This window comes from Durio zibethinus, chromosome 10, assembly GCF_047325235.1.
Source record: "Durio zibethinus cultivar Kanyao isolate XHJ-2024 chromosome 10, ASM4732523v1, whole genome shotgun sequence".
NCBI lineage: Eukaryota > Viridiplantae > Streptophyta > Magnoliopsida > Malvales > Malvaceae > Durio > Durio zibethinus.
The window spans coordinates 4234944-4307032 of record NC_143171.1 but is presented as its reverse complement, the minus strand read 5'-3'; the positions used below and the strand labels follow the sequence as shown (position 1 = coordinate 4307032).

Here is a 72089-nt window from a genome sequence, read left to right as displayed (position 1 = left end):
GTATTGTTGGTTATTGGAAACAAATTTATCCTCTTTGGGAGTAACCCTGCGTAAATGTTTTCAAAATGCACGGTAAAATACTTACTACTGCTACAAGCAATTTTTTTTTTTTGGCATTTACTAGCATTTCTCTTAGATACAGAAGTTGGCAAAGTGAATCAATCAGTTTTTTTTTTTTTTTGCAAAAATCATATTTTTATTAAAAATTACAGTCTATAAATAAAAAAATTAATATTAAAATTTAAAATTATTAAATACTATTTATTAAAAATAATTACATCAACAAAAAAACTAACTCGTGGTAAAAAATGACGCCAAAAACCAAGTTTCCCCGTCTTGTATTACACTATTAAGGTAACTGTCTCAAAACTCCTTTTGTTTTAATATATTTTTTAATTTAATTTTATATGGGTCCTAGTCCAGATCTTAGATTCAAATCATGGAAACAAAATTCTTGTGAGAACGTGGAAATAAAGCGTCATCGTATCTGGTGCCTTCCTGCCATTGGCCCTTAATAATCCATCTTTAAAACCCAAACTCTATCTATAACTACAAAATTAAACAGACAATTAAACGTAAACAACGGAAAATTAGTCCAACGCAACTCCAAACTGTCGGCATTGATTTCACGTGTTAACACTCCACGTGTCCTTCAACCGCAGTTCTCGCCCTTCTCATCTCCGTTCCAACTCGCGCATTTTAGCATCCAAGGCGCACCGAAAACGACGCAACTTCACTTTTGATGAAACAGACTAAGCAATTTCAAAGACGCTTTAAAACAGTGTCCACTCTTTTGTCTTCTTTGATTATCCCACCAAATTTTGACATCCCAAAATTTGGCTTTTTTTTCCTCTTAAAAGCCCTTGATAACATAAAAACCTCAAGAACCGTTTTTTTTTTTCTTTTTAAAAAATGGTGTCTCCTGAGTTTTCTCATCTCCAATCTTCTCCCATGGCGAAACCTCGAAGCCGGTCGTGTTGGTGTCTGTCCGATGGCTTTCTTTTGTTTGGTTGTGCTTTTTTGGCCCTTTTGTTAGTATGGTCATTTTGGTCATTTTTCACTCCAACCCCCAACTTCGACCCCACGCTAACCGAGCCGTCGTCGAAGTTGAACAAGAATCAAGTCGACTGCTTGGAAAGTGGGTTCGGAGTTAACTTAAAGTCCGACCCCAGAGACCCCACCTTTTACGACGATCCAGAGATGAGTTACTCCTTAGAAAACCCGGTGAAAGATTGGGATGAAAAACGCAAGGAGTGGTTAAAGCATCACCCTTCGTTCGCTGCCGGAGCACGTGAAAGAATCGTTCTTGTAACTGGGTCTCAACCAAAGCCATGTAAGAATCCCATTGGTGATCATTTACTCTTACGGTTTTTCAAGAACAAGGTTGATTACTGTAGAATCCATGGCTACGATATTTTTTACAACAACTTGTTATTACACCCCAAAATGGGTTCGTATTGGGCAAAGTTACCGGTCGTTAAAGCAGCCATGTTAGCTCACCCTGAGGCTGAGTGGATCTGGTGGGTTGACTCGGACGCGTTGTTTACAGACATGGAGTTTAAGTTACCCTTAGAAAGGTATAAAAACCATAACTTGGTTGTTCATGGTTGGCCTAAGTTGATTTATCAAAGTAAAAGTTGGACCAGTTTAAATGCTGGGGTTTTTTTGATTCGGAATTGCCAATGGTCTATGGATTTGATTAATACTTGGTCTAGCATGGGTCCAATGAGTAAGGATTATAAAAAGTGGGGTCCGATTCAACGATCAACGTTCAAAGATAAGCTTTTTCCTGAATCAGATGATCAATCAGCTCTGATTTATTTGCTTTATACAGAAAAAGAGAAATATTATGATCATATATATTTAGAGGGTGAGTTTTATTTTGAAGGCTATTGGGTTGAGATTATTGGAGGGTATGAAAATACAACGGAGAGGTATTTGGAAATTGAGAGAGGGGTGCCAAAGTTGAGGAGGAGACATGCAGAGAAAGTGAGTGAACAATACGCTGCGTTTAGGGAAGAGTTTCTCAAGGAAGCTGGAAATGGGAAAGGGAGTTGGAGGAGACCGTTAATTACGCATTTCACGGGTTGTCAGCCTTGTAGTGGGGACCATAATCAGATGTATGATGGGGAATCTTGTTGGAATGGGATGGTGAAAGCTTTGAATTTTGCTGATAATCAGGTTTTGCGCAACTATGGGTTTGTGCACCCGGATCTACGGGATTCCTCCACTGTTACTGAAGTTCCCTTTGATTACCCTGCTGATGAGGGTCCATGGTAAAACAAAAGAAACCAAAAAAAAAAAAAAAGGTATGCTTTTTCATTATTTTATTTCACTGAGATTTGATTCTTATTCGGTTTATTCTTTTTTCTAGCTTTGCATGTGAAAAGTGTTTTCTTCTACTTCTTTTTTTGGAGGTGGGGAGGCTTTGAAGTCTTAAGAGCAATGCATGATTGAAAGATAATATTTGTTTACTTTTATGATGGAGGAATGATGTTGCAGGTGTTGGGTAGGTGGGGATTTTGGAGGGTTTGTGGGATTAAAGGATGGTTTTGAGTGGTACTAAGAACTTTTTTGACTAAATTATGGGGCTTTCTGCAAGCATGACAAGGACTTAACATACTCACTTCCCTCTGGCAAATCAATTCTTCCGTTGAACTCATTTTCAAATGGTACTTAGGTTTGGTTTGGTAGAGACCTAAAAATAATTCTTTTGAATTAGGTAGAATTTTTATGTTGGGAAATAATAGAATTCAATGTCACCTGTCCTTTTCTCTGAAGTATTTACGGTGTTTCTAACGACTGATTTATGCACATTTATTACTAGGTATCAGTATCTTCACTATTAGGTGCTGTTGATTTGTGTATGTTTACCAATTTCAATTGGATTGATTTGAAATTAATGATTTATTGTAACCCTTTTTTAAAGTGGGAATTCCGGATTTGGGGGGGGGGGGGGGGGGGAAGCATTTGCTGTCTTTGATCTCTATTTTGATGTTGAAAATTGAGTTTAGCTCTGTCTTATTCTTGTATGTCTTGCCATCCAATTTGCAAGGACAATGCTGAACATACAGCATTGGTTCCACATTAATGGTGTAAATGCGTTTTTAACTTAGTGTAAGCAATAATGCATTACATAGAAAATTTGTTACATCAACCTGATGTTCTTTAATTACGAAATAGAGCATTTTCATATTTTCAGGATAGATGATTCAATGATGATCTTCAACACAATAATGGCCTTGTAATTGTCAGAAGCCATGTTAGCTAGATTTTTAGATTATCTTCAATTGATCCTGACTATGACATAGATGTCTGACACGCTGACAGCTACCGAACTTCATTTGTATCATGCTTTAATTGCTCATGTTTGTTTTCTGTGGTATTGCTTGCACGCAACAATGGTAAAAGAAAAATATGTCCATTTACATGTATTAAGATGAGGCTTAAACCTTGAGCTATATTGGCTTTTTTCTGCAGCAATGAGTTTGAAAAGTTGTTAAGATCATGTTAATTTAGCTGAAGTTAATGACGTTTCTTTTGTTTTGAACAGAGAAGATAATAGCTGCAGTGAATCAAGGCGTTAATTCTGCTGCACTAATGGCATGACTCTATTCATCCTTTTCTAGTTACATGGAATGCGGTTGAAATTGGGAATCGCTGCAATTAAATATTGGCGTCTGAAACTTCTTGGACCAATATTCAGCTAGTTAGTCCATTTGACATCAAATGTTTGGGACTTTCCTTCACTGCAACTTTAGCTTTGGATGTGATTGTTTACATCCTCTTGAGATTTGTGGAAGTGCTATGAATGTTATCTTTGGTCCTGGTTTCGGGTAATATATAAAGCCATTCATTATAGCATAGTAATTTTGTCGAGTATCAGCTTTTTGTGATGCATGAAACCTCCATTAATTTTGCCTTAATCACATGCATGAATGGTGAACCTTGTCTCTAGCATGAAAAATTGCATGTCTTTAGTGCTGAGACTAGTGTCAGAAAACTGTGACAAAGATTTCAGACGTGTAAGAAAACCCAAAAGTTGACATGATAACTATCTACAGCACATGGATTAAGTAATGGAACGAGAAACGGCCATTACCGTCTTTCTTGACCACGGAAGTCCACGCCAAAAGGAATCAATCTTTTAAGGAACAGGGTTCCTTGATTGATGATAAATGTTCAAAATGCAACTTCAGCGTTGAAATCATTTTGCATTTAAATTTTAAACGAGTACTTTGATTGCTATTTCCCTTCAAATTTAAACCTGCTTAATGGGTTTCAATCATTGCCTCAAGCTTTTGATGTTCCATCACAAGCAGCACAAGATTGTTCAGAAAACCAATCCTACATTCAATTAACAGAAGCCGCCCCCCCAATTGAGTTAATATTGCATACAAATTTCAACGCAAATTCACCGCTGCACTGCCAAAACTAACAAAATAATATTAGTCCGACAGATAACACGTTGCAGTAAAGCCATGCAATGCCAAGTGATAAAGGCCGTTAATACAGAACATAGTATAAAAAAATTGTCAACTCAACTAAAGGAATTATCAATCGTGCATGTTATCAGCATCATCTTCCCCGCCATCAACCATTCGTTGAACAAGTATTCTTTTTGGCACCCCATCAAGAAATGTATTGATCTCCTTACGTCCAGAAACACTGTAAACGCGAGTGATATCCTGTACTTCCACGACCTTTCCCTTCTGCTTCTGGCAATTCAATGCAGAAGCTGCGATCAGATGGATAGCATATCTCAAGGATGTCTCATGCCTAATTTTTGTCAACAGTTGTTTTGCATCTTCAGACATCTCTACATCTTCCCCTTGCCACCTGATGTCTAGAATCTTGCGAATTTCATCCACAGAATGAGGTTGAGTAGTGATGATTAGTAGTCGATCAAGAAGATCAATTGGAATTCCATCTGGGGATTGTAATTTTGATAAGGATTGTAGTTATTCCTCTATTTGTAGCAACAACTAATATAGGGGCCATCTCATTCTCGAGCACAGTTCCGAAAGGAAAAGCATTCGATATCAAGACTGTGCACCTCATAAATAAAGCGGACACGAGGCACAGCTTCCGCCTTTCCTTCTGCCCTCCACTCTGCCACCTTCGTATCAATTTGTTCTCTCACCTCAGCACGGATTTGACCCGTATCTCTAGTGAAAAGAGCAAGAAATCCGTGTGTTCTGAAAGTAAAAATCATAAAATATCAGCTGATAGAGTCAGAATAGATGAATCTCTATGGTAGATGACATAAGACTTCTTTAAAGTCCATATAGTTAAGATGGCATCTAAGTATATCCTAGGACAGACTGGCATAGAAAAGTTGCACTCGACATATGGATATCACGCCACTATTCCCTTTTCTAGGGAAAAATTCCATGCTAGAAATATATTTGTACAACAACCAAAAAATTTATGGTCTTTATATCATACTTATTTTATCAGATCAGCCAAAGAGCTGTCATTTTATTGCTTTCATACATAAATTTTCTCTAATAATAATAAAACAATGGTAAAATGATATTTCTTTGGACAAAACGACAAAGAATAAGGCTGCAATCATAGAAAAGAACCGATTGACTTATGGAAGATCTGTCTTACTAGCTATTTGCCCTTCTTCATGCCTGGTGTTCACAAAGCTCTTAACTTGCAGAACCTCAATTCTCAACAGCATCATCACTCGTTTGCTTTAATGATATTCAAAACTGCACAATTAGATGTTCTCTAACTCATTATATAGTAATTAGATATTAGCTTTGCAACTTTCAATTCTTCCAAAATGTTATATGCCTTTGTATCCCGACATTTTAGTTCATTTATTTCTTTATTTCCAGAAGCAAAATGTAGGTAGCAAACGCAACAACCAAGCGTGGTCTAAATTATGAAGGCACCAAAGCCACAAATTTTAAAAGATACAATTTCTTTTTTACCAAAAGCAAACTCGAATTTACCTGCTATTAATGGCATCAATCTCATGAAGTTTAACACAATGAACAACCTCTTTTCTCTCCTGCAACTCTCCATCAGGACATTGAACGATTACTGTACCGTCCCATTGCATCGTAATCCCTTGACCTCGAAAACGACCTCCCAAGCTTCGTTATTTTCCCCGAAGCTTTACCAATAGCTATAACATCCCACTCTGCACTTTCTCTTTCCCTAATGCCTCAATCATCTTCGCCCCCAAATCGTAAATGGTCTCCATATCTTTCGTTTTAAGCGTCAATTTCCCCGTTTTCGAAGCTGCCCCAGAAACTACCAGACGGTCTATTTGGATTTCAATTACTTCGGTTTCTTCCTTGATTCTCACTCCAATGGACTTTCGAAATGCTTGCATTAAAGCTTCGGTTTTGGACATTCCGAGGAGAAGATTTCGCTTCCAGAGAGCATAGAGAAAGGGGTTTCAAGGCCAAGGGATTTGGCCATGCCAATGGCGATGGCTGTTTTCCCGGTTCCAGGTTGGCCCGCTAATAAGATTGCCCGACCAGCGATTTCACCATCTTTGATTATTTGGAGGATGACGCCTGCGGCTTTACGAGCTTGTGTTTGGCCCGCCATCCCTTCCGAGACGTCGCGGGGCTCCAGGGAGGAGTCGCGGCCAACGTCCGGGATGTGGGAATGGGCCCCTATTCGTTCAATTCGGGTCACGTCTCTGCTCTCGGAGAGTTTTGGCTCCGCCATTGGAAGAGTGAGGAAAGAAGGCCTACAGTTTAAGGTTTTATATGGGACTTAATGAAAATTGAAATGGGGCGAGCGGTGAAAGGCTGAGGAGGGCGTAGTCAAAGATGCAAATTCTTCTCTTTGATTGGGGTAAATTTGTAATTTTGTTTGAAATTTTGGGCCTACGGGTTGTCAGAGTGTTATGAAAAATTTCCTGTTGCAAAAACCCATAATGTAAGTAAACACAGATTTAAATTCACATTTATGTAACGTAAAATTATGAAATTTTTTTATTAAAATGATTTATGTTTCAGTGTAAATTTTTACAAACATTAGTTAAAGAGAAATTAAGTTTTATATTATGAGAATTATTTTTAAAATCTTAAAAAAATTAAGTGTTTTATAATAAAAATTAATTTTAAAATCTTAAATATTTTATGTGATTTAAAATATATGAAAGTTTTATGTTGAGTTTGACGAATCGTTAAATTTTAATGAAAAAATTTATAATATTCACATTCGTTGAGATATTTTAAAAATTTATTATAATATATATATATAAATTTAAATTTATACTTATAAAATATACCTTCTAATCAAAGAAGGTAAATACTTGGCAAGTTGAGTATCTAAAGTTTTCTCCTCCTTTCATCTAGCTCTTTTACACTTTCTTTTACTTATACAAATAAAATAAAATCTGTATAAAGAAAAATGGATAAAGCATTGTTCCACGTCTATGATCACAGTGGCTGACGATATGGCATTAGCTTATTTCAACATCCTTGGGATTTTCAGCTATATGATGAGCAACTAAGAACTAGCAGTTACTCACAAAGGTTCTTGAGAAATCCATCTTTCGAACATGGCACAGCATTCCTTTGGATTGTACTCTGGAGCTGTGTGACCTGCTCCCTGCAAAAATCAAACTGCTTTTCAAGTTATTTTCTTCAAATAGACTAGGCAGTAAGTAAATAATATTATCAGAATTATTGGCACTCTTGCCTTTACAGTTGCAAATGTGAAGTTATTGCCATATTCTCTTGAATATCTACACAAGAATTTTCAGAAGCAAAGCATCAGAAAAAAAAAAAAAAAGATACCCAGGTCTACATATGGGAAACAAAATTTGTTTACAGTCATAGGCTTACCCTCCAACTTGATCATCAACGAACCATGGCCTCCAATCATCAACAATCGACAAATTCAGGGACTTAATCCATGATTCGGTTCCCACATATGGAACAGCTAGGTAATGATCACCACTTCAAAGAAATTTATAGTCAGTAATGGCATTCATACAAAGAAGAAATAGGAAAGGACTGAGTGGTATGCAAGCAAACGCAAAACCTGTATATTAGAGCTTGGTAACCTCTTGTATTGAGACGCAGATGATAGCTCACAGTACTCTGAACATCATAGTCATAATTTAAGCTTTTGTTACATCTTACCCATTCTTTGATTGTTCCCTGGTATTCAATATAACTCAATATCAAAATTACATTAATTTAACTTAGCTAGCTATCTGGTGTTGCCGGTGTTAAGCGTCAATTCTTACCTTTCTGATATGGAGTGCTTTCTGGACACTGATATCGCTTGCCCAAACTTTGCAAAGGTAACAATAATAGTTCTGTGACATGGCTTAATCAGTAGCTCAATTATGTAAACAGATTTTCATAGATTTATGGAGTGAAAGATATAGCAAGTTTAAGAACAGTTACACGGCATCCAAATTGAGGGTATTCAGCTGGGAGATGCAAGGGTTTTTCATATGTTTCTAGGAAATATTTTCGATGATTCTCCGAACTATTCAATGCGGGAAATTCAGATGGACAGTAAGGCTCCAAGATATGCATCTCATGTATGCGTGCAGTGCACTAGAAAAGCAAATGCCAAAAGTTATTACTCTAGTCAGAGAAAAAGATTTCATGAATCAAAAAAAAAAAAAAAAGGATCTATAAGGAAGCAAGTTCATTTGCTTTTCTACCTCTGAGATAGCATGAAGATCGTTGGCACACTTTACATTGCTGACGTCTACTTCTACGTATTCTTCTTTACAATTCCTTTTCGCTGACTGCAAAACACAAAAAATCTCACATACATATATGCAGTTTGTTTGAAGAATCATTTAGAATTCAGGGAATAGATAACTGTCAGTTTCAACGTACACGGCCATCCATTTATGTTAATCCATGTCAGAAGCATTAGAATAAGGGGTTTTGTCCAATAACCTCGTAAAGTTCATCAGAGATAAATGCCATACGATGAAAAAATGAAATCTTTGAGTTGTCATCAAATTTCTTATCTGTCACAGGATTGCCAAGCAAATAACCCTGCAACAATTGCTGGAAATGTTGTAGCATTCCGGAATCTAAGACTCCATACCATCAAAGACATTTGTGAAGCGCTACAAGTCATTATAGTCATCAAGAATTTGATAGTAGAGCACTTACTTTGAGATTCATTACTTGTATGTCCCTGTCTTTAATACCTGAAGCACCATAAGTAACCCAGTCATTGATCCATCGGTTAACAATATATATAGAATCCAAGTTTTAAGGGGATAAGCACATAGCTACCGTCTGATATTGCTTGAACAACTATAGGTACAACCTTGCCAGAGTATGAGTCACCGGCAATATAAAGTGGATTTGTTATGAACTCGGGATGACTGTGCAACCACTGAACAGACAAGAATAATACACTGAGAACAGAAACATTTTCATTTGCCTTAGCTCTAAGAAAAAAATTTTTTAAAAAAGAAAGAATTATAGGAGAAAATTCTTTTTAAATTGATAAATTTATTGATGTTATTGCACTAAGAACATTAAATGGTATATTTATGTGCAAAAGATACTAGCAGTCTACATCAAATGCAGTTGAGATGTGTCTTCACCTTCCTCAGAAAATTGTAACAACTAATAGCATGTTTTATAAACCCGGTCTTGAAACCTTGCGAGGTCCTTGAATAAGAGAATCCAGTGCCAACAGGTGCATCTAGGAAGATTATACTTGCAATCTAGAAAGTTATCGAGGATGTTCACGGATCAAATATGAGCAAGTGGAAGCTGCAAACTGTATGCTTGCTGAGCAATTGGTCGTAAATGATTTCACCTTTGTCCAAGCGTATGGGTTCAGAGCAAATGTTGGTAAGCTGCCATTGTACTCGATCATGTTAAAGCGCAAGGGGCCTAAATGAATTTAGATACTGAATTAGCATCACGTCACATATTATACACTAACTGCAGGCTCCATTAGGGTTGAAATGAACTTTTAGGGATAACTCCTTGACATAGTATAGAGGAAATAAACAGTCAGAAATTACCTATTTAAAAAAAAAAACCCAGAGAGAGTAGAGCAGCCAGGGCCTCCAGTGAGCCACAGCAAGAGAGGATCCTCTGCTGGATTCCTTTCTGATTCAATAAAATAATAGAAGAGCTCCAAATCTCCCACCCTGATGTATCTGAGACACACATTTATTGACTAACCGATTATGACATGATTGTAAAGCTAGTACTATCTAGTGCTTAGAGTTTAGATGATCAAATCTCCCTCTTTCTTTATCTTTTACAACAGTCATGAATAATCCGAGAAGAAAAACATGATATAAATGTTAGGAAAATAGGTCCAGCCTCGTGTAATTGATTTTGGATCAATTAAAGGTCATGGGCCTTAGTCTTTTTTTTCACATAGTGTCCTAGCTACTTAATAAAAAGAAGTGGGAGCTATTTTAAGATAGTGTCGCAAAACCAAAAAGAGAAAGAAGAAAAGCCAGGAAAAGTAGAGTGAAAAATGAGAAGGGAGAGTTAGTTGAATGGAAGTCAATCAATGATCCGATTGTACTGAAACTTTATCAATAAATTTATGATTCAGAGTTCTATATTCTGAACGGTGAAGATTGAGTTTGAAGCTCTCTAAAAACAAATTCATAGTGTATTTGTTGAGTCACCTATTTGATGAGATTTCTTTAATTGTCTCTCTAGTTGTCAATTAGCTCTAGTTTTAGCTAGGGAAGAACTTTGTATATCCATTATTTGATAGTGAAGATTTTTTTGGTGGTCCGTAATTTTTTCCTCTACACTGGAAGATTTTTCACGTAAATCTTAATGTGCTTTATTTTTTCTGTGTTGTTGATTGTTGATTGTTGTCTATTATTATGGGCCCAACAAGTGGTATCAAAGTGAAGGTTATTTTTTATACAATAATATAGAAGCAGCCCAAGACAAAAGTAAATTTTGTTTGAGATTATGAAAGGTGATATAGGTTCCATAATAAAATTGATAGCATCAAATTATTCAATTTGAAAGCCTATGATGAAAGATCATTTATAGCACAAAGATTTGTATGAGCTGATATTGGGTGATTCGGTTAAACCAGTAAATATAAAAGATGAAAGCTGAAAGAAGTTAGACAAAAAGACGTTGGTTACAATAAAAAAATGGGTTGATATCAGTTTATTCCATCATGTAGCGCAGGAGGCAGATACCCACATTATTTAAGAAAAATTGACAGCATTATATGAGAAAAAAATAGGTATGAATAAAGTTATGCTTGTTAAAAAGCTTGCAACTTTATAGTATAAGGATGGATGATCTATTATAGAGCATTTGAGTGATTTTTAAGATATATTTAATCGGATAACTACTATAGAGCTTAATATGGATGATGAAATAAAGGTATTATTTTTTTTAGGTTCATTGCCAGACAGTTAAAATATTCTAGTTGTGACTGTTCTTAATTTAACTCATGATTACAAGGTGACATTAGAGATGGTAAAAGATAGTATGCTTAATGAAAAAGCAAGATAAAAAGATATAAACCCTAGGAATCAAGCTCCGGTCACAGAGAACAGGGGTAGAAACATCAACAAATGTCATAATTCAAAAAGTCATAGTAAATCTAAACATAGATCCAAGTCCAGAGATAAAATGAAGTGTTTTCATTTTGATAAAACAGGTCATATAAAATGACACTGTAAAATCTTGAAACAAGAGCAAAAATATGAGAAAGGTAAGAGTTTAGATGATGACAATATTACAGCAGTGAATTCAGATAATGATTCAGTTACTTTGATTTGTACACATGGTGATTGTAATCATGTTGATGATTTTGACATTAAGTGAATAGTTGATAGAAGAGTGGCATATCATTATGTTCTTAACATAGAGTTATTTACAACTTATAAAGCATGAGACTTTGGTTGCACCAAGATGAAAAATAAGAGTGTATCGTAGATTGTTAAGATTAGTGATATTATTATACAAACTAGTACATACTACATATTGACTTTAAAAGATGTCAAACATATTCTGGATATGAGAATAAACTTGCTTGCTATTAATGTTCTTGATAAGGAAGGATATGAGAGTTGACAAAAGAATGAACAATGAAAGCTTTCTCAAAGGATCTATAATAGTTGTAAAGAGAAAACTATGTTACACAATATACAAGACATGGATACAATTGAATGGCAACCAGATAAATGTCGTTGAGGATGATGCTTCAGCAAACTTATAGGACAAGAGGCTAGCACACATGAACAAGAAAAGGTTATAGGTTTTGGCAAGACAGTCTCTCATTCCCTTGACCAAAGGTATATCTCTCGATTCATGTGATTATTGTTTGTTTGAAAAGCATCGTAGAGTTTCTTTTTATAAGAGTTCTCAAAGAAACAAGTAGATTAAAATTTATTTATTTTGATGTATATGGTCCTATTGAGGTTAAGTTATTAGGTGGTAGCATGCATTTTGTTACTTTTATTAATGATGCTTTACGTAAAACTTGGGTGTATATGTTAAAAAACAAAAGTCAAGTTTTACAGTATTTTTAAAAAGTTCAAGCCATGGTAGAAAGGATGACAGGGTTACCCTTAAAGTGTATTCAAACTGATAATGGTAGGGAATATACATTCAAAGACTTTGAAGAGTATTGTTCAAAACATGAGATCAGGTATGAGATGATAAAACTTTAAACACCGTAGCATAATGGTGTAGTTGAAAGGATAAACTATACCATTGTGAAAAAAGTCATATGTGTATTGAGGATGACAAAATTATCGAAACTATTCTGAGGTGAAGCAGTCAACACAACTTGTTATTTACTTAACAGATCACTATTAATTTTTTTGAGCTTTGACATTTCAGAAAGAGTGTAGACATGAAAAGATGCTTCATACTCTCACTTAAAAATTTTCAGGTGTAAGCATTCATGCATGTGCTGGAAGAGTAAAGGTCAAAACTTGACAATAAAGCCATACAATGTGTGTTTGTAGGATATAATGATGAGAATTTTGGCTACATGATATGAAATCTAGTGAAAAAAATAGTCAGAAGCAAAGATGTGGTCTTTCATGAAAAAAAGTCATAGCAGACTTTTAAAAAAATGAGAAAACTACACAAGTTACAAATAAATATGATGTTTCAACATCAACAGATATTTCACAGGAAAAAATCACAAATGGTAGAAATGAGCAAGAAACAAAACTTGGGGATATGAATGAGCTAGCCATAGTTAGTGATAAGCTAGATGCAATCAATTTTGAGCAGAAAGAACAATCCTCTCTACCTGAGAGTGTTGAACAGGAGAAGCTACCTTTGACATCAAATGATGTAAGTCTCAGCCTAGGAGATCTACTAGAGAGTGCAGGCCATCTACCAGGTATTCAAGTTTAGATTTTATTTTAGTTACCAGTGAAGATGAGCCAAAAAGTTTTTAAGATGTGCAAGCTACTCCAGATAGAGAGCACTAGTTAAAAGTAATGAAAAAAAAGATAGAGTCATTGTAAAAAAAATAGTATTTATGATTTTGTTAAACTTTCAAAAGAGAAAAGACTATTGAAAAATAAATAGGTGTTCAAGTTGAAAAAGATGGTGATAAGCTAGTGAAATATAAAGCTCGATTGGTGATAAAAGATTTTTCTCAGAAATCATGCATCAACTTTGATGAGATATTCTCTTTAGTTGTGAAGATGAGTTTCATTCGAGTGATACGAAGATTAGCAGCTAGTTTGAATCTTGAGCTTAAGCAACTTGCTGTCAAGACTGCATTCTTGCATGGTGACTTACAAAAAGACATTCATATGAATCAACCTGAGGGTTTTGAAGTGAAAGAGAAAGAGCATTTAGTTTGTAAAATAAAAAAAAAGCTTGTATGGCTTGAAACAAGCTCTACGACAGTGGTATAAAAAGTTTGATTCTTTTATGGTAAGTCACAACTATAAAAGAATGGCAACAGATATTTGTGTGTATGTCAAAAAAAATTTTAATGGTAACTTTATTGTTTTCTTATTATATGTTGATGATATATTGATTGTGAGACAAGATACTGGTATGATTTGTAGATTAAAAAAATAATTATTTAAGTCTTTTGACATGAAAGATTTAGGTCCAACAAAATAGACTCTCAATATGGACATTATCCAAGATATGAAAGCTGAAAGTTGTAGTTGTCACAAAAAAAGTATGTTGAACGAGTGTTTAGTAGATTCAATATGCAACATACTAAATCAGTTAACAGTCTAATTGCTAATCATTTTCATTTGAGTAAAAAATCTTATCCAGTGTCTAAGGAATAGCAACTAGCTACGTCTAGTATTTCTTATTCTTCTGTAGTTAATTTTTTAATGTATCTTATAATTTGTACATGGCCTGATATTACTAATGCAGTTGGTGTAGTGAGCAGATTTCTTTCTAATCCAAGAAAAGTTCACTAGGAAGCAATGAAATAGATTTTCAGATATTTGAAAGACACCTTAAAAATGTGCCTAAGTTATAAGTTTCACAACCAATTTTAAAAGGGTTTACTAATACTGATATGATAAGTGATCTTGATGGTAAAAAATTTACTTCAGGATATTTGACAGTCTAAGTTACAGAAGTGTATTGTTTTGTCAACTACAGGGTTGAGTATATTACAGCAATCGAAGCAGGTAAAGAAATGCTTTGGATGAAACATTTTTTTCTTGAATTAAGGTTGAATCAAAAAGAGTATGTGATATTTTGTGATAGCCATAGTGCTTTAGATTTGAGTAAGAATACCATGTATCATGTTAGAATGAAGCACATTGATATTAGATATCACTGGTTACATTCAGTGATTGAAGAACAACAAAACTGTTAAAAAAAGTCCATACTGATGAGAATGTAACAAATATGTTGACTAAGATACTTTTCAGGAAAAAGCTTGAACTCTACAATAACTTGGCTGGAATGAGTTTCTTGGCCAAGGTAAGTTCCAAATGAAATTACTATGGTGATGAATCTCCTCCTAATAGGGCTGGAAGGAGAGATTATTAGAAAAATGGGGTTTAGCCCTACGTAATTGGTTTTGGACCAATCAAAGGCCATGAGCCTTGGTTTTTCTTTTTATGTAGTGCCCTAACTACTTAATAAAAAGAGGTGGGGGCTATTTTAAGATGGTGTCACAAAACCAAGAAGAGAAAGAAGAAAAGCTAAGAAAAGTAGAAAGAAAAAGGAGAATGGAAAGTTAGTTGAATGAAAGTCGATCTATGATCTGATTGAGCTGAAACTTTGTCAACATGTTTATGATTCAGAGTTTTACATTCTGAATTGTGAAGATTGGGTTTGAAGCTCTCTAAAAATAAATTCAAGGTGTATTTGGTGAGATTTCTCCAATTGTCTCTCTAGTTATTAATTAGCTCTAGTTTTAACTAGAAAAAAATTTTGTATATCCATAATTTGATAGTGAAGATTTTTCTGATAGTCCGTGATTTTTTTCTATACTGGAGGATTTTTCACGTAAATCTTGGTGTGCTTTATTTTTTCTACGTTGTTGATTGTTGATTGTTGTTTATTACTGTGAATTTATTACAATATATTGCTTCTGCATTATTGTGTTTATTACTTCAAGCCTAACAATCAACAATCAACAATGCAGAAAAAATAAAGCATACCAAGATTTACGTGAAAAACCCTTCAATGTAGAGAAAAAAATTACAGACCACCAGAAAAATCTTTACTATCAAATAATGGATATACAAAGTTCTTTTCTAGCTAAAACTAGAGCTAATCAACAACTAGAGAGACAATTGGAGAAATTTCATCAAATAGATGACTCAACAAATATACCCTGGATTTGTTTCTAGAGCGCTTCAAACCCAATCCTCACCGTTCAGAATGTAAAACTCTAAATCATAAATCTGCTAATAAAATTTTAGCTCAATCGGATCACGAATCGATTTCTGTTCAACCAACTCTCTCTTCTCCTTTTTCTCTCTACTTTTTATGGCTTTTCTTCTTTCTCTTCTTAGTTTTGCGACACCATCTTAAAATAATTCTAACCTCTTTTTATTAAGTAGCTAAGGCACTGTATAAAAAAAAAAAAAAAGACCAACGCCCATGACCTTTAATTAGTCTAAAATCAATTACATGGGACTGAACCTATTTTTCTAACAATAAGAAGTAGAAGGAAAACATTAACAGAAGTGTCTGAGAACCGTACCCAATTTCAAGCTTAAAGGGAAGTGAAGCAAAAAATCCGGGAAGAGACTTGATGGTTGAAGAATAAACTACAAACCTAGACCAAACCATTAGAAAGACTATGCAGAAGCATACCAGCTTGAAATAATTTACCAACATCCTTGCAGCTATACTGATCGAGAACCTCTTAGCTAAATTTCAAATAGGAGCTTAGGACTTTGTAGAGGATTTGAAAGTCTAAAGTTAAAGATCAATAATAGATTGCATAGCCGGTGCACAACTTTCACTGTGTTATCCACTTTGCTTGTTAACCCATTAATTACTCTTTATTTTATGCTTCTAGGACAAATAAAATCTCACTTTATATATATATATATATATATATATATAAATGGCATCTTTACATTATTTTACCTGAGATTGCGACGTTACATAAAAAAAAAAAAAAAGAGAACAATGCTTGTGATTTTCTATTTATACTAAAAAAAATCAAATTCAAAAATTAAGAAGAGAAGATGGAGATATGTTAATTTCAATCTTTTTTAAGGCAAACCATTCAAATATAGTCTTTATCATTTTTGCAAGAACATTTTGACTCCAAGGAACTAATTTTGCTGCCCAATGCCCACAGCCACACCAACCTTCATTTTGCACTTTGCAGAGGATATAGCTTATTTCACCAACTGCAATCTGACTGCATTTAAAAGGTACTAAATCCGTTTAATACCTTATAGAGAGCGAAGGGTCCAAACACATAGGCTTGTCAAAAATTAAACATACAAGTATCTACTATGTTAATAGTTGTACTAGAATTATTTATTCTCTCTTAATGACTTAAATAGTATAGATAATTAAAAATTTTGAAGTTCTTAAACTTTATAAATGGATTACTTAATAAAAAGGCACATATCCCTTAAATGTATTAAAATAATAAAAATTATAATTAAAAAATGAGACAGGTAAGAATCTCTTTCTCAATAAGGAATTCCTTTTAATAGAAGGTTAAAGCTTGCTCCGCCTTTGGAAAAGTGATTAATTTATTAATCAATTCTAATTTCAATGTTTTTATAATCAATTTATTTTTAAAATTTTTTTATATTCTACTAACAATTGAATTTATATAAAATGGTAAGAACACAAAAGTCAAAGAAATGTTATTATACTTTTAATTTTTTCACATTACATTAATTTATGTTTGCACTTAAATTAATGAAAATAATAAGGAGACCAAAGCACATTATTAGCTACAAGAACATGGTTTGATATCAAAATCACAAGACAAAAGGGGCAGAAGCTGAACTCATGCTCTACGTGCTAGCCATCAAGACGGCAACGCAAAGCCTACGAAATGGCAGCAGATGATGAATCAATCTTGGAAGGTGAAAAAGACAAGTGCTGATGTAAGAAAAGCTTGCAGTTGTTACAATGAGAGGTTCTTTTCCAAGCAATCTCATAATCTAAATAAACAAAAGTTTCAACACTTTCTCTTACTTGACAACATCAGCATGAGCATGATAGAATTTTCTCTCTTTGATACTTGGCTTATTCTTCATATGAAATAAAACCTTCTGCACAAATCAGGGACAGAAAAAATAAAGATCGAGGGATCAATCTCCATGAACAAACCCCTTAAAGAAGCAAATATAATTTTTTGTATCACCATTGACGTCACAGAATGCACATGGCAATCATAAACTTTCCATCAATTACATTCCATTTTTAGCATATCAAAGAGCAATAGGAACTTTAGCTGCCAAAATTGTGGTACAATTCAATACCAAAAACATTAGCTTGGAAAAATTGAGCTAAATGGTCAAACAATAAAGAACTGGATGTACCACTACTAGAAATGCAGAAAAGCCAAGCATGTGAGAAAATATAGCCTGCAAGAACAAGTAAACTTCACTTTCTTTACCCAAATGCTGCTTTTTGCTGATGTAAAGGCTTCAAAATAGAGCGAGAACACATAAGCCTCCAACAGCACACAAAATGAAGTATGTCTGGTTAATACTCAAAGAACATTCTTCTTTAGCCTCCAATCCATTTATATTACTAATTACAGTATTACTTTATCGGATGGAAAACCAATAGGAATAATCTATTTGTCTAATGTTAGGATCAGCTGATGTCCATTCATTAGTAGCATAGGCTATGGAGTAGACTTCCTTGTGTTGATTTCATATGTCTCCAAAGGAGATGCTTATGCATTTGTGCTCAAGGTGTGGAGGCAGGAGAAAGAGCAAATTGGTTCGAGCAATCTATATATCTATGTTCATGATTGAAATATAGGCATAAATGCTTGCAATTAAAATCTTGATACCTTTTCAAACATTTCATACAATATTCTATCAAGTTCAAGCATTTTATAAACCTCGCATTCTTGAAACCATCAATGGATGATTTAGTCCCAGGGACACCTTTGATCTAACTAACTTGTGTACTTGTCCATTTCTCAGTCAATCTGCTTCAGATCATCACTTTTTATCAACGTGTTACTTATCAAATAAGAATTTTCTTTGAATCATCCATTCCTAAAGTTTCAAACACTACCAACACGTAATTAACTTGAACAAGGTCAAAAGGCATTAACATTCAAAAGATCAATAAATTTTGGAATCAAAATAAAATTAAAACTATGGAAAGAACAAGATAGATCACCATATATATATATATATATATATATATCCTATTGTATCTTTTAGATTCCATGGTCCAATCCATCAGCTTATTATCATCCCATTGTAGCAATCGGAAGATATAACCAAATTTAACCAGGCATCCTTATTCCAAGTACAGTAACAGATTGACTGAGCAAATAGAAATCACCTCAAAACATGGATTCCTGGAGTTTCAAATGTAAACCCAAATCTCATTGATTTAATTAAGACAAGACCAAAAAGTGTAACTCGCTGAAACAAAGCACTATATTTGGTGTAAGCAGAATTACACATAAGAAATTCATCAATCATTGGAGTAAATATTCATGCTTGCATTATTGATTTCTCTAATTCCTGTGAGACAATATTTAAAGATTGAAACAAGAAATATATATATATATATATTTAATAAAAATTTGCCATATCACTTTAAATTAGGCTATCATCATGTAACTTCTCAGGTAACTTATCATCATACTTAAAATTTAGACATTAATAAGAAAAAATTAATTACATTCTCCCTAAGGACATTAATCAACAATATATTAAAAGAACTCAATTACGACTGGGATAGCAGATCAGAATCGAATAAACTGGGCATCTGGTATCGGCACAGTGGGCACAAGTGACTGGTCTCCAACCATTGAACGATGCAACCATCATGATAAAAATGTCCACAAGGCATCGAGGCAACCTTGTCATCATCAGAGAACTCATCGAAGCAGATCATACATTCATTCTTTGAACTCAAACCATCGAGTAATCTCCTCTTCTTGAAGGGTAGGCGACCTTCATCATCCAATTTAAACCTTTTCAAAGCTTGAATAGATGAACTACTAGCAGGCTTGAAATTCAATGTACTTAATGATTCATCAATCGCCTGATCAACTTCATCATCAATCAGCTCCTGATCAACCTCATCATCAGTCACCACCTGATCAAACTCATCACCAGTAAACTCCTGATCAACTTCATCATCAGTCAACTCATGATCAACTTTATCATCAGTCAACTCGTGATTAATCTCATTATCAGTCATCACATCAATCACATCATCAGTGATCATCTCCTGATCAATCTCACTATCAGTAACCTCTTGATTAATCTCATTATCAGTCACCTTGACAACCACTTCCACTATCAATTTTATTATTTTACGTCCAAGATTAACAGGGTCACTATCAATCTCCCGCACGAAAGACAAGATATCAGGAACAATGACAGTTTGAATGAACTGTAGAGATGCACCCGTGCTGGCAAACATGGAAAGTACCATGTTTGGACCGTATTCTTCAGATAAAAGCATGTCACGACGATACATGAGAGACTGACTAAAAGTTTCTAAGATTGTTTCTAAGTTAAGAGATGAAACATAACGAAACCTTAATTCTAGGTTGAAAAGATCACATGGGATATAGGAACAATGTTGTTCTAAACGATTATTGATTTCTTGGCCAATCTCGATGGTGTCAATGGAAACCATGGCAACGTGTTGGAATTACTTCTCTGGATTTCGGTTGTGTTTTGATCCGAAATGGGTAAACAAGTATTATTCTTGATGAAGTATAGAGGGTTTTTTATAAGGATTTTGGTATAATGAAAATCCCCGATTCTACTCTTGTAAGTATGTTTGTACCAAAGATGAAAAAATAACCTGATGTCCATGTCGGTTCCTTTTATTTAACCCCTTTTCTTCGTTATTTCTTTTCCTTTCCTTCCGTATAACTCTCCATCAATTAGGATTTAGGATTATATATGTGATTATAGGGTGTATGAATTTACTACATCATATGTGCATGCAATATGTTTTGGAGTTTTTTTATGGGTTTTTGTCGTTTCATGAGAATTGGAGTTTGTTGAGTTGGCAAGTGAAAAAACAGGTCTCAATTTGAGTTGAAGTTGGAGGCTTTTACGGATTCTGATGAGGTTTGGGAGCCAGAAATCACCGACTCTTATATGCTTCATTGTAACAAATTAAGATGAAAAGCTGATTCTTTTGATTTATTTAGCCCGTTTTCTTCTTTTGTTTTGGGGTCACCTTCCTTCCTTCCTTCCTTCCTTTTATTTGCCAAACTGAAGGTTTTCAAATGCAACTCTCCACCAAGGAGTGTTGCACTCATAGCAAATGGTGCGAGAATTTGCTATGTTACATGTTTCCAACAACAATTATTACTCAATGTCACTCATATATAGTTTTTATTATTAATAATTAATGTTATGATTCAACATAATTATTCAATCAATTAGAATTTATACACTAATCTATAAAATATGAATAAATAAAACAATCCCGTAATATTATGTTTAATTTCAATCTTTAATTCAATAATTCAATTAAGTTACTTATAAGCAAATGAACAATTTAATATTTTATTTTTTAATGCAAAAATCGTAAATCATTTTTCCCCTATGTCCCATGTACATACATTGTAAATAATTTGACTTTTTTATTAAACTTTTTTTTTAGTTTTAATCTTCATTATTGTAAATTTTTTATTAGATTTGTCAAACTACTTCATTCAAAATTTTTAAAAAGATTTTTTTTTTTATATTTTAGTCAATAATAATTAATTCAAAGTAAAAAAGAGTTGAAAAGTGAAAACATTTGATCAGATTATTTTCAAGTTGATTTCTTTGCCACATTGTAAATTTGGATTTATTTTCATGGTGATGAAAATGTTTTTGTCAGTGAACAAATGAATGTGATTTGGGAACAGATGAATTCTAACAGCACAAATTCTAACTTCAAAATACTGATGAAGTTCCAAACACAACTAATTCAACATAGTATATTAGTCTGGCTTTTGAAAGGCAAGAAAACTTTGAATTCATACCGTTTTTTTCCTATTACTTTTCAATACCGAAAGCGAGAATAAAGGTACAAGTATTTTTTCTTTTGGCCCTTGAATACCTGCTGAAGCAGCATGACTAACCTGGTCATTTGCCCCTTGGTTAACAACAGATAAAGCACAAGTTTTAAGTGGATGAACACATAGTTTCCATCTGATATTGCTTGAGCAATTATTGAAGCAACCATGCCAGAGTATGAGTCACCAGCACTGAACAAACCAGAAGAATTATACACTGATTTCAATAAGAAAAATGAAAGAATTATAGGAGACATTTCCCTTTTATGAAGATAAATTTATTGACGTTTTTGCAATAAGAACAGTATGCGGTATATATTTATGTCCAAGAGATATTAGCAGTTAACATCAAATGCAGCTGTGATCTGTCTACATCTTCCTCAGAAAATTATAACTGCTAATAGCATATTTAATATCCCAGGTCTTGAAACTTTACATGGTCCTTGAATAAGAGAATCCAGTGCAAACATGTGCATCTAGGAAGATTATACTTGCAACCTAAAAAGTAATTATCAATGATGTTCGCAAATCAAACATCAGCAAGTGGAAGCTACATATTGTATGCTCATACAGCTATTATATATAGTCATGAATGATTTTACCTTTGTCCATGAGTAAGGGATCAGAGCAAAAGTTGATAAGCTGCCATAATTTACTCGAACACGTTAAATTGCAAGGGGTCTAAAATGAATCAGATTCCACATTAACATCATGTCACATTTTAGTTCAAGCTTCATTAGGGTGGAAATGAGCCTCTAAGTTGTAAGATAGATTGACAAAAGCAGGTCTTATAACTTCCTGACATAGAACAGCGGAAACAATCAGAAATGACCTATTTCAAGAAAAATCCCAGAAACAGTAGCGCGGCCAGGGCCTCCAGTGAGCCACAGCACGGGAGGATCCTCCACTTGTTTATTCATGAGGTATTTTATCCATGTGTGCTGATCTTGTGAGGAAGTTATACTTGTAAATATAATTCCTGGTTGGTTACAACATTTTGCTTTCATTTATTGCTTTCCTTGTCAAGACAATCAAGTGGGAGGTGGAAGAGAAGAAAATTATGTTACTTTGCTGGAAAGAAAGTGAAAGGAAAACAAAATAAACCATGATTGTGGATTATCTATCCATACAAAGTTACTAAGATGTATCAATTTACGAAATTGGAAAGAGAAGATGGAGAGATGTTGTTCATTTCTTTATGTCCAATTTCAAACTTTTGCGAGGCAGACCATTCAAATGTAGCCTTGCCATTAGCCAAGGACAATTCGACTACAAGGAACTAATTTTGCTGCCCAATACCCACAGCCACACCAACTTTCTGGTTAAAGGGGAAAGCTTATTTCCCCAATTGCAATCTGACTGCTTTCCGAAAGCACTGTGCTAAATCCGCTTGTTATCTGATAGAAGGAGGGATTCCAAACTCAGGCTTCTGAGGTATTAACCCATGAGTGTGGACTGCAAATAGAAAACAAGCTGGCATTTAGGAAAACACTATCAAAAAAAAAAAAAAAAACAGAAAATGACCATACGATGAAATAATTGAATCCAATGTTCTACCAACCACATGTAAAGATCTGTGCCTCAATAACTCAACAAATCCAGCATAGCTTAATCGATCAATATCATTGCAATGGGCACAAGGTTTTCATGTCTTAAAGACCAACTAGGAACTAGCAGTTGATCACAAACATTCAAGGGAAAGGCAACAAATCAGCATAGCTTAAATGGTCAATATAATTGCAACATGCACCAGGTTTTCTGGTCGTCAAGACCAACTAGGAACTAGCAGTTGATCACATACATTCAAAGGAAAGGCAAAAAATCTGGCATAGCTTAATTGGTCAATATAATTGCAACACACACCAGGGTTTCAGGTCTTCAAGACCAGCTAGGAACTAGCAGTTGATCACAATCGTTCAAGGGAAATCCATCTCTTGAACATGCCAAAGCATTCCTTAGGGTTGAACTCTGGAGCCGTGTGACCCCCTCCCTGCAAAACAGAAACTGTCACAAGTCATTTTCTTCAATTGACTAGGTAGTAAATAATACCATCAGAAATATTGGAACTCTTGCCTTTATGGTTGCAAACGTGAAGTTGTTTTCATATTCCTTTGAGTACCTACACAGAAAAATTAAGCAGAGCAAAGCATCAGAAAAAAGATCAAAATACTCTTTTACACTTTACAGCAAAGCGAAATTCAGGCTACACAGGAAACAAAATCCATTTACAGTTGTAGGCTTACCCTGCAACTTGACCATCAACAAACCATGGCCTCCAATCATCAACAATTGAGAAATTCAGGGACTTAATCCATGTTTCAGTACCCACATACAGAACAAATGTGTCATGATCACCGCTGTAAAGAAATTTCTAGTCAGCAAGCGCCCTCATAAAGAAGGGGAAAAAAGAGGACAGAGTATGCCAGCAAAAGACTTGTATATTAGAGCCCTGTAACCTTTTGTATCAAGAAAGAGATGATAGCCTACAGCATTCTCAACATCTTGATCATAAAGTAAGCTTTTGTTGCATCTTACCCATTCTCTGACTGTTCCCTGGTAATCAATGTCAAGATTACATTACTCCAACTTAGCTAGTTCCTTGGTTGGTGTTAGGCTTCTACTCTTACCTTTCTGATATGAAGTGCTTTCTGGACACTGACGTCAGTTGCGCAAACCTTGCAAAGGTAACAATTGTAGTTCTGCAACAAGGTTTCACCAATAGCTCAATTAGCTAAACGGATTTGCATAAGTTATGTACAAAAGATAGCAAGTGGAAGACATTACGTGACATCCAAATTTGGGGAACTCAGCTGGCACATGTAGGTAGTCTTCACGTGTTTCTAGGAAATATTTCCGTTTATTGTCTAAACTACCCAATGCTCCAAAGTCAGAAGGGCAGTGAGGCTCCACGATGTGTGGTATATTTATGTCTGCAGTGCACTATAAAAGGAAAAGTTGTTAAACTTTTATAGTCAACCCCAAGAAATATTTCAGGAAAATAATTATAGTGATGCTAGAATAAAATTAAAAAAAAAAAAAAAAGAACAGTTACTCATTCTTTTCTACCTCTGAGATAGCTTGAAGATCTTTTGCACACAATAGATTGCTGGCGTTCACTTCTATATATTTTTCTTTACAATTCCTTTTGGCTGACTGCAAAAAATGCTCACTGAACATGTATTTATATATCTTTTCATTGAAGAACCACTTAGAATTAAGGGAATGGATAACTTTAAGTTTCAACATAGATGTTCATCTATTTATGTTATTCAGAAGCATTAAAACAAGGGGTTTTGTCCAATGACCTCATAAAGTTCATCAGAGATAAGTGCCATACGATGATAAAATGAAATCCTTGAGTTTTCCTCAACTCTCCAATCTGTTCTTGGATTACCAATCAAATAACCCTGCAAAATTGCTGAATATGTTTTAACATTCTGGAATCCACGTACTCCATATCATAAAGACAATTGTGAAGCGAAAAAGTCAGCATAGTAATCAAGAATTTTATATTAGAGCACTTACTTTGAGATTGATTGCTGGAATGCTCCCTTCTTCAGTTCCTGAAGTAGCATGAGTAACCTGGTCATTGGCCCCTTTTTTAACAATAGATAAGAACAAGTTTTAATTGGATGAACACATAGTTACCATCTGATATTGCTTGAGCAATTATGGGAACAATCTTCACAGCATATGAGTCACCAGCAAGGTAGAATGGATTTGTGATGAATTTGGGATGACTTTGCAACCACTGAATAGACAGGAATCATATACTAAGTAGGCAAGGAAGAAAAAGAAAAAGTAATTGTGGAGACATGTAAGCAGATTATATGGTATCTTTATGCACAAGAGATATTCGCAACTATCATTAAATGCAGTTAAGAACTAAAGATGTGCCTTTGCCTTCCTCATAAAATTGTACCCATCATTAGCAAATTTCTTATCCCCGGTCTTGAAACCTAGGAATGTCCTTGAATAAGCAAATCCTGTGCCAACAGGTGCATCTAGGAAGATTATGTTTGCAACCTAAAAAGTTGTCAAGGACGTTCACAAATCGAAGATCAATAAAGGAAGCTGTAATCAACATATTCCCAGAGCTATTATATATAGTCATGAATGATTTCACCTTTGTCCAAGAGTAAGGGTTCAGAGCAAAAGTTGGTAAGCTGCCATTGTACTCGACCTTGTTAAATTTCAAGGAGCCTAAAATGAAATCAGATATTATATCAATATCATGTCCATATTAGTGCAGGCTCCATTGGGGTGGAAATGAGCTTGTAACTTGCAAGTCAGGCAGTAAGGGGGAAACAAAAAAAAAACGAAGTCTATAACTCCTTGATATAGTATAGCATAGCAGAAATAAACGAAATTCAGAAAATACCTATTTCAAGAAAAAACCCAGAGAGAGCACCGCAGCCAGGTCCGCCAGTGAGCCACAGCACGAGAGGATCCTCTGCCGGATTCCTTTCCGAATTCAATAAAATAGTAGAAGGATTCCACATCTCCCACCCCTATGTATCTGAGACACAATTAAGATTAACCAATAATGACATGATTCTAGGTCGTCCAGCACTATTCTTAAAAGCATTATTAATCCGAGGGGAAAAACATGATAAGAAGTAAAAGGAAAACATTAGCATAAATAAGAGTATGAGAAGCCCACCCTGTTTCAAGCTTGAAGGGAAGTGAACCAGAAAATCCAGGAAGAGAACTGATGGTTGAAAAAGAAACTGCAGGCCTACACCAAACCATGACCAAGACTATGTAAAAGCATACTAACTGGAAATACTTTGAAACCATCCTTGCTAGATTCTGCACTAGAATTTCTACTAACATATGAGCTAAATTTGGAACAAGAGCTTAAAACTTGCAAAAGGATCTTGAAGTGAAAAGTCTGAGATGTAACAAAGTAGGAACGTAACTGGCTATAGGTAGGGTAGAGCATTACCCATTTTCAGATTTTTATATTATAATCATGTTCGTAGTCATATCTAACGGACAATCGGCAAAATAAAATACCCATCATGAAATAATTGTAAGAACGATGTCCTACCAACTGATGTAAAGGCACCTCCATTGGACACTGATTGCCTCATTCACAGTCGTCTCTTGGCCCAGTTCAACTTTGCTTACCCTTTCAATTCATAAAAAATGATGACTTGCTTTACGTTGGACCTTCCATCTCTTTTATTATTATTATTATTTTCTATTAACCTACTCTTTTTTTTTTATTGAGAGAGGAGACATTGTATATTGGACGGTTGTGATTTATGATTATTCCTGGCTTAGGGTGCATTTGGGTTGCTAATGAACCTCCGCCCGAGGCGGAGGTTCGGTTGCAGTGAATTTCAATGCCGACTGATTGGTTGAGGTTTAAATGGGTTTGCAGCGCAGTGAGATCGGTGGCAGTTGGTCATCGAATTTTTTTTGCTAACTTTAACTTTTTGTTTTTTCATTTTTGTCCTCATCCTGTTATTCTAAATTCAAAAACAACTTTTAATTTTATTTTTTAATTATAAAATAATTTTATTAATTTAATATAATAAATAAATCTAATATATATTATATTACATGATATAACGCTTACCGATTAAGATGTGGTGATATGAATGTCTAAGTGGATAATTTTTTTTATGATAGGTAAAATAATATTTATATTATATTATTTATTAAGTAATTTTATTTAATAATTTATTTAAATTTAATATATTTGGATAATTATGTAAATTTAATATGCTTAAATAATTATTTAAATTTAAATTATAAAATATTAAAAATTTTACATAAATTTTAAATTTAAATATATTAAATTATAAATTTTTTTAATTTAATAATAATTCCAAATATATATAAGTTTAATAAATTTTTATTTGCTTTCAATTAATTTTATTTAATAAATTATATAAATTAAATATTTTTATCACTATTTCAATTCAAATAAAACTTTATCAAAAATTAAAAATTTTACATAAATTTTGAATTTAAATATATTAAATCATAATTTATCTTTTCTTTTCAAATTTAATTATAGCTTTACTTATATAAATTATGTGTATGTGTAAGCTTAATAAATTTTTATTTGTTAAAGTCAAATTTTCAAAATAAAAATTTCAAAATAAAAATAAAGAGTTTATAAAATGATCGCGTCACCCCTAACCAATATTATTTTATTCGTTGTTATTAGAATTAAATTTTGAAGAATACAATCTTTTCTTTTATTTAACATTTATGGTTTATGAGTTTTGATAAGAATGGATAAAAATTAAAAAGAATAATAACAACATCATACTTATAAACAAGTAAATTCATTTTATACCTTCATTTTTTTTTATTTCTTTTATTATTATTATTATTTTAGTTTTAAAAATAAGTTTGTGATGGTGTTGGATTATTTTTTCTTTGTTTTTGTAATATTGATTTTTTTTTTTAATTTCAATAATGAAAGAAAAATGATCACACATTTAGATTGGTTTCAACTAGGCAATAGGTATAATTCATTATTTTTTTCCTATTCTATTTCTTTTTTTTATTATTTTTTTCCTCTATTTGTTTGTTTCTTCCAACTTTTTACTTAGTTTTATTTACATTATATGATATATACATTTAGATTTGATTTATTCTAAAAAAAGTTGGTTCATATGTATATGTATAAATAAATATATATAGTTCAATTTGTATATTTAATCAAATCAAAATCTATAAAATATTAAAAATTTTACATAAATTTTAAATTTAAATATATTAAATTTTAAATTACCTTTCTTTTTTAATTTAATCATAATTCCAAATATATATAGGCTTAATAAACTTTTATTTGCTGTCAAATAATTTTTTTAATAAATTATATAAATTTAATATTTTTTATCTATTTAAATTCAAATCAAACTCTATCAAAAATTATAAATTTTACATAAATTTTAGATTTAAATATATTAAATCATATTTTATCTTTTTCTCTTTAAATTTAATCATAACACTCTCTCTCTCTCTCTCTATATATATATATATGTGTGTGTGTGTGAGAGAGAGAGAGAGAGCTTGATAAATTTTTATTTGTGAAATCAAAATCTCAAAATAAAAATAAAGAACTCATAAAGTGAGTGTATCATCTTTTAACCAATGTTATTTTATTTGTTATTATTATAATTAGAAATTGAAGAATACAATTTTTTTATTTAACGATTATGATTTATGAGTTTTGATAGAAATGAACAAAAGTTAGAAAGAATAATAAACTCATCATACTCATAAAAAAGTAAATTCATTTTATGTCATTATTATTCTTTTATTTTTATTTTTTAGTTTAAAAAATAAGTTTTTGATGGTGTTGGATTTTTTTTTAATATTGATTTTTGTTTTTGTTTTTAGATTTCAATAATGAAAAGAAAATGAGAGCATATTTGGTTGGGTTTCAACTATGTAATAGGTATAGTTCATTACTTTTTTATATTATATATTTTTTTATTTTCCTATATTTGTTTGTTTTTTCTAACTTATTAATTGGTTTTGTTTGCGTTATATGATATATGTATTTAGATTTGATTTACTCTAAAATAATATAGGATCATATGTTTATATATATATATATATATATTTAGTTAAACCGGATATTTGCTATGCATAAGTATAAGACATCTAAATTATTTATTATTCTCAATTTATATATTTGGTTTATATTTTAATAAAAAAAACAATTATATATGTTAAAGTATATATGTTAAAAAAAAAAACTAATAAAAGGTAAATGGTTATGAGCAAATTAATAATTATGTTTTGTAGTTCAATCATATATTATTATTATTATTTTTATTTTTATTTGATGTTTTATTTTTGGTTTAGCTTTATAAGATTTAATAATTTAAGAATATTTTGCTAACATAAATGTCTTTTACAATTTAATCAAATGATATATTTTTTATATATTCATATCAACATATAAACAATTATTAATCTTGACTATTTTTTTTATTAAGTCAAAGTAAAATTTTATTAAAATTAGTGAAATGATTATAAATATCTAACTACAATTAAGAGTACAATAAAGCATAAAAAGAATATAAACCCTAAAGAAATTGTACCAACATTACATGAGAAATCTAAAAGTGTAAATAACAACATTTTTAACACTAAAAAAAAATATAAACCAATAATAAAAATCTTAATTTATTTAAAACTAAACTTTGCTTTTGAAAAATCTTGATTAAGGTTAATAAAATTTTTTTAATTATTAAAAATAATTTTAAAATCCCCTACATGGTACGGATAAAAAACTAGTTTTATTATACAATACATTAATAAATAATTTAAACAAATTCTATATAATAAATAATTTAAAATCTTATTATTATATATAATTTTTATTTAATATTCTTAATAATCTTTTTTTTTATAATTCATTTTATCATTATTGTTGTATTTATATTTAAATATATATTTTCATCATTAATTTTAATTTACTATTATAATAATTAATCTTACTTTTATTATTATTTTTAATTTTATCAAAATTAATATCATTATTCATCAAATAAAGTATTAATTATCTGATAAGAAAACACGTCAAGATTGCGACCAGCTTTGAATTTTGAAACCGTTTCCTTGGTCCGGCAAAGAAGGCAGAATTAATATAGTCAGAATTAATGCAGTCCCTCCGTTAGGGCCTCCCAACCTTATCTCATGTGACAATACAATGCTGCCTAGATTTTTTGCAATGTGAAATGGAAACTTTAGTAGAATACTGAAATAATTTCATGAACCGCATGAACCTGCTTTTACAACTGATCGGGGAGTATTAAGGGGAAAAAAATAGCATAAATCTCGTCAACTTTCTTACTTGGACTTCACCAGAATCACCTGCACCATGTTTATTTAGATTAGAGATAAAATACTCTCTGTATGAACAGATTATTTTTTTACTCTGCTTCCTGGCATGAAATGGATTGCATTTCACCTGTCATTATTTTTATTATAATTTTTTAATCATAATAAAAAAAATATAAAAATCCATCACTTATAAATATGAGATCAATATAAATTTTTGATAATAAGGGACAGACTCATAAAATTTATTGACGTTTTTGCAATGAGAACAGTATGCGGTATATATTTATGTCCAAGAGATATTAGCAGTTAACATCAAATGCAGTTGTGATCTGTCTACGTCTTCCTCAGAAAATTATAACTGCTAATAGCACATTTAATATCCCAGGTCTTGAAACCTTACAAGGTCCTTGAATAAGAGAATCCAGTGCAAACACGTGCATCTAGGAAGATTATAATTGCAACCTAAAATGTAATTATCAAGGATTTTCACAAATCAAGTACTAGCAAGTGGAAGCTGCATATTGTATGCTCATACAGCTATTATATATAGTCATGAATGATTTCACCTTTGTCCATGAGTAAGGGATCAGAGCAAAAGTTGGTAATCTGCCATATTTTACTCGAAGAAGTTAAATTGCAAGGGGTCTAAAATGAATCAGATACTACATTAACATCATGTCACATTTTAGCGCAAGCTCCATTACGGTGGAAATGAGCCTCTTAAGTTGTAAGATAAATTGAAAACAACGTCTCATAACTTCCTGACGTAGAACAGCGGAAACAATCATAAATGACCTATTTCAAGAAAAACCCCAGAAACAGTAGTGCAGCCAGGGTCTCCAGTGAGCCACAGCACGGGAGGATTCTCCACTTGTTTATGCATGAGGGATTTTTTTCATGTGTGCTGATCTTGTGAGGAAGTTATACTTGTAAATATAATTCCTGGTTGGTTACAACATTATGCTTTCATTTATTGCTTTCCTAGTCAAGACAATCAACTGGGCGGTGGAAGAGAAGAAAATTATGTTACTTTGTTGCAGAGAAAGTGAAAGGAAGACAAAATAAAACGATGATTGTGGATTTTCTATCCATACCAAGTTACTAAGATGTATCAATTTCCGAAATTAGAAAGAGAAGACGGAGAGATGTTGTTCATTTCTTTATGTCCAATTTCAAAATTTGTGAGGCTGACCATTCAAATGTAGCCTTGCCATTAGCCAAGGACAATTTGACTACAAGGAACTAATTTTGCTGCCCAATGCCCACAGCCACACCAACTTTCTGGTTGAAGGGGAAAGCTTATTTCCCCAATTGCAATCTGACTGCTTTTAGAAAGCACTATGCCAAATCCGTTTGTTATCTGATAGAAGGAGGGATTCCAAACTCAGGCTTCTAAGGAGTTAACCCATGAGAATGGGACTGCAAATCTAAAACAAGCTGGCATTTAGGAAAACACTATCCAAAAAAAAAAACAAAAAATGACCATACGATGAAATAACTGAGTCCAATGTTCTACCAACCACATGTAAAGATATGTGCCTCAATAACTCAACAAATCCAGCATAATATCATTGCAATGGGCACAAGGTTTTCATGTCTTAAAGACCAACTAGGAACTAGCAGTTGATCACAAACATTCAAGGGAAAGGCAAAAAATCCAGCATAGCTTACATGGTCAATATAATTGCAACATGCACCAGGTTTTCCAGTCGTCAAGACCAACTAGGAATTAGCAGTTGATCACATACATTCAAAGGAAAGGCAACAAATCCGGCATAGCTTAATTGGTCGGTATAATTGCAACACACACCAGGGTTTCAGGTCTTCAAGATCAGCTAGGAACTAGCAGTTGATCACAATCGTTCAGGGGAAATCCATCTCTTGAACATGCCAAAGCATTCCTTAGGGTTGAACTCTGGAGCTGTGTGACCCCCTCCCTGCAAAAAAGAAACTGTCACAATTCATTTTCTTCAATTGACTAGGTAGTAAATAATACCATCAGAAATATTGGAACTCTTGCCTTTATGGTCGCAAAGGTGAAGTTGTTTTCATATTCCCTTGAGTATCTACACAGAAAATTTAAGCAGAGCAAAGCATCAGAAAAAAAATCAAGATACTCCTTTACACTTTACAGCAAAGTGAAATCCAGGCTACACGGGAAACAAAATCCATTTACAGTTGTAAGCTTACCCTGCAACTTGACCATCAACAAACCATGGCCTCCAATCATCAACGATTGAGAAATTCAGGGACTTAATCCATGTTTCAGTTCCCACATACGGAACACCTGAGTCATGATCACCACTGTAAAGAAATTTCTAGTCAGCAAGCATCCCCATAAAGAAGGGGAAAAAGGAGGACAGAGTATGCCAGCAAAAGACCTGTATATTAGAGCCCTGTAACCTTTTGTATTGAGAAAGAGATGATAGCCTACAGCATTCTCAACATCTTTATCACAAAGTAAGCTGTTGTTACATCTTACCCATTCTCTGACTGTTCCCTGGTAATCAATGTCAAGATTACATTACTCCAACTTAGCTAGTTCCTTGGTTGGTGTTGGGCTTCTACTCTTACCTTTCTGATATGGAGTGCTTTCTGGACACTGATATCAGTTGCCCAAACCTTGCATAGGTAACAATTGTAGTTCTGTAACAAGGTTTCACCAATAGCTCAATTATCTAAAAGGATTTACATAAGTTATGTACGAAAGATAGCAAGTGGAAGACATTACACGACATCCAAATTTGGGGAACTCAGCTAGCACACGCAGGTTGTCTTCATGTGTTTCTAGGAAATATTTCCGTTTATTGTCTAAACTACCCAATGCTCTAAAGTCAGAAGGGCAGTTATGCTCCAGGATGTGTGGTACATTTATGTCTGCAGTGCACTATAAAAGGAAAACTTGTTAAACTTTTCTTGTCAACACCAAGAAATATTTCAGGAAAATAATTATAGTGATTCTATAATAAAATTAAAACAAAAAAACAACAGTTACTCATTCTTTTCTACCTCTGAGATAGCTTGAAGATCTTTTGCGCACAATAGATTGCTGACGTCCACTTCTATATAATTTTCTTTACAATTCCTTTTGGCTGACTGCAAAAAAGGCTCACTGAACATGTATTTATATATATTTTTCATTGAAGAACCACTTAGAATTAAGGGAATAGTAACTGTAAGTTTCAACCTAGATGTTCATCTATTTATGTTATTCAGAAGCATTAAAACAAGGGTTTTGTCCAATGACCTCATAAAGTTCATCAGAGATAAGTGCCATACGATGATAAAATGAAATCTTTGAGTTGTCCTCAACTCTCCAATCTGTTCTTGGATTACCAATCAAATAACCCTGCAAAATTGCTGAATATGTTTTAGCATTCTGGAATCCACGTACTCCATGTCATAAAGACAATTGTAAGGCAAAAAAGTCAGCATAGTAATCAAGAATTTTATATTGGATCACTTACTTTGAGATTAATTGCTGGAATGCCCCTTTCTTCAGTACCTGAAGCAGCATGAGTAACCTGGTCATTGGCCCTTTTTTTAACAATAGATAAGAACAAGTTTTAACTGGATGAACACAGAGTTACCATCTGATATTGCTTGAGCAATTATGGGAACAATCTTCCCAGCGTATGAGTCACCAGCAAGATAGAATGGATTTGTGATGAATTTGGGATGACTTTGCAACCACTGAATAGACAGGAATCATATACTAAGTAGGCAAAGGAAGAAAAAGAAAAAGTAATTGTGGAGACATGTAAGCACATTATATGGTATCTTTATGCACAAGAGATATTCGCAATTAACATTAAACGCAGTTAAGAAGTAAAGATGTGCCTTTACCTTCCTCATAAAATTGTACCCATCATTAGCAAATTTCTTATCCCCGGTCTTGAAACCTTGGAAAGTCCTTGAATAAGAAAATCCTGTGCCAACAGGTGCATCTAGGAAGATTATGTTTGCAACCTAAACAGTTGTCAAGGACGTTCACAAATCGAAGATCAGTAGAGGAAGCGGTAATCAACTCCCAGAGTTTTTATATATAGTCATGAATGATTTCACCTTTGTCCAAGAGTAAGGGTTCAGAGCAAAAGTTGGTAAGCTGCCATTGTACTCGACCATGTTAAATTTCAAGGGGCCTAAAATGAAATCAGATATTATATCAATATCATGTCCATATTAGTGCCGGCTCCATTGGGGTGGAAATGAGCTAAGTCAGACAGTATGAAAAAAAAAAAAACCCGTCCATAACTCCTTGATATAGAATAGCATAGCGGATATAAACAAAATTCAGAAAATACCTATTTCAAGAAAAAACCCAGAGAGAGCAGTGCAGCCAGGTCCGCCAGTGAGCCACAGCACGACAGGATCCTCCGCTGGATTCCTTTCTGATTCAATAAAATAGTAGAAGAATTCCACATCTCCCACCCCTATGTATCTGAGACACAATTAAGATTAACCAATAATGACAATTCTAGGTCGTCCAGCACTATTCTTAAAACCATTATTAATCAGAAGCTCACCTTGTTTCAAGCTTGAAGGGAAGTGAACCAGAAAATCCAGGAAGAGAACTGATGGTTGAAAAAGAAACTGCAGGCCTATCCCAAACCATGACCAAGACTATGTAAAAGCATACTAACTGGGAATGCTTTGAAACCATCCGTGCTAGATTCTGCTCTAGAATTTCTACTAACATGTGATAGATTTGGAACAAGAGCTTAAAACTAGCAAAAGTATCTTGAAGCGATAAGTCAGAAATCTAATAAAGCAGTGATGTCAGCAATTATGTAAATTTTCATATCTTTAACTTTTTAAAAAAATTAAAAATTATTTTATTTTTTTCTCTTGCATATTTAAATAATTTTTTATAAAAATTTATATTAATATGTATTTTTTTAATAGAAATGTATTGATTTTAATTAATTTAAAATAATAATTTATATTATTTAATAAAAAATTTGTTTATTAAATATATAAAAATATATATAAAGTATGATACGAGACAAGTATTATATTACTTGACTCTATTTTTATACCTAATAAAAATTTAAAATTATATCTATCTACATCTTGATATTCATAATATAATATTTATTTTCATCTCTGTTTGAATAAAAAGTCAAATTTTTTCATTAAAAATGAATAAGATTGATATCCTTGTAATAAAAGTAACTTAGGTAGAAATTATTATACTTTCTAAAAATTTAAAATTTAGTATTTATATTACAATTAATACAAATTTAGTCCTTATATTATTTTGATTTGACAATTATAATTTAATCACTAACTCTCTCAATTTTTTATTGTTAAAAATATTGATATAATTGTTGACTTTGTTGATGTGATATTAATTTATTAATATGATAATTGAGATTAATAAAATCAATTGTTAAATTATACAAATTGTTTATGAACTCATATAAAATTTGAAATTTTAGTCTTTATACTAGCAAAAAATTTAAAATTTAGTCCTTATATTCATACGAAATTTGAAATTTAATTTTTTTAATATAAAAAATATTTTTAATTTTAGAAAATTTTTAGTTTTTCAAATATTAAATTTCAAAAATTACCACAATAATTTCTCATAGTATTATATCACAATATTAAAAAATATATCATAATATTCTATCATAATTTTCATATATTGTCACTATATTTATCTCAAATTTTTGTCAATTATGTAAAATAATGTTACTAGTTCTATCATTATTTTTTTGTTATATTCTGTCATAAAATATAAATCTGTTACTAGTTTTGTGATACTTTTTTATTATAATTATAATATATTACGATCATATGAAAACAATATTTATACCAATCTATTAAAAATTTATCATAAATTTATCAAATACAAATATGTCACTATCTATTTTTATTAAAACTATTATTCTTTATTAATTTATTAAATAAATTAGGATTATAATTACATTCCATAAAGATAAAATTATCTATCAAATTACGATTTTATTTCTTCAAATTAAACCCTATTTAAATGATTTTTTATAATCAAATATAGATTTAAGATTCTAAATACATTAAAGTAATTTACCAAACTTAATGTGCATTGGCATTAAAATTAATCTTATTATTTAATTTAATATAATTATTTAGATAAATTTTTTTTGTAAAGATAAAAAAAATTAAAAGTTGTTATTATAATACACGATATTGATATTTTGATTTATCAAATAAATTATTTTTTTCTTTCGTTTTATTAAGATTCAAAATTCGTATTTCAAATGGATAAAAACTTGTCCTTCACAAGAATTTAAGTTTAAATATTTTATTTTATTTTATTGAATGGAATCATCATTTCATTCACAGTCTATTTCAAATTAATTACAAATGTAAATATATTCAAGAGTTTGGTTCATTATAAATTTTGTTATATGATATATTTAAATTAATTAAAATAATATTAATTTTGATATATTAATTTAAATTATTAATATTATAATTAATTAATATAAAAGATAAAATATTGTTATTCATATGATATTATTAATAATTAATTATATACAATAAAAACTAATATATTTCAAAAAATATTTTTATATTTATGGAATTAAATTTTTCTAGTTCCTCTAACATACAAAATTTTTTTATGTTTTAAAATATTAAATTAAATTTGGTACGAATATGAAAACTAAAATTTAAATTTTATATGAATACAAAAATTATTTACATAATTTAATAATTGATTTTATTTATTCAAGTTATCACATCAGTAAGTTATCGTCGTATCAAAAAAATTAATGTCTATATCATCAAATCAACGATTACATCAACATTATTGACGGTAATAATTTAATGGGATTAAAATTATCAAATTAAAATAATAGGTAACTAAATTTATATGAATTACAATATAAAAATTATCTAAATTTTTACAAAATACAAAAACCTCTCACATAATTTAACCTATAATAAATCATTAATGGTGCCTGTTAGTCCAATATGGGATGTCAATTTTATTTGTACCTAATAAAAACTTGATTTTTTATCTGAATGAAAATGAGGAAGGATATTATATTATTAACATGGAGATAACGATGGATATGATTTTAAATTTTTATTGAGGATAAGGATAGGGATGGGTATTATAGTACTCGTTTTATATCTATACCTTATATATATATTTATATATATATATATTTAGTAAATAGATTTTTTATTAAATAATATAAATTATTATTTTAAATTAATTAAAATTAATATATTTTTATTAAAAATATATTTATATATATTTATAAAAAATTATCTAAATATATAAGATAAAAATAAAAAAATAAAATTTTGTTTTTATTTTTTTTAAATTATGAGTACGAAAAATTTACGTATTTATAAAAATAAAAATAAAGATAAATTTAAAATATTTATTAAATATAAAAATAAAAATAAAAAAATAATTTACCTTACCTAAATCCCATCCATTAACACCCCTACACCAATAATGACACTCATTTATCATACGAGCTAGTTTCTCCCTTTGCGCTTAATTTTCCCAGGGAAGTATTGATACGACGTTCTGCTTTCTTGTGGCCGTCATTGGAGTAGAGCTTCGATGCACTCCTGAGTACAACATCAAGGTTCCTACGCTTTTTTGAGGAATTAAAGGCTGAGCCTGAAAGGATAAAACCATGGTCAATTTGGTGGCCCCTCCTGTTAGGAGCTGGGCCCTCTTTCCTTTCATATCGATGTCTGTCTTTTGGGTAGGACGGCTGGACTAGCAACACTTGCAAAAGCTTGTGTACTACAATAACAGGACTTTTTTTAGTTGCAATTGTTTCTTCTTTCGGCCAATTTTAGTTTCAAATCAATTGTTGGAAAACAAATAGACCACTTGCAAACAAGCCCCTTCTACTTTCTTTTTTCGCCTCCTTCTACTTTTCCACTTTTCCTACAAACAGGCCACTTAAAGGGGAAAAAAAAAGGTCGTTTCTTTCAATTTTCACTTCAACTTTCTACCCCTACATTTATGTCCTTACAGGTTGCAATGTAAAGCCCAAAGTTTAAATTAGTTAATTTTTTTAATACAATCGATGATATTTTTCAAATTTTATTTAAATTTAATTTTTTTAAATGGATTTGATATATAAAATTATAATAAAATAAGATAAAATAATATTATAAATAAAATTATATTGAATAACATCATTTTATCATGTATTTAATGTATCGAAAAAATAAAATAAGATAATTTTATTTATTAATCAAAATTATCTCTCTCAAAATTTGTATAATTTAAATTATTAATGTCATTTTTAAAATTATAATAAAATATGTAAATTTAATTTTATGAATTAAAAATGATTTTTACTATTTTATAAGGATTGAATTATCCTATAACAGTAAGGTGATTAATTTTTTTTATAATCATATCATTTTCTTTAAATACATATTAAATATAATATAATATAATTACCATCTTATCTTATCTATCACTTTAAATATTAAACATGACCCTTTCGAACTATCATCTATCAGAGCAAATTTAGTTGAGCTGCAGATGTTCAATTGGTATTGATGGAGTCATTATATGTAAACTTTTGTCCATGTTTTGGAGCACACTGTGCTCCGTTGGGAAGAAGGCCCAAATTAAATTAACAAGGACCTTGGGAAACACTTAATGGATCCAGATAATTTTATCACGTCAATTATGGCCCAATTCTGGTTCTGCCCCAAAGTTCCCTGCCTCTCGTCACTGTGATTCGCTAGTATGCATCGGTTTTTCTATTGAAATTGATGATGTTGGATTCAATTTTTTTTTTAACGTGGTATTTTTATGTACATGATCAATAATTTTTTTTTTAATGTGTCAAATTTTTTTAAAGATGTTGTAGTTAAAAATGATGATGATTTTTTTATGTCAACTTTTTTAAATTGTTTATTTTATCTCTGTGTTTTGATCAAAAGATAAAATTAATATTTTGATTTTAATATATTCAAATTAAATTCTTATATATTAATTAATTGTTAAATTTAGGATTTGAATTAATATAAGAGAAAAAAACAAAAAAAAAAAAGATTTTAAGTGCAAACTAGTTAGGTCATAATCAAATCAGAGGATGAGTCAACGTATGGGATGCTCCAAACCCATATTCCAAAACGACACTATTTTAACATGTTATAAAAACAAAATAAAAAATTAGCTTTTTTTTTTTTTTCATCTTTTTCTCTTTGTTTCTCTCTATTTTCTCTCTTCTTTCTTTTTGCAAGTCCTGTTGAAAAAATTCAACAATCCCGAATTCGATGAGATTTTTGGAATCTAACAATTGAAAATTTCAATTGTCGCTAAAAATTTTATCTCAAAACCCAAGAGCCACTAACATCCAAAAATCGACCACTAACACAGTCGTGAGCAATTGTCTATTGAACACCAACCATAAAAATCTTTTTTTTTTTTTGGATAAAAACAACACCCTCTTTTCACTTTTCTAACCTAAATTCTTAAATCCCTCAACTAAATGCAAATCTTATCTCAAAATTAAAAGCACCAACCATCTATTACATCGTGTATCATCTCCCAAAGCAAAACCAAAACTCTACTAAAATTTCACTTTTCTTATCCCCACCCTAAAAACTGAATAAAATGCTTTAAAATTTCTATATCCAAAACCTCTAAAAAATGAAAATTTTCCTAAAAAAATGCTACTATTGATTGTGTTTGTTTTTGCTGTGTTTTTTTGTTGATTGTTTCTATTATTGATTGTATATCATGATTTGCTAGGTTTCTGGATTTGTATATTGTGCAAGTAGCTGATGTTGATGGATCATTATGAGAGGAAGAAATGGAACAAAAAAGGAATCAATATTATGACTTTTAGGGTAAGAAAAGTTCTATCGAAACTCTAAATTGATCTGTGACATTTAAATTTAATATATCTGCTTGTATTTTTAAGGTCAAAATTTTGAGAATTAAGATAATCCAGGTAATGTGCAGTTTAGCAATGTCAACGTGGTACTTTTCAAACCATTAAATGTGAAAAAAGAAAGTTGAGCCTCTCTTTCATACCGGAAATTAAGGTATAACAGCTCTACTCGCGTGGACCATTGTAGGGTAGAGCATTCAATGTGTTGTTCTACCCATTTTCCAGGACATTTTGATCTCGAAGAGCTGATTTGTTGCCCATACAGACTTTCTGGTGTCAAGGGATATAGCTAATTTCTCCAACGGCAACCCAAATGCTTTCAAAAAGTATTGAATCCAGTTTGCTAACAATCATGAATTAGGGCCTAATTCTTGGTGTCCAGGCACCTAGAGATGGTGAGTATGTCAAGGTATTTAAAAAAAACAAAACCGTGAGTAAAATTGCGTTAAGTTTTTAAAACGGATAATATTTTATAATAAATATAGTCTTTCTTCTACGAGCTTAAGTTATGAAAGAAAGAGAACAAGGAAATAAAAAGAAAGTACCAGTGACAATTGAACTTTTTACAGGACAATTAATGGTGTTTATATCGATCTATTATGCACTTTTGCATTTAACATTTAGGGTAGACCTCGTACAAAAATTGTCCTAGCTCTATCGTATCTTTGTTTTATTGCGGTAAATCACTAATGTATTATATATTGAATCGTTAATGGTTCTACTCACTTTTAATGGCTTAAACACCATAATCACTTTATGATATAAAGATCCTTCAAACTAGCTTTTGAGGTGTAATCCATGAATAGGGACATGAAATCTAAAAAAGAAAAAAAAAAGGAACTTGGGCACTATAAATCGGCAAATTAAAATGCCCATCATGAAATAATTGTAAGAACGATGTCCTACCAACCAGATGTAATGACACCCCCATTGGACACTGATTTCCTCATTCACGATCGTCTCTTGGTCCAGTTCAACTTTTCTTACCCTTTCAATTCATAAAAGATGATGACTTGATTTACGTTGGACCTTCCATATCTTTTTTTTCGATTATTATTATTATTATTCTCTATTAACCTACTCTTTTTTTTTTTATTGAGAGAGGGGACACTGTATATTAGACGGTCGTGACTTATGAGTATTCCTGGCGTAGAGTGCATTTGAATTGCTAATGAACCTCTACCGGTCCACCTCCGGTGGAGGTTCGGTTGCAATGAATTTCAATGCCGACTGATCGGTTGAAATTAAATGGGTTTGCAGCGTAGTGAGATTGGTGACAGTTGGTTATTGAATTTTTTTGTTTACTTTAATTTTTTTCTTTTTTCATTTTTGTCCTCGTCCTTGTGTTTTAAATCGAAAAAAATCTTTTAATTTTATTTTTTATTTTAAAATTATAAAATTATTTTATTAATTTAATACAATAAATAAATTTTATTATACAATACATTAAAAATAATTTAAATAAATTTTGTAAATGTTAAATAATTTAAAATTTTATTATTATATATAATTTTAATTTAATATTCTTAATAATTATTTTTCTTTTTACTATAACTTATTTTACCGTTATTATTATATTTATATCTAAACACTTATTTTTATCATTAATTTTAATTTATTATTATAATAATTAATTTTATTTTTATCACTATTTTTAATCTCATACTAATATCATTATCCAGAAAAACACGTCAAGATTACGACCTACTTTGAATTTTGAAACTGTTTGCTTGGCCCGGCAAAGAAGGCAGAATTAATGTAGTCACTCCGTCAGGGTCTACCTACTTATCTCATGTGACAATACAATGCTACCTAGATTTTTTGCAATGTGAAATGGAAACTTTTGTAGAATACTGAAACAATTTAATGAACCGCATGAACCTGCTTTTACAACTGATCGGGGAGTATTAAAGGAAAAAAAATAGCATAAACTAGGCAGTTGAACTTCACCAGAATTACCTGCACCATGTTTATTTAGATTAGAGATAAAATACTCTCTGTATGAAGAGATATGAAGAGATTATTTTTTATATACTCTGCTTCCTGGCATGAAATGAGTGCATTTCACCTGTCATTATTTTTACTACAATATTATAATTACTCAATCATGATAAAAAATTATGTAATATAAGATTTATATAAAATTTTGATAGAATTTATATAAAAAATTATGCATACTCTCATAAAATAGGACAATAATCTTTATAGTACAAATTATAGGCTAAATAGGTGGAATCATGGTGAAATTACTATACTGATAGCTGGATCCTCTCCTAGATTATCAAAGAGTCTCTTGCATATATATATATATGCTTCACTCTTTATACAATCTAGGAGAAGATCAACCTACTAGTATCGTGTCATAATCCCGGATATTTAGCCTGATCTGTACCATTGACATAATTAGGTTAATGCATCCAACTCCAAATTCCTGTCAAAAGTTTTAGTTTCAAATTATCAAACACAAATTAGATTTCAATCTCCTGATTTACAAATCATAGAACAGAACATCAAGGCTGAAACATATGCATTCAACTAAAATCATATTAAGAAAGACATTGGATTTCTGGCACTGTGTTTTTCACTGCAAACATCTGAATCAAGTATATGGACAAACTCTAGCTCTATCAACAATTAATATATTGTAACATGTAAATTCTCCAACACCAGCCAAAACCTCTCCGGCAAATTCCATAAAATTTCACTTAGAAAAAAGTACCTTTTCCCTTTGTAACAGCATAGCTCTTGCTCCTTGGGAAAACATCAGTCTTCACTTTGATATCTTCTTCGAAGTCACAAGGCTTGTCTTCATCAATCCTCCCAATCCCAACACTGTAACTTCTAGGCATATTATTTGCTCCGGTCGTCGGCGACAGCCTTGCTTGTTGTCTACGATGAAGGTCCAACTGAACCTTGTTGCTCAAACTCCTTGTTGAAGCAGCCCTGACAAGTTCCCTCAAGTCATCATCACCGTTGCCCGATTTCGTTGAGCTGACACTATAGCTCCTAGGCACAGTATTAATTTGGCCTGTAGGGCAACCCATAACCGTGCCATACCCAATCCTGTCCGAGTATTCTGTCATGCTTTTTATATAGAAATCCCTGGCCTTGATCAGAAACCGGAGGGGCGCCTTTAGATATCTGCTTAGTTTGCTTTCTTTGCTGGCCTTCTTGCTCATATTGCTGTTTTCACAAACAAAGAAACAATGGAGTTCAAAATTCTTGGATGGATGATACAACTCGATTGATTGAAAGCTATACATATAAAGAAAAACAGGGTCGCTTTGGCTGTTCTTTATATAAAGGAGAGGGCTTGAGCACTATAATTACAGAGGAGTGGTCAATCTTGCATGAAAGCGATTTGGATGTTCTTTATATTAAAAAGAGGATTGCTTGGCAGCCTCCAACGAACCGTTTGGGGGATATGAAATATTGTAAGGAATTTATAGACTTTGTCAAGGCAATGCCGAAGGTATGTTTTCATAATTCAAACAAGGTAGAACAATACATAATAGAAAATCCAGTATATTAGCTAAATATTGTTTTCACCGGAGTTAAATTACAGTATGTTTGGCTGAAAAGATTGAAATAGTAGCCTGGTTCAAAGCAAGGACTTAAGTCAATAATTGAATCATTATCTTTCCTTTTCTTGCACTCAAATATTGTCCATTATAATTAGATTGAGTGAGCTTTCAAAGTTATGAACAATAACAGTGGAGATGAAGCGGACATAATTATACGTTTTGAATTCTGTACAAAGATCATTGTGTATTTCTTATGAAAAATTATTTGACATATTATTTGTGAAATTTTTTAATTTTACAAGCAAAATTAATATAATGATAAGTATATAAATATTTTAGATTAATTTTTTATTTTTAAATGTATCCTAAAATATATATATGTTATTTTATTAATCTTTTTTATAAAATTAAAAAATTTCAGAATAAAATGGTAATTTCACATTATTTATTCCAGAGAAAGCAACAATAAATTATTATGACCATTAAACTTTCTTTTTTAATAAGATATCTATTTCAGACAACTTTTTATAAAATAATTAATATGGTTGAAATCCCCTTTTTATGAGGATATTTATTGTTTTGAAATGAAAAGGACAAACAAACCTATCCAATTTGGTTTCTTTCCCCATAATTGCAGGCTGAATTTTTTATTTTATGGGGAAATTAAAAAAAAAAACAATATATATTTTACATTTTTAGAGTTTTTTTTTTACTTTTTTATATTCTTTTTTACCATGAAATGAGAATTAAACTTCAAAGCAATTTTTTAATATTCAACAGATTTTTTAAAACAATTAATTTACCACTTGAACCACGCACCAATGAACTACTTTTGCTTCGAATAATGAGATAATGGTGCACTTACCTTCATCTAATATTTAATTTATTTTTTAATAAATTCCTAAAAATAATTCAGACGTAACTATTCTTTTGTTAATCATACATAATTAATTAAATGTCATATTTTTGGCACATGAAAATGACTTTTAATTTGTTAACAGTTGTGAAATCTATTAATAAAATATTTGATTCTTAATTTTAATAATCAAAATTCGACCGTTGATAATTTTAATTATAAAAAAATAACCCTCAATTTTTATTGTATGATATGGAAAAAAACAAACGAAAAACATAATCTTTATGAGATTTTAAAGGTAATAAGTTTCCAAAAATAATATTAATAGATATAAAATAATATCCTATGTTCCGATTAAGAACAAATGAAGTTCGTTCTTATTATCTTGTCTGTTTAGCCCTTGTTGTTGTTGTTGTACTTAACTAATTATAATTATTTTAAGAAGTCAAACCCACATTGAAGATTAGCTACTTAATTCTATGTTAATTTTTTTGTCATTTTATATTTGGTGGAGATTATAGTTTATGATCTATCAAAGTTATGAACTACAGCTTCTTTTATAACTAATAATAATAATAATAATACTTATCTTCTTATAAGTATAAACAAACAAATTTTTTATATAGGCAACCTTTCATGATCTGAATGATTGATTTAATTTTGGCGCTTAATTGATCTTTAAAAAAAAAAAATCGGTGGATTTTCAATCATATGCAAGCAGCCAAGTGAAAAGGTTTTGTTAAATAGAACAATTTTTCTTGTAATAATAAAATAATAGAGATTCTGAAAATCAAATTGATCAATTTGTTCATCCAATCACTTGAACATGAATTAACATTTTTTAAAATTTACTTATCTTTTAACCAATTATCTACAATGTCAATAACACCAAAAAAATATTTCAAATTAAAATTTATAATTATATCCACTTGAATTATTTTGCCAACTTCATGGATTCCATTGAACAAAAAGAGTTGACTGTGTCATCAGCAAGCTAAGCTGGCTTGCATCTGTAATTTACAGTTAATAATGCAGTGAGGCGGACAAACAAATTTCAAACTTCCAAGTGGAGCTTCTTACTTCATACTTCTGATTTAAAAAGTTGATATGATTTTGTTTGAAGGGAGAAGATAGATTAAATTATACAAAGTTAGAGCTTGAATTGAGCTGAAGACTTAAATTTAAAACTTGTTCAATTCTTGTTGTTAATTGCTTGTTTGAAGCAGAAGCAGGAAGCTTTTATTAGTTAAAAATTAGAAGCTCCATGAAAACTGATCGGAAGACTTGAAGTAGTTCAACTGCAAAGGCCAAAGATATATATATTATAAATAAACATTCAAAAAAAATCTTAGATCTGCCATTGTAGGCCTGTTTGATGAAGATTTCAGTGTTCTATATGGATAGCCAGTCTGTTAATCAATGATCAATGCAAGCACACATGGGACTCAAACCCACATTAGCCTGATTAGAAGTTAGTTGCCGTATCCATTAGGCCAAGGATGCTTGTTGCAGGTATGGCTATGGGTGCCCATTAACAGCTCTAAGTTGTATTCCAATTTAGCTGTCTTATCCTGCATGCAAAATTTTGTTTGTATGACAGACAAGTTTGTCAACTATAGGACATCATAGACAATTGCGGAAACGGAAAATAAGGTTCACGAGAATTGAATTGTAATTCATCCTTTTGGGATGTTAGGATTAGTGCTTGTTTGAATCCAAAACTCATGCTTTATATGTGCCATCAAAACACTTATGTCCAAATTTCAAATTTTGTAATGAAAATTTAAATGCTAATATACTAAGCATTAAGATGAAATTTTAAATTTCCTTAAAAATGAAAAGTTATGATTTAAAATTTCTTTTATCGAAACCCACTTTTCCTTTTTGATATATGCAATCAAGTACATTTTTTTGTTCTTCTAGCATTTTTTAGGTTCACTTGGTAGATTTTCATCATGTCACAATTGCATTTTAAATTGAATCTCTTTAATCATAAAACTATATTAATAAAAATCTCTCTGACTTTACCAAATGAACTCTTACGTTCGTTGCTAAATGATTGTATATGAAGTACTTAAAGATGTGTTTAGTACACATGATTATGATATAATAAAATAAGATGATATTACAAATAAAATTAGACTAAATAATATCATTCTATATTGTGTTTGATGTATGTAAAAATTAAGATAAAATAATTTATTTATTGCTCAAAATTATCTTTCCTCAAAATTTATACAATTTAAATTATTAATGTAATTTTTAAGAGTATAATATGATATGTAAGTTCAATTATATGAATTAAAAATAATTCTCTTCATTTTTGAAAGATTAAATCATCTTATATCAAGAAGATGATTAATTCTCTTTATAATCTTATCTCTTTTTTTATATATAAATTAAATATAATATAAAATATTTATCATTATATTCTATCTACCATCTTATAAACCAAGCATAACTTAAAGAATATTAGTTAGCACTAATCAAAGAAAAAGAACTTACTAGTCAGCATTGAAGCCTAGATAGCCCAAAGCCCAAAGGTATTTACTGGACCAATTTCGTTGATCTGAAGAGAGTTTGAAATCAGGCTTGGATTCAACGATGTAAATGGGCATTGCCCACTATTCTATGGGCTTCTTTCGCTTTTGTATCTCTAATTATAATTACTACTATATGTTAGTGCCAATAATTATTCCATTTTGGATAATCAATTTTTGACAATTGATAAAATAAGATTTTTATGTACAATCACATCCCTTGTATCACTTTTATTTTAATTTGTTTTGCTTTTCAAACCAAATTTTAAACAAGAAAGATTTAAACCTTAGATAGTGATCTTTTTTATAAAGTGATAATAAAAATGAGGTTATGGTTCAACATTTCAAACCATAACGTTCTTAGGCTATTAACTTTAATTAATCTAAAAATCACATTAAATTAAAAAAAATTTAGCTAGATTAAGATTTTCTTGAATTTTCACACACATACACAAAAACAAATTAAAAACCCAAAAAAAAAATCACAATTTTGTGGGTCATGTGACACCCCTATATGGTAGCATATGCTCATGTGATTCCCTAATGTTTTAGGCATATGAAAAACTTAGATTTGAGATTCATTGAAAACCCATTTCTCGATTTCTTCCCTCTTAAATGAATCTTGGAATGGATTAATACTATTAAAAAAACATATGAATTCAGACAAAAATACCTGTCAAACCTTAAATAAAGCAATTAATCAAATTAAATCCAACCATTTTGATCAAGTACGGAATTTACTCAAAATTTAAGAAAAATATCACATTTATTTTATGAAATTTTTAGACTTTAAATAATAAAAAATAAAAAATAAAATGCTTTGTTCTTATTTATAAAATTAAAAACAAATATCGTTATTATATAAAAAACAAACTCGATCTTTAATATTGTTGATGGTTTGCTGGGGTTAGGGTGACTGGACGTTTGCAGAAAAATTGGTCAATTGAATGTTTTGGAGGCTTAAGTGACTTGTAAGAGAAATAACGATATCGATCAGAGGGTATTGGAGGTAATTTAAAAGCACATTTTGATATTCATATCAGCAAAATATAGTAAATGGTAAGAGCCCGCTTTTCTAAGGTTTCGATTTTAAATATTATGAATGAAAAAAATAAATTTAAATAAATTTATTTTATTTATAGGATTTAATTTAAGTTGATTTTAAATTAATCAAAATTTAAAATAATTATCAAACATAAAAAAATTTTAAAAAAAAGTTAATAAAAGTTAATAAAGAGTTTAAAATAAGAATAATGTATTCTTATCTTATTTTTAATAATGAATTAGTGCTAACATTATCAACTAATTTGTGCTGACATTTCAATTGCATGATATTGCTTATGCGTTGGATCAATTGAAATAATGATATGATGATCCAAAGGGGTTGATTTGACATTAGATATTGATTAAAAAATCATTGTTTAACAAATAACCTTGTTATAATCAATTCAAATTTAAATTCATTAATTGATTTAATTTTTGGGCCAAACAATAATTCATTTAATTAAAAAAATTAATTTTGAGAAGCCAGTATCCCCTTTTTCCCACCCCAACTCTTTGAAACCCTAACCACCCAATGCACCAACCCGAAGTATGTACCACACTCGCTGCTATCAAAAAAGAGAAAAATTAAAAAAAAATCCTTAAGAAAAATACTTATTTCAAATAATTAATTATTTAATTGTAAAAAAGAAAAAGTAAACAGATAAGAAACTCCATGTGGCAGGTTGTGATTGGTTGGGTATGGAAATCGGGGCACAGGTGGTCAAAGCAAAGACCGGATAAGCCAAACAGCAGAGGCGTCCAGTCAAAGCAAAACTGTCACGGTCAAATGCTTTGCTGGCACTTTACCTAAAATAAACAAATAAAAATAGAAAATCAAAAATAAAAAAAAAAGAGTTGGGGGAAGTTCCCCATAGTGGGCCCCCACGAGGGCCCTTTTATATCATTGATTTTTTTTTTCTCGTTTCTTTATAGTACAAAAGAGAATTAAAAATCTTACCCCAAAAAAGAAAAAGAGAATTAAAAAGAAAAAAAAACTTTGCTTTTAGTAAAATAATGACTAAAATATTGGATTAGTTAAATCGAGATGTGGATTTAGGTTTAAGTAAAGGCTAAAGACTGATAAATATTTTTTCACATTTGCCCGTGGGGGTTTTGGTTGTGGACTATAGTGAAATTGGACCAGCTTTTTTCTTCGTGCGGGTACCCTTGTTTCATGGTAAAAGACTATTTGGTCCTTTGGATTATATTTCACCAAAGTTCTTTTTTTTTTTAATTTCAAAATTTGGCTTAAAAAGTTCTAAATTAGCAAAACCTTAAGATGATTAGTGCATTAATCATTCAAATATCTTCAGTTTTTTAGATTATTAGCTTTAAAATTGGATTGTGTCCACGTAAAATATGTGGATGAAGTTTTAAGGTGAGAAGAGATTCTTTTATAGCTAAAAAACAAACATCAAATTATAAACTTGAAGATTTGGAACCCATTTTCCTGTTTTCAATAAAAAATCTTTTTTTAGAAGAAAAAAAAAATTCTTTGAATAGAAAATTCAATAATTCGAATAAAACTTACAAGGGATATAAATGGAAACTAACTTTTTGGTATACCTTTGCTTTTTAACTGTTAAACTATAGTACTTAAAAGCAAGTAATAGCGGGAGATTACGGCAAAGAACTGATATGACTGCACGTGTGGTGCGAGGGTCGAGGGGCTTAATTACCGGCTACTACCCGGGTCGAGGGTAACCTAATAATTTTCAACTTTTTTTTTTTTTTTTTAACTCTAGTAAAACTAAAACATTTCCTTATTTCAAATAAGCAAAAATAACATAACATAAAATAAATTATATTTTATTTTATTTTATTTTATTTTTATCCAGCAAACAACGGCCCCAAAAGACGAGCAGTAGGGAAGCCTTTACAGGACATGGCTTTTCTCTGCTCCTCTCTTTGGTGGTATGGTCTCTGTTGACAATAAAATTTTTCTCTTAATAATCTTTACTAAATCTTCAAATTTTCATATTTTGCTTATTGGGTGGTTTTTATTTTTCTAAATTTCTGTACCATTTTTGGTTGGGCTGGGAAGGAAAAACGGTTAATTGATTGCTTTTGTACTATGTTTTCACTGTCGATCTTTGACTGCTTTCCTTGGTAGTATCTTCCTTTTTTTTTTCTTTACTTATTTTTGCTGTTTTGAAGGCTTGAGATTCCAAGCAAACCTTTGTTTTGTTTTCTCTTTTTTGAAGCTTGAACAATAAGTGAAAGGTGGGAGCTTGATTATTGTGTGTTTATTGGTGATATTATTGTTATTATGATGATGGGAAAATGAGGGACTTTTGACCATAGAAAAGAGATCAGGATAAAGCAAAGGGAAAGGAACAGGGTAGTGAGATAGATATATGTGAGTTTGTTCAATAAAGAGGAAAAAAAAAGGTATTTTTCATGCTTTATGATTTGTCAATGAGAGAAGAATTGTGTAGAAAAACACCAACTTCCATCCTTCTTTTTTTTTGTTTTACATCTGTTATGTATAACCTAGATGTAATGTGCCTTGAAGGGTGCTTGTCACTGCTGTGAATTGAAAGTGTGTTGGGGGAGTGGAGGAGAGGTTTTAAAATCTTACTTTTTAGGTTCCTTGAGAATCTGTGTTGTTTTATTTTTTGGGGGAAAAGGGAGTGTTTCAAAGATGCCTATGTTTCAACCCTCAAGGAGGGACGGGGTTGTTGTTGCTGGATTTGAGGGTAGCGGTGATGGGCAGTTTCTAGATCTGGATACTGCTGTTAAAGATGGGGTTTTGGGTGGTGTTGTTGGTGCTGGAGTCATTGGTGCTGCTGTTGGTGAGAAATTGGATCTGAAGAAAATGATTGAAGAGCTTGATTTACCTGAGATTCCTTCTGTGTTTATTTGTCCAATCTCCCTTGATCCAATGCAAGACCCTGTTACCCTTTGCACTGGCCAAACTTATGAGAGGTCCAACATTCTCAAATGGTTCAATTTGGGGCACTATACTTGTCCCACTACAATGCAGGAGCTATGGGATGATTCTATTACCCCAAATAGGACCCTTTACCATTTGATTTATACTTGGTTTTCGCAGAAATATTCGCTTATGAAGAAGAGATCAGAGGATGTACAAGGAAGGGTAAGTGAGCTTCTTGAGACATTGAAGAAGGTTAAGGGTCAAGCCAGGATTCAAGCCTTGAAGGAGCTGAGGCAAGTTGTGGCAGCACATGATACGGCTAGGAAGACGGTGGTTGATGAAGGTGGGGTTTCTGTAATTTCATCCTTGTTAGGCCCATTTACGTCCCATGCGGTTGGTTCAGAAGCAATTGGGATTCTTGTCAATTTGGAGCTTGATTCAGAGTCCAAAACCAATTTGATGCAGCCGACAAAGATTTCATTGATGGTGGATATGCTGAATGAAGGGTCAGTGGAGACAAAGATCAATTGTACGCGATTGATGGAGAAGTTGTTGGAGGAGAAGGAATTTCGCTCAGAGAGCATTTCCAGCCATCGACTGTTGGTTGGGTTAATGCGCTTGGTCAAAGATAAGAGGCACTCGAGTGGAATTTTGCCTGGACTTAGCTTCCTCAGATCTATATGCTTGCATAAACAAGTCTGGAGTTTGATTGTGAGTATTGGAGCCGTTTCTCAATTGGTAGAATTGTTGCCTGCCTTGGAGACTGATTGCTTGGAATTAGCCCTCTTCATATTGGACACATTATCTTCTCTTCCGGAGGGTAAAGTAGCTTTGAAGGATTGCGCAAACACAATTCCGAATATGGTGAGGCTTTTGATGAGAGTTTCAGAAAGCTGTACTCAATATGCGTTGTCAATTTTGTGGTCTGTATGTAAACTTGCCCCTGAAGAATGCTCCTTAGTTGCTGTAGAAGCAGGTTTAGCAGCAAAGCTGCTTCTCGTGATTCAGAGTGGTTGCAATCCTGTCTTGAAGCAAAAGTCTGCAGAGCTCTTGAAGTTATGTAGTCTAAATTATACGGACACCATCTTTATTTCAAAGTGCAAGCTCACAAGGACAATCCAATGAGGGAAATTTTACTTTGCGATCTTTCATACAGCCTTTTGCTAATGAGGCAAGGGAGTTAAAGGGCCTGCCTATCCGGGTCAAAAAATCTTCCAAGATTGAACAATCATACATATGACTATATGAGAAGGGGGTTTGAACTTTGAGGTATGAATTAACTCTCCTCTATATATTTCAAGCACTTCAATTCCAGCAATTGATTCTACTTAAAGAACACTCATAATGTGGACAAGAAAACCACATTTCTTGCTGCAATGGAATTATGTCGAGTTCTCTTTTCCAATGCCTTGTCAAATAAACCCTTCTAAAAGAAGAGATGATGTAAAAATGTTTATGTGCAATGGACTAGTTTCGGGGTATATTGTTCGATAGCAATACGTTTAAGAAGAGTTCAATTTGTGCAAGACTATGGAGCTTGCAATTATATTGTAATAGACAAAGAATTGCTTTGCTCCATGGGCCCTTCTATCTCCCAAGTTGTTCCCATGGTAGGGGGCCTTCCAATTTTCTGTCTGGGTTGTAGTGGGAGTTTTGCTTTAAGCTCCACACAATCGTAGAAACTGGAATGTGTACAATGAAAGTAACCATTTCGTTTTTCGTTTCTTCTTATCTCATTTCTGTATTTTTGATTCATTTAAGATTTTGGTATCGTTGTCTTTCGCAGACAATTCAATTTAATTCATTGTTTCAAATCATGATGGATCCATGATCCTGGTTGCTAGGTTAGAATTTATAAAAAGTAAAGATAAAGAGAGGGACCAGCTTTTACACATGCGTTGAACTATTACTATTTTGGAGGTCCATTTATGTACTTTACATAGCCCTTTGTGGGAGAAGTTGAGGACAGCACCCATTGTCACCTCTCTTTCAATCACTGTTTCAATCACTGTTGTAACGAAAAGAGAGAAAAGAAAGTTGAGAACTTTCACTGCACAGATTGACAAGGAACTCCTATTTCAGATTGTAGTATTTGCCTGCGTAACCAATGCATCTGGCAGAAGCAAGTGCGTTAATTTTATCTGGAATTAGCCCTGGTAGTTTACGTTTTCGTGTAATATAAAATATTAATAATTTATATATTTATATTATGTTTTATATAAAAATAATGTTATAATTTATATTAATATGAAAATATAAAATATATATTTTTAATTTTGTTAGATTTATTTATAATTTTTTTTAAAATTTTAAATTATGTCATATTTATATTATTTATTTGTATAATTTTTATATAGTGTATTTATTGTATTTAAGATTGTCGGGAATATCTTGAATGAAGAAATCTCTCTTTCAATTAAGTTTTTTCACGTGCATCTATAGATATTTTCATTATTTCCTTTATCTCCAAAGATTTGTTGTGGGAGCTATTTGGTCTTTCTATTTATCAAAGAACAAAAAACATTAGCTGCATTTGGATACTTTTGGCTTTGTACAACTACTCTTTTGCTACTTCATTTCCTTCTCTTTCTCTGTTTGATTCAACATCAAAACAGCAAAGGGAAAGAACCCCTTTCCAAACCCTTCCTTGCCTCCTAAAGGGTCCCTACAATTTTAGGGGCCCATTGGCATCTTATCTTTGATCTTTGAATGACCGTTGAGACTCAGAACTATAGAAAAAATTTGCTCAATAATTTAAGACGAACCCATCTCGAATCTCTTCTGTTGCAATTATAATGACCTTGTATTTACATCCATTTGATTTTTTTAAAAATCTTTTTCATGTCTGGGAGTTTCTGGGTCTCTTTTGTATTTGTTTATTTGCATATAATTTTACTTTTTTTCATGCAGAGTGGGGCTAATTTAACCGTCAAATCTTGTGGGGTATTGGCAGCACCATTATTAGAAGAATCATTCACTCTAAGACCAAATGATTAAGATTGATAATGCACAAAAGGATGGTATTTTCAAACCCTTTGCCAATTGCCATCGTTTATAAATTATAATACTGAAAAAAAAGGGATAATTATCCTGTTTTTGATTGAGGGAATCAGTGAAGGCATAATAACAAGTTTCTGCATCTGTCTGAGACTTCATGGTGGAAACCGGGAAAGCAGGAAAGCCCGACTTCCTTTCCCCTCTATTTTTGTTATGTTTCTGAATCATCATTATTTTTCACTCTTGGTATTAGCATTGGCGGTTGTTTTGAACTTTAATCAATTAAATTGAATCGTTATCATTTTGATCATTAAAAATAAAAATTCAATATTATGTAAATATTGAATTCAAACTCACCTTGAAGATATTTGGTTCGCACTTGGTGTGTTGTAGTGGAGTCCATCAAATGATCTTTTCACAGCTAAGTGATTGTAAATTTCAAAAAGCCAACATTTCATACTTCGTAATTTCATCAAAATAGCTTTGCATCTTGAAGAATTATAAGCCAAATTATATTTTGCTTTGCTTTTGCACCATATTCGATCTTTGCACGAGTTAACAAAAATTTCAAATCAAGCGATCACTAAGCATAATACTATTCACACTAATTCGCAGTTTTGTTATTATCATTTCTAGTTTAAGACACATTCGCACATTCAATTATAAAACGTATTTTTTGATGTAACGAAAACCCTTTAATCAAATTCATAAATGAATCTTGGGTAAATCAAATGACCTAGGTGAAGAGGTAAAGAAATATCTTAAACTTGGAGTTATAAGGTATAGTGCATGGTCTTTTAATATAAAGGGGAAAATGTTATATTTTTAATTAAAGAAGAGTTAAGTATAGTTATGTATATGTTTTATATTCTCCAACTTCAATTTTCATTATTTCCAATATTTACTTGTTATTTTGACATGCATTTGTATTTTATCAATGAATATTATTGATTGTTATCTATATTATATATAAAACGAATTTTAAAAGTTAAAATAATGAATGACATGTATACTTTTGATAATCAGTAATCCTTGATAAATTTTTATAATTTTTATATAATTTTGATAATCTATTTGATAATATTTGATAAATTATAATGTAATTAATTTTTGATATAATTTGATAACCTTTCTAATAATGTTGTTATAATTTTGATAATCTTCATATGATTTGGATACTTTTAAATAAAATAATATTTAATATTTAATAGTACTAAATATAGTATTTTTTTAATTATTAAAAATTAATAATTGTTACTCAAATAAAATAATTTTAAATCATAAATTTTATAATAAAATCACTTCAATGATAAAATTATTATGGTGATTTTTATAAATAATATCAAACGTTAAAAATCAAACTTTTTTTTACCAACTAGAGTAATAATGGTTATTAATTTGTTTTTCTTAAGACAATATTATTAAATTAAGAGAAAAGGAAAGGAGAAACAAGCTCATTTAATAAAAAAAATTTTACATTAAAAAAAAGAGTGTGTTTGAGATTCATTTTCATCCTCAAATTTATAAAAGAAAACACATATGGGAGTAATTATATTGAGTGTCTATGTATCGTATACCAGCCCGTGATTGGTTCACGAGAAATTGGGAACTTCCCCGACTTTGGCTCACGTGTTCTCATGATTGGCTCGTGTCCTAGGTATTCATGCAAATAAATTGCGTGATACATAATTATTCGATGAAGCCACGGAAATATTTAGGTTGCAGAGTATAAAAAGTTCTTAAATTATAATTGAATGATTATTCAAGTTTTTATATTTTTATTATAATCAATCAATTCTTTCAATATTTATTTATATTTAATTAAACCCTTATTTGAATAAAAAATTAATACCTTTAATTTTTTTAATTAATATAAAATTTCATGTAATATTAATAAAAAATATAAAATTTTACCATATTACATAATTAATATATGTAAAAATTAAATAAAATAATTTTTACTCTATTTTCTTTCTTACTTTTTCTTTAAAATACATCTAAGAATTCAATTGATTATAATTTAAAAAATTATTTGATTTAATTTTTTACATGACTAAATTTTGTCAAATAAAAAATTCAGTTGAATCAAATTAAAATATTAAAAATTTGAGTGATTGTAATAAAATATTAAAATTTTAAATTATTATTGAATTATAATTTAAAAACATTTTAAACCCTTTTAATCAATTATGTATTTCAAATTTTCTATGATATATATAAAATGGTATATATAAAAGGTACTTTTAATGTTAGAAAATATACATATATTAACACTTTAAATTTGATTTTGACTCAGTTTGAATTTAGATGGGAGTTTTAATAAATTTTGGTTGAATCACTTTTAAATGAATTAAGTCATGAGTAGCTCGATCGATGTATTTATTTTATCTCTAATAAATTATAAGGAAGGCAAAATGAAAAAGTCAGATGGTAAGTCTTAAAAGGTTGTTAGAATATAACTTTTTATGAGTTTATTAAGTTTAATATAAATAAATCTATTTATACCAGCCAAAAAAAATATACACAGAATAAAATTCAAAAAAAATTTATTGCTTAAAAAAAAGCTAGATCCAAACACATGTTTGACATGGCTAACCACGAGTGTATTTTATTGCAGGCCTAGATGTTAAGAGTAGTAATGATAGAATATATTAGTTAATTCATTCTTGTTTGTAGCGTATTTCGTAAATGATTGTAGGGTTGTAAATGAATTGAATATGAATAAATGAAGGTATGTTTGTGTTTATTTATTTATTTTTAGAAGTGTTTGTGTTCGTGTTCGTGTTCAGTTCATGTTTGTTAACAAAATTACTTTATATGTTCATGTTCATTTATTTAAATAATAGATTATTTGTGTTCGGTTTATATTCGTTTAATTAAATTAAACGAGTTCGTTTGTAAATATTAAATGAAAATGTTCATGAACATATATATAATGAATATATTTATGAATAATAAATAAACCACAACAAAATAAATTTAAATGAACAAATCTTAAATGAACGTAAACGAACCCAAATAAATATAAACAAATTTTAAAATAGAATTAAAATAAAAGATAAAAATATAATTTTATTAATATTATTATAAACAAATAGTAAATAAATAATAAATAAACGAATTTTAAATAAACTTGTTTACGAACATAAACAAACAAAACAGATTTCTATTCATATTTAGCTCATTTAATAAATGAACATAAAAATATTATTTAAAATCACTTATTAAACTTAATAAAAGAATGTAAATGAATAAAATCTAAACATATTCATGAATAATTCTTTGAAAATTCTATGCATTTTCACTTCTTAATGACTGAGAAACATGAACATGGCTACCTACTACTAGCTGATCTCTTTCATTATTTATTGGATTAGGTAATGTAACTGTACTTATCTTATTTACATATATTTTTATCCTATATTTTGATATTGTGCCATGTGCATATGTCACGGATCTAAAGAGAAGTCTTAAATCTCACATCAAATATAAAAAGAGGGTCACTAGGGTATAAAAAGGTTCACACCATCTCTTCCTTGTGAGGTACCTTTTGTAGGATAAAACCGTGAGGCCAGAGGGTCAGAATGGATAATATCTCACAATGGTGTGAACCGTGACAAGTAGGCTGATCTGAAACGTTGATGAGTGGATGTTCGAGTCTTGGAGTCGCGCTGATTTGGAGCTTAAGTCTCGATCCGTGACAAGTGATATCAGAGCCAGCCCTAAACTGTTCAACCCACGCCAAGTGCCTCGAAGGAAGTAGGCAGGGTGGTCAGCCTCCGTGACGAGGGCGTCACAAGGTTGCCAGCCTCCGTGACGTTGGGACGCCAATGAGTGGATGTCTGGGTTCCGGAGCCAGACGGGTTCGGAGCTTAAGTTTCGACCTGTGACTAGAATTCAGGAGTTAGAATCCTGATTGATTGTAATCTTTATAATTCATTGATTTTAACCTTGATTCTATGGATATTGCCATTAAGTGTAGCTGGAGCCTCAACTATAAATAGAAGGCTGCTCCACCCTCATTTGTACACCATTAAACACTTTTGTTTTAGTGAATACAGAGCATATTTCTAGCATTCTGTATTGTTATCATGTTTCTCTTTAACTTGCATAATCAGCCCTTCCCATTGTTTTAGTACCTGCACGTTTGTGTTTTAGGTTGACTTAGGTATAAAGGAGGAGATTCCAAATCTAAAGCCGTACGGATTCTGAGTCTAAGGTCGGAGCCAGTGACACATAGACGGACAATAGTAGTGGTTTGAGGGGGCCTTGGCTCCCCAAAATTTTTAAATTCTTTTAATATCTATGTTATGATAAAATTAAACGGCCCTCTCAAACTAAAATCATTAATTTTATTTACTTTTATGTGATTTCATAATTTAGTTTTATTTATTGAAATTAAGATGTGTTAAAATCACATTATTATTTATTTATTTATCAAATTATTATCTATAAATTTTTAAATTAAGAAATTTGTGATAAGAATTAAATTATAATAAAATAAATTTAATAAAAGCCAAATTAACTTTGTAATTTCTCAAATACGATTAAAGTTCTCCAATGAAGTATTAGACATATTTTTCTATGCTTTTTGATTGATTTCAATCCCACTTTTCCATATAATTCTTCACTTTTAACTCTATCTTAGATTTTTTTTTTTCTATCATGTAATTTTGTTTAACACAAAAGACAAATTGAAACCATTTTATTTGTAAGATTAAAAAAAATCCTAACTTCTAATCTTAAAGTTTCAAACTTTATTCTTTTAATTATATTGTTTATTTTTCTTGTTTTGATAATATATATATATTGTTTAACAATTAATTTATTTATACTTTTTCAAAAGAAAATCACTCACAATTGTAAGAAAGATTCACCATTTTAAATAAAGTTATTTATTTAATGTATTATATTTCTTTATACATTGGTTTATAAATCAATAAAACTTATAATTTTGAAAACATGTATATTTTGTTAGTATACTACTTGCATATATATATATATATATTAATAATATAATAAAATGTAGTCTATGAAAAAAAATTTAAATTCAATCTAATATCAATTGACTGCTTAAAAATTAACTATCGACCATGTGGACATTGCTATATATATGTAAGTATTATTCATTTGTCATACATTTTCTTATTTTTATTAAGTAATTAAGCATATTTCATTTGTCATGTTAGAGATTAATCTTTTTTTTTTAATTATGGATGAACGTATTTTAATTATTTATGAATTTAATATTCATAAATTTATAATATTCATAAATTTAATTAATTGTGGATAAATATATTTTATCTTTTATGTAATTTAAATGTAGGCACCAATTTTGTCTTAAATATAACTTTTTTTATATTATTATTATTATTATTATTATTATTAAAAAGAAAAAAAAATAAAAAAATTTGGTTTCAACTCTGGCAATTGAAATCAACCTGCCAGAGTAATTTTTTTCCCTCTGACAATACCTAATATTGTAGCATGAAATCCGATGACCTTATATAATTTTTTTCATAAGCCAAAAAAGTCCACAAAATCCCAGATTTTCTAAGATATTGATATCTTGCTTAGCTCTATAAAATAGAGCCAAGTTTTTGCAAAACAAAGGAAGAGAAAAAAAAAATCAAATCACAGCCCTCTTTGAAGAATTAGCAGCAAAAAAAAAATTTATAAAAATCTCTGAGAATAAAATTTTAGATCTAGGAGGTTTGAGATTTTTTTTGAAAAATCTAGGTTTCAAATAGTGTTTAAAAATAAAAAAGGATCAGTTTAGGATTTTTTAAGAATTTTTGAAAATTTTTTGGAATCGTCGGATTATGAAAAATTTTGAATTTTTCGACGACCTTTGAATTTTTCAACGATTGGAACATGAGTTATCGCCAGAATCTGAGAATTTTTTAATTTTTTTGGGCAAGTTAAAGTTTTTGGTTACAAGTGCACGAAGACGATCGATCAAAAACTAAGTAACGTGATAGCCGATGGGAGGATATTTGAGTTTTAGAGAGAAAGGTTCTAGAATAGAGAGAAAGGAGGAGAGAAAAAATAAAGAAAAAATTGAAATAGACCTTTTATATGCACTTCAAAAAGACATCGTTATAGGCGTTTGACCCACACAAGATTTATGCATTAACCCGCGCTCCGACCCGATCCGTTTCGTAAGTTTTTTTTTCTTTTTATTTTTTATTTTGATTTTGATTTTATTTATTTTGTGTTGATTTTTATGTTTATTTTTTATGATATTATTATTATTATTATTGTTATTTTATATTAATAATTCTTTTAGAAATAAATAAATAAAATAAAAATAAAAACTAAAATAAAATAATGACCTAAAAAATATAATATGCAAAAAAAATTAATAATAATAACTATTTAAGGAAAATAAAATTTTATTATAAGTAAAAATGTTATTTAAATTTCACCAAAATGTTGGGATAATTTAAAAAATAATTTTTGCTAAAATAATAATAATAATAATAAAAGTGATAAATAAAATAAAAAATAAAAAAATTGTTTAAATGAATATTTTAAATGTAATTTTTAGAGAAAGCTAAAAGTGTTTAGTTTTCTTTAATTGTTGCAAGTAAAAATAATTTTTTAGATTTCATCATAGAGTTGAGATAATCCAAAATTATTTTTACTAAAACAAAAATTGATTAAAACAATGCAAAACAATAATAAAAAATAATAATAATTGACATTTTGAATATATATTTTTTAAAATAAAAAATTAAAAAAGTTCAATTTTCTTTAATACAAACAAGATATTAATATTTAGATTTTATCAGTGAATCAGAATAATCTAAATTTTTTATAATAAAAATAATTAAAAAATAAATAACAAGTAATAAAAAAATTTAAAATAATCATAATAAAGATTAATTAATTAATTAATTCCCTTAACTATAAAAAAATGATTTTTATTTAGAATCTTATTAAAAAGTTGATATGATTTTAAAACTTTTTCAAAATTTTTAGGATTTCATCGAAAAATCGAGATAATTTTAAATTTTATTTAATAAAATTTAAAAACTCACCAAGGAGTCGAGATGTTCTTAAAATTCTTTTAAAAATAAATAAATAAATAAAATATCTTATAATTAGATTTTGAGAGTTTTGTGAATGGTATATTTTCTCGAAATATTTTTTAAATAATGATTTTTTATAAATTTCGTCAAAAGCGTTGGAGAATTTATAAAATACGAAATAATAATGATAATACTAATTTCACAACAAAGAAATATTTTAAAAAGAAATTTTAAGAAATTAAATTTAAATATAAGAATATCGTATCATCAAAATTAAAGGATTATATATGTTTAATTAGTACTGTTCTTTAAATGGGTGATGTAAGAGTGTTAATACATTTTTCACTTGTACTTGTAATTTCGGATCTAATCTTAATTTCGCATATCTAAACTTATTTTAGTAAATCTTAATTAATTTTAAGATTTTTATTAAAAAAAAAGATTGGTGATTACTCTAAAATTTTCACCAAGCGATCAAGTTCTCCCAAACAAAAAATCGTTATGACATTAAATTTTGAATTTAAATTCATATTTACTACTAATTAATTATAAATCAAATCAAAATTGAATGAATTTAATTATTTATGATTTATAAATCTATAATATTCATGAATTTAATTAACTATAAATAAATATATTTAATGTTTAATATAATTTAATAATAACGTATTTATTAAATAATATAAACACACATAAATCAAACTAATGCATTAAATCCACAATAACGAGTAGAATATATTCTAGTATATCTTCATATCTTAATTAATGTACATTGAATAAGTCCGTATATATAGTTTATAACTGGATTACGAATTAAAAAATTAGTATATATTATTTTAATATAAAAAATTTTACAAAAAATCCCGTTGTTGACTTACATTAATTTTACTGCTGAATTTATGAACTTTTTTTTTTTTTTATGTAATACCTTATCAGGGAATTTGACTGCCCTCTAATGGGCCCTTGCATGCTATTAAACAAATTTCTCAATATTAATTGATTAAGAAATTAGTACATTTTCTCTAATCTAGGAATAATTATTATTATATAAATGATAGAGTCAGTGAATATGACGTCAGTGCTTATGAAGAAAAAGAAGAAGAAACCCGTTCTATGAAGCATATAAATATAAATATAAATATATGTAATATGTACAGTCCACAATCCCTGATTTGGCCAAAATTGCTAATTAAATTCATACTATTTGGTTACTTAATTAACCCTGATCATACATTAATTATCCCATCGAAAAACAAAACAATGGCAAACTTGACCATATGAATTAATTAATTACATCTATAATTATTTTGCTTAATTAGTTTCTCCAAATACATTAAACAGTCAGGACAAAATAGCAATGAAACGATTCATCGATCAATCAAAGAAGGTGATTTAAATATTTAGTTTCTAAATCAAAGATTACTTGTATAATTTTTTTTTAAAAAAAGATCAATTGGGATCTTTGAGTTTTTATTTGACAATGAGATTCAAAGATATTTCGAATAATGATGCCTACGAAATCTCTAGGTGAGAAGATTTTTTTAAAATACTACCAATGTATTGGAGTATTTATAAAAAAATTTTAATACAGTAAACTTTTTTTTTAAATAATAAATAAAAATTAATTAATATATTAAAAATATAGGTAATAAAAATGAAAAGAAAAGAAATTTATTCGATGATAAGATTCTAAAAGTATTCCGAGTAGAGATGCTTTAAGAAATCTTTAAGTGAGATGATTTTTTGTAAAATATTACCAGCGTATTTGAATATTTATAGAAAATCTTCAATATAATTAAATTTCTTTTTCTTCAAAATTTTAATTTTAAATAAGAATATTAAGAAAATAATTAATAAAATTTCTAACAAAGAAAAATAAAATGTGTGCATAAACATGGTAACATTTTACATTGCATGCATGACATTTTTTACGAAAAGTAAATTTAAGCCTCCGAGGATAAGATTCTAAGGTATTCCGAGAAGCGATGCCTAAAAAATCTCTAAGTGAGACAAAGTTCTTCTAATGTTACCAACGTACTAGAACATTTTAAGAATTATTTCAATAAAAAAGTTTTAATTTATTTTTTTGGAGAATAAATTTTTTTTAATAAATAAAAATCAAGAAAATTATTTTTCGAACACCGAAAATTGGACTATTTTTATCAAAATCAAAGGATAGCACGTTGTTAATTGGTACTATTTTTTAACGAGCGTTGTGGGGGTGCTAATCTTTCCCCATGCGTAACCAACTCCCGAACCCAGACTGTTTCGCAGATCGTAAAATTATCTTTTTAATAAAATTTAATTAATTTTAAAACTTTATTAAAATGATATGTTTTAGTAGGTGGCCAATCGCACCTAGCCAAAAAAGATTGTTGGTGACTCCGTTATTTTTTTATTTCGTTTCCAAATTCGTCAGGCAGACACAAAATCGTTACGACAGTGAACTTATTCATTTTGGACTTAATACAATTTTGATAATATTGGTTTTGGGAAATAGATTAAGTTAGGAAAGTTGTTTTTACAAGAACAAAGTTTTTCAACATTGAACTTATTTTATTTTTCTGTATAAATTCACAAGGTTTTAATACTTGAATTTTGTTGGAAAACTCTTTGAGTCTACTTTCTAATGGATTAAACAAAATGAAAATCCAAATTTTCTAAGAAAAAATTTTGAATTTTTACTAGACACACTACAGTTGTCCAGAAAACTGCATAAGGGATAGATTTAAAAATTCACTATAATTCATACACAGTGAATTAGGTGATAAACTTTATATGGATCGAAAGTCCTTTAAGTCTAGTTTTTAAATCTTCAAATGATTTGTGATTTGAATTTGTATAACTTAAGTTATGATCAAATTAGTGAGTAGAGTACATAACAGAAAACAACCACCAGCTTGGACAGGATCGATCCCCTCTAGAAGGGATTGATTGCTTCCTCAAACAGAATGCCCCCCAAGCTGAAAATCCAGAAAAGGGATCGATCTCCCCCACATAGAGGATCGATCATCCAGGCAAATAATCGATCCCCCTCAAGGAAGGGATCGATCAGGTAAGGCTTTTCAAGCACAAAATCGTGCTTGAACCAACATGAACCAATCGATCCTCTCAAGAAGGGATTGATCGGTTTGGGTGTGAAGACTTCCAACGGCTACTTTTCCAATAGGCATTTCTTCACTCCAAGTTTTTCCAATGGATAGTTTCTCAATTTCTCTATAAATTTGATACTCTAACACACCAAAATGAAAGAGAAAACAAGAGGAATCAAGAGAGCAAGAGCTAACAAGCAATATTTTCTTTTTCTCAAATAATCAAGAGTTCTTAGAGCTTCAAAGTTTATATCCTTGCATTCATTGTATCCAAATTATCTTTTTGTTATTCATTCGTCTTTGTCTTGTCTATACCTTTATGTACTTCAAATTAGCAAACATCCAACCTTTGAGATGTTCTTAGAGTTTGTCAAACATTTGAAATTTTGTATTGTGTGATTGTAAGAGTAAGGGGGAGGATAACCCTTAAGAGTGCATTGTGTTGAGTTTGTAAAGCTTGGAGAAGCTTGTTTGTAATCTTCAACATATAGTGGATTTGAGCCTTGATGTGGACAACCAAGAGAAAGGATGTAGATGCCTTATGAAGAAAGGCCGAACCTCTATAAATCATTGTGTTTAATTTTTCTATCCTTATTTTCTTATAATTTATTGTTGTCCATATTTGATTTTAAGTTCATTGATTGTTATTGCCTTCATTATATTTTCATTAAAAGAGTTTATTGTCTTAATTTTCATTCAACTACATTAAAATCATTATTTGAAAAGAATTTGGAGAGATCTAATTCACCTCTCCTTTTGGATCACCATCAGCCTATAAAATTAACAAAAATAATCCAAAATTATTTTTACTAAAAACAAAAATTGATTTAAACAATGTAAAACAATAACAAAAAATAAAAATAATTGATATTTTGAATTTTTTTTAAAAATAAAAAATTAAAAAAGTTAAATTTTCTTTAATACAAACAAAATATTAATATTTAGATTTCACTGGTGAATCGTGATAATCTAAATTTTTTATAATAAAAATAATTAAAAAATAAATAACAAATAAAAAAATTTAAAATAATCATAATAAAGATTAATTAATTCCCTTAACTATAAAAAATGATTTTTATTTAGAATCTTATTAAAAAGTTGAGATGATTTTAAAACTTTTTAAAAATTTTTAAGATTTCATTAAAAAATCGAGATAATTTTAAAATTTATTTAATAAAATTTAAAAACTCACCAAGGAGTCGAGATGTTCTTAAAATCCTTTTTAAAATAAATAAATAAAATATCTTATAACTAGATTTTGAGAGTTTTGTGCATGGTATATTTTCTCGAAATATTTTTTAAATAATAATTTTTTATAAATTTCGTCAAAGCGTTGGAGAATTTATAAAATACGAAATAATAATGATAATACTAATTTCACAATAAAGAAATATTTTTAAAATAAATTTTAAGAAATTAAATTTAAATATAAGAATACCGTATCATCAAAATTAAAGAATTATATATGTTTAATTAGTACTGTTCTTTAAATGGGTGATGTAATAGTGTTAATACATTTTTCACTTGTACTTGTACTTTCGGATCTAATCTTAATTTCGCATACCTAAACTTATTTTAGTAAATCTTAATTAATTTTAAGATTTTTATTAAAAGATGATATTTTGGGTAGCCAATCACATCCTACAAAAAGATTGGTGATGACTCTAAAAATTTCACCAAACGATCAAGTTCTCTCAAACAAAAAATTGTTATGACATTAAATTTTGAATTTAAATTCATATTTACTACTAATTAATTATAAATCAAATCAAAATTAAATGAATCTAATTATTTACGATTTATAAATCTATAATATTCATGAATTTAATTAATTATAAATAAATATATTTAATGTTTAATATAATTTAATAATAACGTATTTATTAAATAATATAAACACACATAAATCAAACTAATGCATTAAATCCACAATAACGAGTAGAATATATTCTAGTATATCTTCATATCTTAATTAATGTACATTGAATAAGTCCGTATATATAGTTTATAACTGGATTACGAATTAAAAAATTAGTATATATTATTTTAATATAAAAAATTTTACAAAAAATCTCGTTGTTGACTCACATTAATTTTACTGCCGAATTTATGAACTTTTTTTTTTTCTATGTAATACCTGATCGGGGAATTTGACTGCCCTCTAATGGGCCCTTGCATGCTATTAAACAAATTTCTCAATATTAATTGATTAAGAAATTAGTACATTTTCTCTAATCTAGGAATAATTATTATTATATAAATGATAGAGTCAGTGAATATGACGTCAGTGCTTATGAAGAAAAAGAAGAAGAAACCCGTTCTATGAAGCATATAAATATAATATAAATATATGTAATATGTACAGTCCATCATCCCTGATTTGGCCAAAATTACTAATTAAATTCATACTATTTGGTTACTTAATTAACCCTGATCATACATTAATTATCCCATCGAAAAACTAAACAATGGCAAACTTGACCATATGAATTAATTAATTATATCTATAATTATTTTGCTTAATTAGTTTCTCCAAATACATTAAACAGTCAGGACAAAATAGCAATGAAACGATTCATCGATCAATCAAAGAAGGTGATTTAAATATTTAGTTTCTAAATCAAAGATTACTTGTATAATTAAAAAAAAAAAGAAGATCAATTGGGATCTTTGGGTTTCTAGCTTTAGGCTTTCTAGCTTTAGGCTACTGCTGCCAGCGGCATAAAGTAATTAAATCGTATTAGTTTTATTTTGATGTTCAAGATTAATTAATTAAAAATTCAAGTTTCTTTATGTATTAAGTAGCTTGGAATATATACTATCAGATTCAGACTTCTATATATAGTATGATTTTAAACAATCGATTGGGTTTTAAGATGGTCATGCCGTGTAATTTTCATCTCAAATTCATGATTCTTCAATTTGAATTTTTAGTATATTTTTCACAAAGTTTGAATCATATTTTTTAATCATATTTAAAATTATCCCTCATTTAATTAAAAATTTTCTTATTATCTCATGGAGATGTGATGTTACCATCAATCTATTAGTCGGTAAACTAAAATATATAGCACAATTCATAACATAGATTAAGCAAACTATAAGAAAAAAAAAAAAAAAGAGTTTCATCAAATATTGATGATGATTGTTAGTAAACTAAGAAGTCATCAACCCTAATTTATCTTCTGTATTTTCCTCTTAAATTTGCATAAATTTATTTTTTTCATACAAAAAAATCATAGTTTAAAATAAGAGAATAAGTTATAAATGATGAAATTTTAATCTCAAATTTATTGGATGCAACCTTTTAAATATAATTAAATGAGCTAATTTATAAACCAAAATTTGAGATTTACATAAAGTTATTGGCATGAAATTATATAATGGCCGATCAAACTCGTCAAGCTCATTCTTAAATACATGCATCTGATTGTCATTAAAAAAGTGTTAAAACGAAAAAAAAAATCATTGAGAAATAGTTTAAAAATAAACAAATGTATAAAGGAAAAGGTTAAGATAACTTGGGATAGAATCAGAGAGCCAAAAACATTGAAGAAAATTGGAGGTAAATTAAGGGATCAATATGATAAGAAATGAGGAAGCATGAGACAAGATACATATAGGTATTCGAATTGTTTATTTGGTTCAAAGGTACTACAATAACAAAAGGACAAGAAGTCGTCTTTACGTGTAATAGAATGTTAGGTTAGTGAGTAGAGATTAGTCTAAACAAGAGGCGGCTGGTCCACCTGCCCTAGTTAACGCCTCCTCCAAATATTTGCTTCAGTTTCTTCTCCTGGCTGCCTATCGCTCTCAACGACTCACTTTTAAAAGGGCAAATTGTAAAGTATTAAAAAAGACTCTAAATTATCTTAAATTTTTCAAAAGAGTCTTTTTATTTTTTACTATATTGAAATAATTTTTTGTTCTAAGGAACTTTTAACATAAATAAATCAATTTAAGTTAAAAGAAAGATGTATCATCTGACAACCATTGAACATACATGATCTTAATAATTGTTAAGAATGACTATATTTCAGAAAGAATTATTTTCAATTCAATCAATTTCATCACATCAAAAAATTAAGCCACATCAATATCCATGTATGTAAAAATTGCTAGTGAACTATGATTCTAATAATCGTTAAGGTTACAGGATCAACATGATATCTTCCTGTCAACATAAAGATATAATTTAATAATATTGGATAAGGGTTTATTTGAATAAAGAAAAAATTACTTTTTTTTTTGGCAAAAAATGAAAAATTTGGAGGACTTATTTAGTATATTTTAACCTCTCTAATTACGTTTTTTTTTTTAATTTCTTTTGTTTTGCATGTTTACCATTTTCAAACCTTCTTTTCCTTTCTGAAGTAACACTTCTCTTCCTTTCTAAAGTGACACTATTGAACACACGAATGGGCCCGACTAAATAAATAAAAGAAAATTATGAAAAAAAAATTTGGTCGAAATTCAGGCAATTGACCGGGCTGCCTATATGTAATTTGTAAGCATTAGCCGCCTGCTAAAAAAAGAACGTTTGAATTTCTGCTTATCAGCCCCCAGAGGATTCATCCCACCGTTGTTTGCTTTTTCTTTTTTTTTCTCCTTCAATTATTTTCTTGTCCCTATCCGTGTAACCTTTGCCCATTTTCTTTTTTATTTTCTATATATATCAGTGTCCCACATTCTAAAATTTCAGCTATCTCCTTCAGCTTTATTCAAAAAGTCTTGCGCGTACGGAACCATAGAGGCTGTTGCTATGGAAGCTTATTCATCATCTTCATCAAAGGTTCAACAGCCTTTTCATGCAGCACTTCATTCAGTTCGTAAACCATTGGCAAAGCCCTGTAAGAAGCCAATTGCTCCATTTCCACCAAAACCACCTAAAGTTTACAAGGTCGACCCCATAAACTTCCGGTACTTGGTTCAAAAGCTTACTGGTGCACCTGAGTTCATGTCTCAATCTCATCATCAGAAGTTGTCGACGACGTCTCAGCTTCAGCTGCAGCCTCGTCACCATCTCCGAAGAGTGGCACCTCGCCCTCTTAATGTTGTTGCAGCATCGCCATTGTCTGGGGCAGAAGTTTCTGCATCATTTGATCTCATTTCTGGATTAGATCATACTAAATCCCAGAACCAGCAATTCTCAGATAATGCAATGATTACATCGAATTCACTTGGATTCAACTTGTCACCATCCTCTTATAATTGGTGCGCTTTCCCTATTCTCAGTCCTGGAACTTTATCCAGCTTGGAGCAAGGCACTGTTCCTTAGATATATATGTCAAGTATATCAAAACCTACTATATATCCTGATAGTTAAGGCCAATTTGGAAGTTACTTCTCGTTTTTCATTCTTGCTTGAGCTTAACGAGAATGTATCTACGATTAAATCTACATTCTTTTGTTTGAAGTACTTAAGTTACATACTGGAAGAACTAATGATGTTTGAAGAAGTCTTCATCTGTTGATCATTCAAATGTAAATTAGTTCAGCCACTACTGCCATGAATAAAGCCATCGATTTATGCACAACTTTATTTTTCAGATATTGGCTTCAAAAAGTTCTTTGCTTAGTGTCCCAAGATAGTTCCCCTTTCTAACCTTTTCTTTTCCCTCTTTCTATTCTTTAACTTCTATTGCTTTTTTCTAGTTTTTTTTTTTTTTTTTGAAGATGGATTTAATTTTGCTGGCTAGGGCTAATTATAAAAAGAGGTAAGGTAGCATTACCACTGAGTAATTAAACTGTGATAAAGCATATTACGACATATATAAAACAAGGCTGGAGGTATTCCCAATTGGGAAATATACATAGGAAGAAGAATGGAAAATAGAGGGAAATCTGTTAGAGATGGAGGAAGCTTTGGATTATCCCCTGCAAAAATGTCCCTCTAAATTAATCATGGAGCTGTATGGTCTAGTGTATTTATCAGGTATATGTATTGGTGTATTGATAATGTAGCTAATGAGTTCATAAATCATATAAGATGGTATATATCTCTCTATGCAATATAAAGAGGCATCTGATGTTATTAGGTAAGATGATGAATTGTTGTATACTCAAAGATATATACTATGAAACTAAAAAAACAATGAGGCGGTGTCATAAAGGATTCATGCATGGTGGTGCTCAAGCATTAACCCAAAATGAAATTAGGGGGAATCAACCTATAGATGGAAAGAAACTAAAACTCTAAACAATGCTCCAAAACATGGAATTAACTCAATAACCTTACCACTTGCATGGAGTTAATTAAATCCATATATTTAATTTAATTAATATATGCCTATAATCATAATGAGAAACCAATTAGGATAATGGTAAAGGAATAAGTTTATCCAAAAATTTTATAAAGTGCCAGTAAATTAGCCTGAAATGATATACCAAAACACACACTACAAATACATAGCATGACCAAAACAAAAACTTTATACGGTGCTGACTACTTTGGTACTGCGTACAAGAGTGAGTAGCAATATTTTAAAGCAATGGTAACGAAAAGGTGTGCTATAGGCCTTATGTTGCTGTAGACCAGGTGACTTAGTCTCATTGTGGAAGGAAAAATTGCATGTTTCACAGTCTCTTTCTTCTGCCCACAAGAAAGAATTTTCTATTCGAACAAATTGAGGAAACCCTTCTATGTTTTTAGTTGACAAAGAGAGAAAGAATGTTGATTCTTGTCACGTTCCCTGAAATAGTTGTGGGAAAGATTGAGAGAGAAAAGACCGCCATTTTTTTTATAATTCCAAGATGATTAGTCCCCAAATGACAACAAATAAACAGTAGATATATTTCATATAGTAATTCAAAAAGATTGGTTTTCTGTTGTACTAAATTATCCAATTTTCGAATGAAGACCGAGCAATTCAGCACTTTTTTTCTTCAGTCGTCAAGGTTGTTTGATTAAAATATAAAAAGAAAAAGATTTTGAGTTTGATTTGCTCCTATTCTATTCCCAGCATTCAATAGGCATTGCCTCTGCCGACATCTTAAAGTATAATAAAAAAAATATATTATGTTTTGGAGAACAATTGATGAGGATAACACTACAAGAAAATGACGTATTAACGGTAGTTTTGTAGCGGCATTTCACTTACAAAAATTGTTAGTTTTTGTGTTTTTATAAAACTTAAGACGTTTATTATCACAATACTACTAAATATTCAAATAGCGACATTGTTATTTATAAACGTCACCAAAGACTTGATATCAGCGATGTTTCTCGACTAAAATGCTTTGAATAATTATGCCTTAAAAATTTTAGTGAATACTAACGACATTTTTTTGCAGAAAATGCCTTGAATAATTCAGTCAAAAAAATTGATAGGGAATTACTAAAGACATATTTTTGACAGACAACACCTTCAATAATCACCTCATAAAAAATTGTATGAGATTATTGAAGGCATTTTCTACAAGAAACACCTTTAATAATTGGACCAAACAATTCCACAAGCTTATTGAAGTTGTTTTTGTTCAAAAACGCCTTCAATAAATATCATATCATAATTTTTGGATCGTATGGATATTAATCATAAGGTGATAGGTTCGATTTCTCCATTTAGCCTTTTTTGAGTTTTTACAAAGATTATTTGTAATTGATTATTGTAGGCATTTTTTTGACAAAAATGTCTTCACCAATTACTGTAAAAAATTTTGCAGAGAATATTGAAGGCGCTTTTTGCATAGAAACGCTCTTAATAATCCATAAAAAAAATATGGAGCAAATTCTTGAAGGCGTTTTTGGCCGAACTCACATTCTATAATCTAATCAATAAATTTTTGTT

At 30.3% G+C, this 72089-nt stretch overlaps 5 protein-coding genes and 4 pseudogenes across 16 annotated transcripts; 3 read left to right on the top strand and 6 right to left on the bottom strand.

Moving 5' to 3' along the window:
* Window positions 1–775: 775 nt before the first annotated feature.
* Window positions 776–3864, top strand: LOC111292923 (putative glycosyltransferase 7). The gene is made up of 2 exons (XM_022885561.2): window positions 776–2309; window positions 3554–3864. Exon 1 carries the CDS (start codon window positions 913–915, stop codon window positions 2278–2280), a length of 1368 nt encoding a protein of 455 aa, XP_022741296.2. The 5' UTR covers window positions 776–912; the 3' UTR covers window positions 2281–2309; window positions 3554–3864.
* A 571-nt stretch (window positions 3865–4435) lies between these two features.
* Window positions 4436–6884, bottom strand: LOC111292624 (uncharacterized; annotated as a pseudogene). The gene is made up of 2 exons (XR_016345606.1): window positions 5967–6884; window positions 4436–5198 (listed from the first exon to the last, which is right to left on the bottom strand). The product of XR_016345606.1 is annotated as an uncharacterized LOC111292624 (transcript).
* Window positions 6885–7296: 412 nt separating this feature from the next.
* On the bottom strand, window positions 7297–11549 carry LOC111293236 (serine carboxypeptidase-like 2; annotated as a pseudogene). Its single transcript, XR_016345461.1, has 14 exons — window positions 11493–11549; window positions 9998–10155; window positions 9787–9880; window positions 9569–9691; window positions 9252–9354; window positions 9126–9163; window positions 8904–9005; window positions 8660–8746; window positions 8394–8549; window positions 8231–8302; window positions 8023–8141; window positions 7824–7937; window positions 7678–7723; window positions 7297–7587 (listed from the first exon to the last, which is right to left on the bottom strand). The product of XR_016345461.1 is annotated as a serine carboxypeptidase-like 2 (transcript).
* A 7770-nt stretch (window positions 11550–19319) lies between these two features.
* Window positions 19320–22553, bottom strand: LOC149516365 (uncharacterized). Its single transcript, XM_089766240.1, has 3 exons — window positions 22466–22553; window positions 21700–21850; window positions 19320–20097 (listed from the first exon to the last, which is right to left on the bottom strand). Exons 1-3 carry the CDS (start codon window positions 22551–22553, stop codon window positions 19326–19328), a joined length of 1011 nt encoding a protein of 336 aa, XP_089622366.1. The 3' UTR covers window positions 19320–19325.
* A 163-nt stretch (window positions 22554–22716) lies between these two features.
* Window positions 22717–26575, bottom strand: LOC111293159 (serine carboxypeptidase-like 17; annotated as a pseudogene). The gene is made up of 15 exons (XR_016345460.1): window positions 26297–26575; window positions 26015–26152; window positions 25760–25836; window positions 25537–25659; window positions 25282–25384; window positions 25159–25196; window positions 24939–25040; window positions 24700–24786; window positions 24418–24573; window positions 24261–24332; window positions 24068–24186; window positions 23877–23990; window positions 23707–23752; window positions 23497–23623; window positions 22717–23088 (listed from the first exon to the last, which is right to left on the bottom strand). The product of XR_016345460.1 is annotated as a serine carboxypeptidase-like 17 (transcript).
* LOC111293158 (serine carboxypeptidase-like 18) lies at window positions 24939–35197 on the bottom strand. Of its 8 annotated transcripts, none has more exons than XM_089766498.1 (15): window positions 34983–35197; window positions 34761–34897; window positions 34522–34598; window positions 34303–34425; window positions 34047–34149; window positions 33924–33961; window positions 33704–33805; window positions 33466–33552; window positions 33188–33343; window positions 33031–33102; window positions 32838–32956; window positions 32647–32760; window positions 32477–32522; window positions 32267–32393; window positions 24939–25051 (listed from the first exon to the last, which is right to left on the bottom strand). In XM_089766498.1, exons 1-14 carry the CDS (start codon window positions 35153–35155, stop codon window positions 32310–32312), a joined length of 1431 nt encoding a protein of 476 aa, XP_089622624.1. In that variant the 5' UTR covers window positions 35156–35197; the 3' UTR covers window positions 24939–25051; window positions 32267–32309. The 8 variants fall into 8 exon arrangements, 7 of the variants coding, with proteins under 7 accessions (XP_089622624.1, XP_089622622.1, XP_089622626.1 ...); XM_089766496.1 differs by having other exon boundaries at window positions 24939–25040; XM_089766500.1 differs by lacking the exon at window positions 24939–25051 and adding an exon at window positions 30878–30918.
* Window positions 35198–42682: 7485 nt separating this feature from the next.
* On the bottom strand, window positions 42683–43753 carry LOC111292918 (uncharacterized). The gene has a single exon (XM_022885558.2). It carries the CDS (start codon window positions 43595–43597, stop codon window positions 43040–43042), a length of 558 nt encoding a protein of 185 aa, XP_022741293.2. The 5' UTR covers window positions 43598–43753; the 3' UTR covers window positions 42683–43039.
* A 6387-nt stretch (window positions 43754–50140) lies between these two features.
* LOC111292255 (U-box domain-containing protein 30 pseudogene) lies at window positions 50141–52899 on the top strand (annotated as a pseudogene). Its single transcript, XR_016345604.1, has one exon. The product of XR_016345604.1 is annotated as a U-box domain-containing protein 30 pseudogene (transcript).
* A 16089-nt stretch (window positions 52900–68988) lies between these two features.
* LOC111292573 (uncharacterized) lies at window positions 68989–69850 on the top strand. The gene has a single exon (XM_022885018.2). It carries the CDS (start codon window positions 69062–69064, stop codon window positions 69575–69577), a length of 516 nt encoding a protein of 171 aa, XP_022740753.2. The 5' UTR covers window positions 68989–69061; the 3' UTR covers window positions 69578–69850.
* The last annotated feature ends 2239 nt before the right edge of the window (window positions 69851–72089 follow it).

Coding starts and splice junctions, on each gene's coding strand:
- LOC111292923 (XM_022885561.2), top strand. CDS start 913: ATGGTGTCTCCTGAGTTTTCTCATCTCCAATCTTCTCCCATGGCGAAA.
- LOC111292573 (XM_022885018.2), top strand. CDS start 69,062: ATGGAAGCTTATTCATCATCTTCATCAAAGGTTCAACAGCCTTTTCAT.
- LOC111293158 (XM_089766498.1), bottom strand. CDS start 35,155: ATGTTAGTAGAAATTCTAGAGCAGAATCTAGCACGGATGGTTTCAAAG. Junction 34,150..34,302: donor GGTACAATTTTATGAGGAAG/GTAAAGGCACAT, acceptor CTGTCTATTCAG/TGGTTGCAAAGTCATCCCAA. Junction 32,957..33,030: donor AAGCACTCCATATCAGAAAG/GTAAGAGTAGAA, acceptor ATTGATTACCAG/GGAACAGTCAGAGAATGGGT.
- LOC111292918 (XM_022885558.2), bottom strand. CDS start 43,597: ATGTATAGCTTTCAATCAATCGAGTTGTATCATCCATCCAAGAATTTT.
- LOC149516365 (XM_089766240.1), bottom strand. CDS start 22,553: ATGAATAAACAAGTGGAGGATCCTCCCGTGCTGTGGCTCACTGGAGGC. Junction 21,851..22,465: donor TGGGATTTTTCTTGAAATAG/GTCATTTCTGAT, acceptor TATTGAAATCAG/TGTATAATTCTTCTGGTTTG. Junction 20,098..21,699: donor ACCAAGGGGCAAATGACCAG/GTTAGTCATGCT, acceptor AGAAACTTTTAG/TCAGTCTCTCATGTATCGTC.